Source organism: Lepidochelys kempii, chromosome 1 (genome assembly GCF_965140285.1).
Source record: "Lepidochelys kempii isolate rLepKem1 chromosome 1, rLepKem1.hap1, whole genome shotgun sequence".
NCBI lineage: Eukaryota > Metazoa > Chordata > Testudines > Cheloniidae > Lepidochelys > Lepidochelys kempii.
In genome coordinates, this window is record NC_136380.1 from 34128728 (window position 1) to 34200816 (window position 72089).

Sequence of the window (72089 nt, forward strand, 5' to 3'; positions counted from 1 at the left end):
AACCAACTCATGGTCACTGCCTCCCAGATTCCCATCCACTTTTGCTTCCCCCACTAATTCTACCCGGTTTGTGAGCAGCAGGTCAAGAAAAGCGCCCCCCCTAGTTGGCTCCTCTAGCACTTGCGCCAGGAAATTGTCCCCTACGCTTTCCAAAAACTTCCTGGATTGTCTATGCACTGCTGTATTGCTCTTCCAGCAGATATCAGGAAAATTGAAAATCAGAAAAAATGTTGGCAACAAGAAGAAAGCCAAGGAAAGTGTGGGCCCCTTACTGAATGAGGGAGGCAACCTAGTGACAGAGGATGTGGAAAAAGCTAATGTACTCAATGCTTTTTTTGCCTGTGTCTTCACTAACAAGGTCAGCTCCCAGACTGCTGCGCTGGGCATCACAAAATGGGGAAGAGATGGCCAGCCCTCTGTGGAGATAGAGGTAGTTAGGGACTATTTAGAAAAGCTGGACGTGCACAAGTCCATGGGGCCGGACGAGTTGCATCCGAGAGTGCTGAAGGAATTGGCGGCTGTGATTGCAGAGCCATTGGCCATTATCTTTGAAAACTCGTGGCGAACCGGGGAAGTCCCGGATGACTGGAAAAAGGCTAATGTAGTGCCAATCTTTAAAAAAGGGAAGAAGGAGGATCCTGGGAACTACAGGCCAGTCAGCCTCACCTCAGTCCCTGGAAAAATCATGGGGCAGGTCCTCAAAGAATCAATCCTGAAGCACTTGCATGAGAGGAAAGTGATCAGGAACAGCCAGCATGGATTCACCAAGGGAAGGTCATGCCTGACTAATCTAATCGCCTTTTATGATGAGATTACTGGTTCTGTGGATGAAGGGAAAGCAGTGGATGTATTGTTTCTTGACTTTAGCAAAGCTTTTGGCACGGTATCCCACAGTATTCTTGCCAGCAAGTTAAAGAAGTATGGTCTGGATGAATGCACTATAAGGTGGGTAGAAAGCTGGCTAGATTGTCAGGCTCAACGGGTAGTGATCAATGGCTCCATGTCTAGTTGGCAGCCGGTGTCAAGTGGAGTGCCCCAGTGGTCGGTCCTGGGGCCGGTTTTGTTCAATATCTTCATAAATGATCTGGAGGATGGTGTAGATTGCACTCTCAGCAAATTTGCGGATGATACTAAACTGGGAGGAGTGGTAGATACGCTGGAGGGGAGGGATAGGATACAGAAGGACCTAGACAAATTGGAGGATTGGGCCAAAAGAAATCTGATGAGGTTCAATAAGGATAAGTGCAGGGTTCTGCACTTAGGACGGAAGAACCCAATGCACCGCTACAGACTAGGGACCGAATGGCTAGGCAGCAGTTCTGCGGAAAAGGACCTAGGGGTGACAGTGGATGAGAAGCTGGATATGAGTCAGCAGTGTGCCCTTGTTGCCAAGAAGGCCAATGGCATTTTGGGATGTATAAGTAGGGGCATAGCGAGCAGATTGAGGGACGTGATCGTTCCCCTCTATTTGACATTGGTGAGGCCTCATCCGGAGTACTGTGTCCAGTTTTGGACCCCACACTACAAGAAGGATGTGGATAAATTGGAGAGAGTCCAGCGAAGGGCAACAAAAATGATTAGGGGTCTAGAACACATGACTTATGAGGAGAGGCTGAGGGAGCTGGGATTGTTTAGTCTGCAGAAGAGAAGAATGAGGGGGGATTTGATAGCTGCTTTCAACTACCTGAAAGGGGGTTCCAAAGAGGATGGATCTCGACTGTTCTCAGTGGTACCAGATGACGGAACAAGGAGTAATGGTCTCAAGTTGCAGTGGGGGAGGTTTAGGTTGGATATTAGGAAAAACTTTTTCACTAGGAGGGTGGTGAAACACTGGAATGCGTTGCCTAGGGAGGTGGTGGAATCTCCTTCCTTAGAAGTTTTTAAGGTCAGGCTTGACAAAGCCCTGGCTGGGATGATTTAACTGGGAATTGGTCCTGCTTCGAGCAGGGGGTTGGATTAGATGACCTTCTGGGGTCCCTTCCAACCCTGATATTCTATGATTCTATGATTCTATCATTGTCTGCATTACCAGTCAGCTTAACTTCTGTAGCTGGAAAGATAATGGAGCAAATAATTAAGCAATCAATTTGCAAACACCTAGAAGAAATAAGGTGATGAATAACAATTTTAGAGGCGTAGCCGTGTTAGTCTGTTTCAGCAAAAACAACAAGGTGTCTTGTGGCATCTTAAAGACTAACAAATTCATTAGAGCATAAGCTTTCGCGGGCTAAAACCCACTTCTTAAGATGTATGGAGTGAAAATTACAATGGGAAGGCATAAATATGAAATTGGCCTCGTTAGCACTACAAAAAGTAATTTTTACTCTGTTGACATTCACACCTTCTTGTCAACTGTTGGGAATGGTACCCATCCACCCTGATTGAACCATTGACTCATTGACACACACTTGGTAAGGCAACTCCCAGCTTTACTTGTCCTGTTCTGGGACATTGACAACATTGTAGGAAAAATATAATAAAATTATAGATTGGGGGGAAAAATGTTGGTGCTGGATCGTGGACTGCTGAAGCCAATCAGTGTTTTGCCCTTGATTTTAATAGGCGCAGGAGTGGGCTCTTATTGTCAGTCTCGACACGTGGTGTTACGAAATATGGTAAATTAATACTCAGACCGCATCTGCTTCGTTCTTGTTTCCGGATGAGACAGACACACAGTTTGTTGGCACACAGTCATCAGAGACAGAGGAAGAGAGGCTAGTTCTGCAATTGTGGCATGTATACAAAGGGCTGTTTGCCAAGGGAAGTGTTCTCGTTAATGATTTTAGAAATCAGTTCTTAATGACAAGTTGCCTCCTTGGAAAGCTCCACAACTGTTCTGATTATATCATCTCATCACAGCACAAGGATGGTGTTGAGTTTATACTGTTGTTCAGGTGATGTGATTAGGGGGTTATAACTCAATGTACTGAGAGGTCTGAAAGAATAAGCAGGCGTACTGAGCTGGACAATCTCCATTTAAAATAAAAAATTCTCTGAGACTAGCCTGATTGCTATTTTCTTTGTAAAAGGTGCGCTGTCATCCCATGCTTTTGCAAAAGAACTCATTCACCAAGTCAGCGCTGACATCAAGTTTTGGGACTATTTTGTTGTACTACCCAGTATGACGAATTATAGAGAGCTCAGGGCACTTAAACATCTAGTTAGTCACTCCTCCTGCCTTTCATACCCCCCTCCTTCCTCCTCTCCCTCTTCCACCTTACCTTTCACCCCTCATGCCCTTCCTTCTAAGGTCCCTCTCCCTTCCTTTGTCTTTCTGTCAATCTAATCAACTCCCAGCAAAACCGGACTCAAACATTTTTTTAAATAATCATAACATGACCATGACATTTGCAGGCCATCATTATTCACTCTGTATGTGTGTTATATATCATTCCCTTGTGGGGCTCAGGCTGCAGGTCTATAAATCACTGTGTAGACATTTGGGCTCAGGCTGGAGCCTGAGCTCCGGGACCCTCCACCCTCATATGGTCCCAGAGCTCGGGCTCCAGCCTGAGCTCAAACGTCTACACAATTTTTCAGCCCAGGAATTGAGCCCCAAGAGCTTGAGTCAACTGACCTGATATCCCTCTGTAGCCATTGTTTAAGGCCTCCCTTACTTCCGCTGTCCTGCCCCTATTAAGCCTTCCTCATCTCATCCCCTATACTGAGTTGGGGGAGGGGTGACATACAACCAACCCTGTCTACACAGCGATTTGTAGCCCTGCAGCCCAAGCCCCACAAGCCTGAGCCATCTAACCTGGGCCAGCCATGGGTCTTTTAGCCCTGGGCAGATGAACCCTTAGAGGTCAAAGAAAATTCAAATATAAAGGGTTGAAATGCATTCCATGTTCATTGGAGGATCCAGACTTTGTTTATACTATCGCAGATACAGTCTACAATAACTGACAGGGGCTGATCTTTGACTACTGGAGTCAGTGAGTACTGGCCCCAGCTCTGTGACAGGAACATTATGACTTTAGGGGCTGCTTTTCTTGTGAGACCTGAATTTCCTCTGCTCAGGAAATTTTGACAATTTGAAATTTCCCAGGAATAGGAAATTTTAAAAAAAAATCCATTTGGGAATCACTGACACACAGTGCTTCCAAAATGAATTATGTTCCTCAGGACACCAGCAGCTGCTGCCTGAAATGGACATGATTCTTTTCAGTTTCACTACTGTCAACCAGTCTGCAGGAGCCAGAGAGCCCAAGGATCCCCACAGCAAGGTAGGGCTGCCCCAAGTCACATACTCCAGAAGACGTGAAGTCCCTGGCCCGAGACCAGAACCTGGCCTGTGAGTCAATTAATGTTCATCAAACCCAACTTGTTTCTGTGAAATATTTCAGGATTGATGAATCAGCATTTTCCCACAAAACAGGCAAAACTCCTGAGCTGCTCCAGTTCTGGTGCACTGGTGACACTGGACCAGTGAAGCCAGATGCGGGTTTTGCCATTCATTTTTAACTGGCTCAGGAGAAGGCCCTTATTAGCAGTCTCAACAGAAGGTATTACTAAATATGATAAATTAATTCTCACACCACAGATGCTATGTGCTTATATCCTGATTAGACACATATACAGTTTGTTCACACACAGTCATCAGAGACAGAGGAAGTTAGGTTAGTTCTGTGGTTACAGTATACATAAGGGTATGTTTGCCAAGGGAACTGATCTAGCAAATGATCTCAGAAACCAGTTCTTAAAAACAAATTATCCTGCCTGTATGTCTGTCTGTCCAGGAAGTTCTGCCATTTCCTGTAAAAAGACCAGGGATAATCATCCCACAAGACCTCCCCTGTGTTCTTCTGATCAAACCGTTGGGTCATAAGCCTCTCATCCAAGCTGCATTGTCCAGTCTCATTAGGTGTTGTCATTCTGACTCTTGACCATTTTGGGCGTTCTCCTTTTAGGGTCCTGTTTCTGAATCATAGAATCATAGAATATCAGGGTTGGAAGGGACCTAAGGAGGTCACCTAGTCCAACCCCCTGCTCAAAGCAGGACCAATCCCCAACTAAATCATCCCAGCCAGGGCTTTGTCAAGCCTGACCTTAAAAACTTCTAAGGAAGGAGATTCCACCACCTCCCTAGGTAACGCATTCCAGTGTTTCACCACCCTCCTAGTGAAAAAGTTTTTCCTAATATCCAACCTCAATCTCCCACACTGCAACTTGAGACCATTACTCCTTGTTCTGTCATCTGCTACCACTGAGAACAGTCGAGATCCATCCTCTTTGGAACCCCCTTTCAGGTAGTTGAAAGCAGCTATCAAATCCCCCCTCATTCTTCTCTTCTGCAGACTAAACAATCCCAGTTCCCTCAGCCAATCCTCATAAGTCATGTGTTCCAGTCCCCTAATCATTTTTGTTGCCCTCCGCTGGACATTTTCCAATTTTTCCACATCCTTCTTGTAGTGTGGGGCCCAAAACTGGACACAGTACTCCGGATGAGGCCTCACCAATGTCGAATAGAGGGGAATGATCACGTCCCTCGATCTGCTGGCAATGCCCCTACTTATACATCCCAAAATGCCATTGGCCTTCTTGGCAACAAGGGCACACTGTTGACTCATATCCAGCTTCTCGTCCACTGTAACCCCTAGGTCCTTTTCTGCAGAACTGCTGCTGAGCCATTCGGTCCCTAGTCTGTAGCTGTGCATGGGATTCTTCCGTCCTAAGTGCAGGACTCTGCACTTGTCCTTGTTGAACCTCATCAGATTTCTTTTGGCCCAATCCTCTAATTTCTCTAGGGCCCTCTGTATCCTATCCCTACCCTCCAGCGTATCTACCTCTCCTCCCAGTTTAGTGTCATCTGGAAACTTGCTGAGGGTGCAGTCCACACCATCCTCCAGATCATTTATGAAGATATTGAACAAAACCGGCCCCAGAACCAACCCTTGGGGCACTCCGCTTGATACTGGCTGCCAACTAGACATGGAGCCATTGATCACTACCCGTTAAGCCCAACAACCTAGCCAACATTCTATCCACCTTATAGTCCATTCATCCAGACCATACTTCATTAACTTGCTGGCAAGAATACTGTGGGAGACCATGCCAAAAGCTTTGCTAAAGTCAAGGAACAACACTGCTTTCCCCTCATCCACAGAGCCAGTTATCTCATCATAGAAGGCAATTAGGTTAGTCGGGCATGAATTGCCCTTGGTGAATCCATGCTGACTGTTCCTGATCACTTTCCTCTCCTCTAAGTGCTTCAGAATTGATTCCTTGAGGACCTGCTCCATGATTTTTCCAAGGACTGAGGTGAGGCTGACTGGCCTGTAGTTCCCAGGATCCTCCTTCTTCCCTTTTTTAAAGATGGGCACTACATTAGCCTTTTTCCAGTCGTCCGGGACTTCCCGCTATCGCCATGAGTTTTCAAAGATAATGGCCAATGGCTCTGCAATCACATCCGCCAACTCCTTTAGCACTCTCGGATGCAGTGCATCTGGCCCCATGGACTTGTGCTCGTCCAGCTTTTCTAAATAGTCCCGAACCACTTCTTTCTCCACAGAGGGCTCGTCACCTCCTTCCCATGCTGTGCTGCCCAGTGCAGTAGTCTGGGAGCTGACCTTGTTTGTGAAGACAGAGGCAAAAAAAGCACTGAGTACATTAGCTTTTTCCACATCCTCTGACACTAGGTTGCCTCCCTCGTTCAGTAAGGGGCCCACACTTTCCTTGTCTTTCTTCTTGTTGCTAACATACCTGAAGAAACCCTTTTTGTTACTCTTAACATCTCTTGCTAGCTGCAAGCCCAGTGTGATTTTGCCTTCCTGATTTCACTCCTGCATCCCCGAGGAATATTTTTATACTCTTCCCTGGTCATTTGTCCAATCTTCCACTTCTTGTAAGCTTCTTTTTTGTGTTTAAGATCAGCAAGGATTTCACTGTTAAGCCAAGCTGATTGCCTGCCATATTTACTATTCTTTCTACACATCGGGATGGTTTGTCCCTGTAACCTCAATAAGGATTCTTTAAAATACAGCCGGCTCTCCTGGACTCCTTTCCCCCTCATAAAAAGAAAAGGAGTACTTGTGGCACCTTAGAGACTAACCAATTTATTTGAGCATGAGCTTTCGTGAGCTACAGCTCACTTCATCGGATGCATACCGTGGAAACTGCAGCAGACTTTATATACACACAGAGATCATAAAACAATACCTCCTCCCACCCCACTTATCTAAAGTGATCATTAAGTTGGGCCATTTCCAGCACAAATCCAGGTTTTCTCACCCTCCACCCCCCCCCACAAACTCACTCTCCTGCTGGTAATAGCCCATCGAAAAAAAAGGCGGGGGATGGTGAGAAAGCCTGGATTTGTGCTGGACATGGCCCACCTTGATTACCATGCACATTGTAGGGAGAGTGGTCACTTTGGATGAGCTATTACCAGCAGGAGAGTGAGTCTGTGTGTGTATGGGGGGGGGGGGTGAGAAAACCTGGATTTGTGCTGGAAATGGCCCACCTTGATTATCATGCGCATTGTGTAGAGAGTTGTCACTTTGGATGGGCTATTACCAGCAGGAGAGTGAGTTTGTGTGGGGGGGGGCTGGAGGGTGAGAAAACTTGGATTTGTGCTGGAAATGGCCCAACTTGATGATCACTTTAGATAAGCTATTACCAGCAGGACAGTGGGGTGGGAGGAGGTATTGTTTTATGATCTCTGTGTGTATATAAAGTCTGCTGCAGTTTCCACGGTATGCATCCGATGAAGTGAGCTGTAGCTCACAAAAGCTCATGCTCAAATAAATTGGTTAGTCTCTAAGGTGCCACAAGTACTCCTTTTCTTTTTGCGAATACAGACTAACACGGCTGTTACTCTGAAACCTTTCCCCCTCATGTTATTCTCCCAGGAGATCCTGCCCATCAGTTCCCTGAGGGAGTCAAAGTCTGCTTTTCTGAAGTCCAGGGTCCATATTCTGCTGCTCTCCTTTCTTCCTTGTGTCAGGATCCTGAACTCGACCATCTCATGGTCACTGCCTTCCAGGTTCCCATCCACTTTTGCTTCCCCTAATAATTCTTCCCGGTTTGTGAGCAGCAGGTCAAAAAGAGCTCTGCCCCTAGTTGGTTTCTCAAGCACTTGCACCAGGAAATTGTCCCCTACAGTTTCCAAAAACTTCCTGGATTGTCTGTGCACCACTGTATTGCTCTCCCAGCAGATATCAGGGTGATTGAAGTCTCCCATGAGAACCAGGGTCTGAGATCTAGTAACTTCCGTGAGTTTCTGGAAGAAAGCCTTGTCCACCTCATCCCCCTGGTCTGGTGGTCTACAGCAGACTCCATCCATGACATCACCCTTGTTGCTCACACTTCTAAACAGCTGCATTGTCCAGTCTCATTAGGTGTTGTCCTCTAGCTCTTGGCCACTTTTGGGGTTCTCCTTTTAGGGTCCTGTTTCTAAATCATGTCCAGTAGTCAGTGTTTTTCCCAGATAAGGAACATTAAAGGACTAATAGGAGGTGATGACTCCAGCAAGATGATCTCAACCCTTTGTGTTAGGTGAACAGCTGAGACTTTTCAGTGGCATCTTGACTAGTGGGGCCTGTCATCTTCCTGGCCACAACTCATGTCCCAACTCAAGATGCATCAAAGCTACTTATTAATGCCATTAACATAAAGCTCAGTGTCTCCCTGACTATATGTCCTGCACAGGTCTTCTGCATGGCAGTAAAGAGCATGCTGCTAGGTCACTAGGCCAGTCTTTCGTCTCATTATCCTAACAACTCTATGGTTGCTGTTGACATGGGGCAATGGTTGTCTCTGATCCTCTCAAGTCATGAACGCCCATTTGTGATTTTTATGGACCTTGGGAGGGGGACAGAGTTGTCCTTAATTGTTTGCTCTTTACTGTGAGCATTTAAATAGATATCCTTTTTCTAAGTGGGTTTACCGATATTTCAGCTTTATGGGGGGGGAACTGAGTTTTTTAAGTGAGTTTTTTGTTTGTTTTTGGCATCTAGCATGCTTCAATCAGATCTTTTCTTGTGCTTTCTTTAAGCATTTGACTTTGTTCTTTTCCCAAGCATTTCTTTTCATATTTAATTCTGGTAAGATTGGGCCCAGTATGTGGAAAAAGGGCCTGCTCTTCATAGATTCATAGATTTTAAAGCTAGAAAAGACCATTACATCATCTAATGTGACTTCCTGTACAACACAGGCCATAGAATTTCACCCAGTTACCTCTAAATTGAGCCCAATACCTTGTGTCTGACTACACTGTGTCTTCCAGAAAGACATTCAGTCTTGAGATGAAGACTCTCCCACTTCTGTAATGCCCCACCTGTTCTGGAGGCTGTTGGGTCAGGAGAGCAAAGGAAGGAAGCAGCATAATTTGGCTACTCAGTAGCCTTATGGTGTTTAGAATGTGTATGCGTGTGGGGGGAGCGGTGTTTAAAAAAGCTAGAGAGCCTGAAACATCTGCTCTGGGAGCAAGGGGTCTGGAGAACTCCAAGGACTCTGATGTAGTTGAAGCGGGCTGAGCTTGAGATGGTTTTGGGGGGAAAGAGGAAAAGAAAAAAATATCATCAGCAGCTTCTCCTCTCCCCTCAAAGTGCTGCTGTGAGCAGGCCAAAAGCCAGTGGTGGAAATGGCTGGTGGAATCTGGAGAGAAGCTGCACAGTGCTGGGAGAGAAAGAGGCCAGAAGCAAGCGAGCCTGCAACTGGCACCAGAAAAGAAAGGACACAGAAAGAGGCCAGTGGATAGGTACCCTGGCGGCTGAGTTGTGGCGTTGGAGAGGCTGAAGGGGAGAAAGTCCAGGTCAGGAGGGACAGGAAAAATAGAAATAGTAGGGAGAGTAACAAAAATGGACTGTAGCTAGAAAGAGGAAAGGCAGGTGGTATAAGGGGAAAAGGGATAAGTTAAAGGAAGAACAGTGCAGTTAAACAAGAGGCAAAATAACTAGAGTTTTAAATTATATGCAGTGTTGTTGTAGCTGTGTTGGTCCCAGGATATTAGAGAGACAAGGTGGGTGAGCTAATATCTTCTATTGGACCAACTTCTACTGGTGAGAGAGACAAGCTTTCAAGCATACTGAGAGCTCTTCTTCAGGTCTGGGAAAGGTAACCAGAGTGTCACAGCTAAATACAAGGTGGAACACATTGTTTAGCATAAGTAGTTAACACATATTTCAAGGGACCACTCAAGGTAAAGTGTTGGTATCAGTTATTTGTTCTTTATTCATCATTCAAGCTAGAAGGAAATTATATTCACTTCTGGTAATTTCCTAGTAATTGTCATTTCTTATATTCTGTGCAGTCATGTAATTTATACTTGGTTCTTGTTCTACTTATTTTGGGGCCAACACTAAATACTTTTTTGCAGAATAAAGCAAACTATTTTAATAAATTTTGACGGGAAAACAGAATTCTCCTGAAAAATCGAATTATGGGTAAAAAAAGTTATTATTAAAAACCCCAAGTTCTGTTACTGGATTTCTTTTGTAAATACCCTGTATAGTAGAACCTCAGAGTTACAAACACGTCAGGAATGGAAGTTGTTTGTAACTCTGAAATATTCATAACTCCGAACAAAACGTTATGGTTGTTCTGTCAAAAGTTTACAACTTAATACAGATTTTAAACTTTATTATGAAGAATGCTGCTTTCCCTTGAATTTTTAGTAGTTTATGTTTAACAGAATACTGTATCGTATTTGCCTTTTTTTTTCTTCTTTTTTTTTCTCTTTTCTGCTGCCTGATTGTGTACTTCCAGTTCCAAATGAAGTGTGTGTTTGACTGGTCAGTTCATAACCAGTGTTCGTAACACCGAGGTTCTACTGTAGTTCTCTTTTGCCTTTTTGGCATGCACTAGTCCATATTAATGAATAAGACTCAAAATTCACTTTAATTCATTCAGTTTATTTAATACCTTTTAAAGTTGAAAAGTAATCATAGTCATGCATTGTTTGAGTTGACTGAAAAAACAGTGGACTCATAAGGCACTGGAACAACTGAAATAAATATCAAATGGGTGAAAAACTTTGACTTAAAACACCAAACGGCATAATTTTAACATTATTTTGAAGTGGATTGACAGATTCTAACTGTTGTAAGTCAGCATAACTCCAGTGAACATCCGTGGAGCTGCATCAGTTTACAGCAAGGGTGGATCAGGCCTGGTGTGCTCTCAATTGATCTATATTAGTGCTAGATTGCAGCCGCCTTCCCTGAGTATCTCATAACTCTTGGTGTTTGCCATCTCTTCCTGGTTTATACAGTGTATTCAGGCTAATGGTTTCCTCTGAGCCTAGTTTAGGCACATTGCTGTTTCACCATCCTCACTCTGGTTTCTTGTAAAGATGCCATGGTCAGTGGTTTCCATGGGGACATGCCAGTATGAAAACATTTCCACATTCTATAGCTCCAATATCTTAAGCTGGTGTCTCCACACTCCTGGTGTCAGTCCTGCTGTCCTGACCCATTCTTTACATGCATGAAATCCCCAAATGATCTAATGGATTTTTTACTAAGGTACAGACTGCAGGATTAGCCCTAATTTCTTAAATAGCAGTCACCATTGCTCTGTTCCTAAGAGGTACCAAGAACCTCTTGCAAGATGCTCAGCACCCTCAAATTATTGGAATTGTTTGTACTTGCGATCTCACAGGATGCATTCAGCATCTTGCAGGGGGATCTGGGTTAGTTCTGCATTGATTTTAAATGGTCTAATGTCCCTTGAAATGCTAATCATTTTCTTCTCTCCGCCTATTAAATTAATTCAGTTCCAGACTGACATAAGCTATATAGTTCCCATATATACAGTATAGCTTTGGTGGTAGATAAACAGAGTTTGTTCACAGAATCATTCTCTATAAATCCCTATTCCCACAATAATATTTCCATTTGCTATAGGCTGTTCTACAGCCTGCAGCATGGTACCCAAATAGAAAGCGATTAGCACCAGAACATGGAGTTAGTTTTCAAGACACGAACAATTCTTTTACTCCAGATGCTATATTGAAACTGCAGTGGTCCGTTGAAAAAGTAGATGTAACCTATGGGGAAAAAGGCTTGTTAAAAGGAATTGCAAGCAGAAATTAATGCCATTTGTTAAAAGTATTACTCAAATAAAAAGAAATCCTGGGTCTTCAGACTAAGTCTATTCAGCAAAATGATTTGCTATTTGAAACTCTGAGCTAAATTTTCAAATTAGCCTCATTCTGGCTCTTAAATTAGTGCCAACAGTCAATATTTGGGATGCTCAGAAACTTGGTTCTTCTCTTGTACATAGCACATGCCTGTGAAAATCATGTGGTTACTCATTTATTTAATTCTCTGATTTGCAAATGCTATTTAAAGACGATATAGTCTGGTCTCAGAGACATGGACACATTGTGTAGAGTTCTGACGCTGAGTTCTGACCCAGGTTTTACCAGAGACCTGTTGGGTGGTTCTGGAAAAGATACTTCACCTTCCTTTCTGACAGGTTTCAGAGTAGCAGCCGTGTTAGTCTGTATTCGCAAAAAGAAAAGGAGGACTTGTGGCACCTTAGAGACTAACAAATTTATTTGAGCATAAGATTTCGTGAGCTACAGCTTATGCTCAAATAAATTTGTTAGTCTCTAAGGTGCCACAAGTACTCCTTTTCTTCGTTTCTGAGTTTCCCTCCTACAAAATCCTAAAACCTGCCCACCAAACTCACTCTTTTGAATATATATAAAGCACTGTACAACGACAAGTGTTCTTATCAAAAAGGAAGGAAACAATTTAAAATATCAGGAAATAACACATGGTGATTAGAGCTGGCTGAAACTTTTCAAATGGAACACTTTTCTATCAGAAAATGTTGAATGAATATCATGAGAACATTGATTGCACTGAAAATTTTGACAAAATCATTTAAACCTTTCCTTTCTATAAGATCAATATTCTTTGTTTCAACTTTATTGCTTTGATTTTCATAGATTATGTTACTTGAAATTTAACATTTCTATAAGATCAAAATGAAATATTTTTAAACTGAATGGGATAAGGTTGTTTCAAAATTTCCAAAATGAATTTTTTTCAGAAATTTCATTTCACAGGAAAATTTCAACTTTTTGTTTTGCTTTGGGACGGAAGGAAATTTGTAAATGCTGGGAATTCTGAATTTGGACCACTTTAATGATAATAATGAAAGGGAAGAAATACCATTTTTTTGGTAGACTGCATCCACTCTATTGCCAATTCCTGGGAATTCTTCCTCTATCAGTTTGGGGTAGCCTTTTTCCATAACTTGGTTTTCTTCATCATAGCTATGTTAAACATGGAAAAAATACAAATTCAATGAACCTGCATGGCTTGCAATCTGACAAAAGTCCTATCACCTTTAGGTACCTTGTTCAAAGATACCCAAGTTGTAAGTGGCTGGAAGTCGCTAGATTGTCTATGCCAAATGAAATGGTGAGTATAAGTTCAATTCTCCAGGCCTCCTTATACCAGAAACACAACCTCAGCTGGTACAAGAACAATAAAGGTAAATTTTTAAAGGTTGGTTAATAAACTACAGAATTGGAAGGCTAGATTCTACATGGATTGTACGTAGGTATATAAGGGTGATGGTGCTGCATGTCTGTCACTGGAGCAGGTAGGCAGAAATTGTCAGGGGATGGATGGAACATTGGCTCTAAACCCAACTCATTGGCCAGCACAAGAAAACTAGAACAAAGTGGGTCATATTGGCTGCCTGTTTAGGGCAGCAGTAACTTACAACCCTGTGCCACACATATCCAGGAAGAGGGAAGCAGGGAAGGAATTGTGTCTAAGAGGTATATCTGAGTTACAGTTTCTCCTGGGATAAATTCTTACGACCCTCTTCTCAGGGTTGTGCTGAATGTCATAATTTAATCTTAAGTGTTTATATAATTTTGTTACTTAAATCTTTATGGTACATTCTAAAGAGCTGCTATCCCTATAAAACTTTGAAACGAAAGAAAACATATGATCTATGAGGCCATAAGTGTCTACGCTGAAACAAATAAACAAAAAATTGGCCCTTTTGCACACAGTTAAGCTTGGCAGAATTGAAAATAAGAACTCATAAATCTCTAACTTACCTCCAGTACTTGTCTCCAGTAAAAAAGAGAGTCTTGCCAGTGTCTTTAATGTGGACAGCCCCATCTATTGTTTTCATCTCTCTGGGGAATCCCAATTCATATATTTTTTTAGGGTACCCTTCAACTATGTCATAGCCATTCAGAGCCCAGAATTTCCTGCCTGTAAATAATGATGACAAAATGTTAATCTTTTATGAGCATCAATGGAAAGGTATTAGAAGAGTAAAACCCAGCAATAATTATTACATTGTTATTATTTGACATTATTAGTTTTATGTGACTTAGATTATATGGGGCCAGATCCTCACCTGGTGTAAAGTGAAGCTATTACACCAGATGAGGACCTAACCTTCTAGTCTAAATTCTGTACTCTCTAGCCCATTGAAGATCTTGTAGTGTTGCCTGGGGTGAAACCAATGGAAGTTTGTCTGAGTGAGGACTGTAGATTTAACCCTAAGTAGTTTTATTCAATGAGACTGATTAAGATACTTCCACTTTTCTGCCATTTGCAAAAGGCTTACCTCTAAATATGAACACATGATCTTTCATGGGGTTTTCATAGGCAGCATCAATCTTGTTTGGAAGTTCTGGCCAAAATGATTTAATTAACACCAGTTCTGCGTCAACCATCTGAGGATGTAGGCGCCAGAAGAACCTAAGTCAGAAAGAGAAAATGGGCTTTTTATCATCTTCTTTATGATATCATTTTCACAGTGTTTCACAAATATTAACTAATTTTGGGTTCTCAGTCTTTTCTACAATGCGGAACACATTTTAATTCAAGAAGAATCTTATAGACCTCCACTTCCTCTCCGAGCCATGATGGTTCAGACTACCTAGCTCATTCATAACGTGAACACTTTCACAGAAGAGAACAAACCGATGTCTTGATTTCATTTTGTCCAACCTTTTTTCCTTAAGAAGAGAAACTACAGATTAACTTGGCAGTGCACCACGTAAGATTGCTGCGTGCCGTGCAATTTTGCCCAGAAAATTAAATAATCTCTGAATTTTAGAGAAAAATCCAGTGCAATCCCATGAACCAGTAAGTATGTCTGCTTGATCAGGTGGAGACTGAGCCCAAGTAACACCAGTTTCACATGAATTTAACTGCATTGACTTCCAGGAACTCTTGATTGTCACCAGTGTGACAGGGAGTCAAGCCCATATTTATGTTATAAAGGCTGCTTAAATGTGAAATGCTGTATGGCCCTTACAGTTATTTCTGTTGATTTTACAACCTATTTTAGTTGTGCTTAGAAAAAGAGATTAACTTCTAAGGGAGAAAGATAGCAGATTTTTTGGAAGATAGAAAAAGATCTAATCAATTATATTTTCAGAAACAAATGATAAAGAAATGGAAATTAAAAAGGTTTTTGGGCCAGTTTCTTTTCTCAGTTGTACCAAGTGTAGTTCTAGTAGTGAGTTGGCTGGGCCCTGTACAACAAAAGAAGCATATAGGTAAACCACACATTGCAACCTGTCCTTGAAGATCATCATTTCTCCTCGAAGTTCTGTTATTGCATCAAGTGACAAATTTTCATCACATTTCTCTGGAGTTTTGGGGTGTTCGGGGTTGGGATCTCTGTCTCCTGCACCTGTAACCATAAATTATAACTTAGCTTTGACTGCATTTGTTCTTCTTCCATGTAAGATAACTATGTACTAAATGGGACACTGAAGAGTCCACCAGTGCCAGAATGAATACAACCATCAAGGACAAACTGTCTGGACTAATGATATTCACTTTCCCTTCTTATTCTTCCTCTGGCAAATCATGTCCCTATGTTTTGGGGTTTAGTTACATTGCAAAGATATTTGCGGCTAAAACTAAATGGGTGCCATTGACATCATGTCTTTAGGGCCTCTGAGAAGATTGCTTCCTCCCAAGGTCTCCCCTATGGGCATTTCTGTTTCTCCTACTTCATAGTCTTTGATCATCCTCCCATGGGAGACAGCTCAGGGACCTTAAATCCACTAAAGCAGGTAACCAGCCAGCAGCAATCACCTGTGCACTTGACACTGCTTGCTGCAGTTTCTACCTGAGTGTTAAATGTGGGTATCTTCTGACCCTGAGGCCTGGTTCCCAGGATCCAGAGTTTCTATCTTAATTTACCATGGTAGGGCAATTGAGCAATAGGAACAACAACAGCAGATTGTTCACCCTAAGGTAAATTGCAGTGCAACATGTACATTCCAAGATACATGGATAAAATGGCAAAAGGAAGACAAACCATAGAGAGCTTGGATCCCTTGCACATCATCGTCAGGAAGCAAGAACCCAGTGTTGCCAGTGTAGGTGTAAATAGGGAACATCAGAGCTCCCGAGTCTCTGGAGTGCTCAAGTCCCAAAGAGTGACCAAACTCATGGGCAGCCACAAGAAACAAGTTGTATCCTATAAGAAAGCAAAGCAAACGCAAAAATACTTGTTAAAACAATATACACATGTATCTGAATGCAGTTTATTGCCTGATCCTCTTTCACAATGTCTTTTTTGCATTGATGATACAAAACAATTATATAGATCTCTACATCGTCTAAGAAGTGAACATACATGAAATAATTAACCCTAAATATTATTAACTCCATTTTACAGATGGGGATGCTGAGATACACAGTCCAATCCTGTTGTCTTCATTCAAGACAATGGGAATTTTGTTTGAGTAATGGCCTAATAGCCTGAGCCCTTTAAGTTTTTTCTTACACTAAATTGTATTTGAAAAATTTCCCACTATCACCAACCCCAGTTCAACTCAATCATCTTAGCAATGTTGGAAATTGTAGGGTGAAATCCTGGTCCAATGAAGTTAATGGAAGTTTTGCCAGGATTCCATCCCTAGTGTAGGTAGTCCATTGACCATCAATGCTATTTCCAGCATTGGATCAAATAAATCTGCTCCCAGCAAAGCTAGATGACACAGTGCTGAAAAACAGTGTCCGCAGTTGAAAAAAACTTAGTGACAATTGGATCCATTTTTCAAAAATGGCTCCTTGTGCAGACAAGGGCAAATATTTTCAAACTTCATAAAAGTGGCCTGATTTTCAGATATGGTAAGTATCTACAACTCCCACTGGCTCTACTGCGGGGTAACACCATCTGTCTGAGATCCAAGCTGGACACCCTCAAATTGCAAGTGAAACAATGAGATATTTGAATAGTAAAAAACCCAAACTGCCTTGTTTCTCTGGGTTCATGGATCATGTGATTCATTATTCTGGTGTATTCAGACAACTGACAGGTATTCTAGAAGAGAGTTACAAATTTCAAATTTTAACACAAATAATTGTTTTGTCCATAATTCATGCAAGACGTGTACCATACTCCTATCTACAATCTGGGATTAAAAACAGCTCCCTGTGACTTCAGTAACCAATCACGCAACATGAATAATAAAAAACAACTACAGAACAGTCAAAGCAAACCGTTTACAAACAACATATAGGGTGAAAATTATCCATCCAAAGTATCTGGCAAATATTCTGAATAGCAAATACATTTGATGAAATCAGGATGAGATTGTGAATGATTTGCTATCCAAAAAGGACAAAATTCATAGCCAATATTATTTGAAACAAATAGTGCACCCAGCTCTAGTTAAAATGATCTTTTGAACAGGTTACCTCTGGAATCAGTTGACCAGGTTTCATCATCGTCAAAATGGGCATCTCCTCCATAATTTGGTCCAGGAGGAAAAGCATGAGCCAGTAATCCAGAAGGTCCATCAAAGGGATAAAAGTCACCATGTTCTACAAAGCAATATTTAAAATACCGACAGCATTTACATCTCATCTTTAAACAGGTGAAAATATAATTAAACTGCCAAAAAGTAAACTTTCTCTGTTACCTTTAGTTCCAAAGGAAATCATGATATCAGCAGTGCCACTGCGAATTCTAGTAAAGTTCAGTGGTGTCACTTCAGACCAAACCTTGAATGCTTTTTTGAATGCTCTGTCCACTTCAGCACGTGTCAGATCTCGAGTGTAATTCACAATTCTATCAATCAGATAAAATATCTTCAATTAACTTTTCTGCAGGTCCAAGGAATTTTGCAATGTACCTCCATGAAAACCTACTTTTGACTGGGAGACAGTCATTTCTCAAAAGCTATCCCTAAAGTGCACTTACCTCAGAAGAAAGAATTGGATTACTAATGTACAGTACTCCAGAAATAAAAATGTACATTTCCATCTATCAGTATCATTCAGAAAGATAATGACCTAACAGTTTGGGATTTGGGGTGTGTTTTTTGTTTTTTGGGGGTTTTTTGCCATTATTATACGCACTAGAAAAACCCCAGAAAACAAAAAGTTTGTTCTTTATTAAGATATTTTGTATAGATAATATGGGACTTTATTCAGTATATTTTACTAAAAATATTTTGAAGAGATATGAAATATCTCATGCACCTGACCATTCTGGAGAGACAATACATGATCAAGGAGACATTGAAGAGATACAACGGTCACCATTACAAAACAATGTTTGTTAACAGTTTGCTACATAGCATTATCAGAGATACCACTTATATCCATATTTAATACATAGGGAAAATAGCCCTCTCTCTTTCTTATCACTCTTTGGTTTCCTGCAAATATTGATAAGAAAGAGAGAGGGCTATTTTTAATGGCACCATTGTATCATATTGTGACCACAGAATATCAGGATTGGAAGGGACCTCGGAAAGCCATCTAGTCCAATCCCCCGCTCAAAGCATGACCAATCTCCCATTTTTACCCCAGATCCCTAAACAGCCCCCTCAAGGATTGAGCTCACAACCCTGGGTTTAGCAGGCCAATGCTCAAACCACTGAGCTATCCCTCCCGCAGCACAATCAAATGCCCAACATGGGGCTTGAACCCACAACAATGAGATTAAGAGTCTCATACTCTACCAACGGAGCTAGCCAGGCTGACTGATAACTGAGTTCATTAAAGAAATTTAGATAGGGCCTGATCCAAAGCCCACTAAAGTTAATGGTAAGACTCACATTGAGTTCCATGAGCTTTGGATCAGGGCCATATAGATTTTAAAACTGCAACATGAGATTTTTACAAAGTCTGAACTACCCTTTGTTCTTGCTGAGCTTGTCAACCTAATATACGACATAATGGCTGTTGAACACCTATATAGCAGGATAACTTGAAAATAAGAAACAATAACACTAAATGTTATAATTTTACCTGTATGTTAAATTATTTTTTGACCACTTTAGTTTTCTAGGGAAAAAGTTGTATTCCCCCACATCGGGGACACCACATCTTGGCTGTTGCATCAGCTCATATGTTTCTTCATCTAATATGCCAGTCACCTCCAGCCCAAAAAAAGACTGCATTTCTCGAAGTTTGGCTGCCACTGAGTTGGCATTCTTCTTCCTTATGCCAGCAGGATTGGAACGTAGGTTGTAATGTGTCTTTAGATAGCGCTAGGGGAAAAAAATATTATTTCCAGTTTCCAAAGAACAAAGGCAATCAAACAGCCGACCTTAATATGTGAAGATTGATTTTATACTGTACCTCTGCAAACTGAAGGTCTTCCGTTGTGAATTCATCGCTGTCTTCATGGGGAATAGGCAGTGTCAAACAGCATGACAAGCCCAGCAAGAAAAGGAAGGCAGCTGCAAGGCTTGGATGCATCATGCTGAATTCTTGGGTTCTGAAACTCTGATTTTTTAGAGTGTAAATACCTTTACTTTTATAGACCTAAACTGGTGAGTCATCTCTTGTGGACAAATTAGAACATCCTTGTCATTGCAAAGTAAAGATGCTTACACAGCTGGTTTATTTCTTCATTCCAAGAAGTCCTGGTTTGGGCATCTGTGGTCCCACTAAGGGCTTAGAAACTATATCTTTATATAAACATGCTCTCAGCATATTTACAGATGCTGTGGGAATTTTTGTGTAGAAGCAACTCAGCATTATTTCTTTATTTTGCAATAACTTACACTGACCTACTTTTTCGTCTTTGATAGGATAATTACTTTCCTTTTATTTTATCAGACAAAGCGACACTATATGAAAAGCTCTGTGAACAGATGGATTGTCTTAAAGTAAAATAATTGCATAATTTTAATGTCTATAGTAATTCATTAGCACATCAATTGTTTTGCAAACTTACCATCTTGATTCATAAGACAACAACAATGTGGAGTATATTATATTACTAACATGTTCCTGTTTTTGGGTTTGTTTGTTTGTTTTCATTTTTAGTCTAAAACTCTAACAACAATTTTGCTGCTGGAATCGTGATAGTAGTGGGTCTCAGTACAGATCAGAATCATTTACAGACACATTTTCAGAAATGGATTTGGATGACTCAGGTTTTGGCTACCGAGCTGAGATGTACCTGAAAACACAGCAACTGAAAATCAGTATTCACTTTTGAAAATGCTGGCCTTTGAGAAGTATTTGATCAAAGGCAAATATGAGCCTGTAAAATGGCCAGTTCATGGAATCTGACTTCCCTTAAAAACAATAATATAATTTAAATGGGATACCATCATAGGTCCATTAGGCACACAGTTACTACTGTCATGTGGGCTGTGTAAAAGTCTAGATAGGTAGATTCTGTTTGTGTACAAAGCATGATAGAAGCATGTGATTATGATAATTTACACAGCACAAGATGTAGTGAAACTGGTAATATGGCAGCAGTGAATGCTACAGTATTTTTGAATTTGAGGCTACTCCTTCTCTCTATAAAGTCAACTCAATCTAAGCTCATTCTGCACTTTGGAAAATACAGACTGGCTACCATCACTGATTCTGTCCACATCACATTACATTCCTACTGGCCTGTAAGTCAGATCAAGGTTCTGTCAGTGTTGAAATTTACCCACCACTTTCATTTAATCTGATCTTTCATCAGAGACCTCACCCAGCTTTATACAACGCAACACGTCTCAGCATAATTCAGCCTATTGATGAAACAGGAGCCAGTGAAGCTAAATGAGTAAAATTTCAGCCAGTTGCCCAAATGACAAATAATGTTTTATCAAGTGATGACAAATCGCAAAAATAGATGAAAGTGAGTGGAATTTTGCACTGGATTATTTGGCCAAGTTTCTAATTTAACTGCAAGTTTGAGCCAGTGCTAAATATAGTCAGAGAAATTAGAGATGGAAAACCCCTATTAAATCATCTTGTCCATTCGCCTACAGATGCAGGATTTTCCCTTTCTAATATGCTGATGTTGGTACTGAAGTGATGAAACACATATACCAGAGTATGGTTTAATGTGGAGGCCTCTGTTTTTCTAAACTATTAGCCAATGAGAAGCACCTCCCTGGACTACCCAGCAGGGCTGTTCTAATGTGGAATTTAGCTGGGCCCTGGGTTCTACAAATCTTAGGAGGGTCTGAGTGCAATTCCCCTTCTACATGTCCAGGCCTGCCCTGACAGGCAATCAGAGTCCCAACCTATTCCCCTCCTCCATGCTGGAGCTAGGAGAGGTAAGCCATGAAGGTTTACCCTCTTATCATGCAGTGTTGTGCTCTGAGCCCATTGGGTTACAGAGACCTCACATCTGACCCTTTCTTAACGCACCAACCGCACTGGAGTTTGCCAACATTGTGACAAATGTAATGTAAATCCCTAACCCGGATGTCCAAGATGCCAGATGGAAGGTGAAAAAAATCCCACAGTCATTTCTCAATTTTCCCATATGGGAAAAAAAATCCCTTTCAGACCCTCCATAAAATCTGGTGTTCAGTATAGTCCCCAGCAGCCCAAGAACTCCAGAAATAAGGGTGTGAAAGGCTGATGCTGGAACAAAGCTAAAATGGCTACAAGCGAGCAGTGGGCAGAAACAACCTCTGCTTCCTCTCCCTGCCTCTGGAAATGGCAGCCAGTGGGTCAGTCTGTCCTGACCCCAGTCATCCAGTTGCAGTGGGAACAGGTGGGACAGGCTCAGAGCTCAGACCCAGTTAAAGCTAAACCCTGTCCCAGGGAGGGAGGGGGAAGGGAAATAGGGAAATCAAGAGGAGCCAAATTCCCCTCCCTTTCTTCCCCCTCCCATCACCCACAGGTGAGGGGAAGGTGAGGGATACCAGCATCATCACCACTCCATGGATCTCTAGTTACACGCCCCAGTTAGCAGGTGAGTGTTATCCAGTCCACCTTTAGATCCTTCCACATGCACTCAGATACTGTGATGGTAGGACAGTAAATTCTTATCTCTTCTTAAAATACAGTTCTACGCTAAGAAGGAACTTTGACATAATAGGATTGTGGGGTTTCACATTCTTGTGTTGCATTCATTCCTTGTCAAACTCATTCAGTTTGCCACTAAAAAGATAATTTTTCTAACTGCAGCATCTGCAAACTCCCTCTGGGTTGTGACAGTTACACTAGTTTCTTTTCCTCTCGTGCATCAACATCAGCAATGAGTAGCTAAGTTCTGTTGCTTTGCTCATCCCCTCTCTTCTGCCCCTTCTCACCTGGCTGTTACTGGCAGCTCAGTTCTGGTGCTCTGCCCAGCCCCTACTCCTCACCCTACCCTGATGCATTTCAGGTCATTGCTGCATTCACATTCAGGCCACATATCGTATAGCTGGCAACTCAATGAATAGACCAAATCACAGGTAATAACATTGTAAATTCTGGCATACAATCTTTCTAATAATGGATGCAATAATGATTTAAACATCTCCTACCTTCTTCCCTCTAAAAAACCCCCACCCTGGGTCAGTCAATCTCAATATTGCATTACTGACATATGTGGTATTGCTTTTAACTGGATTAAGTGGTAGTGGCAGATCCTCAGTTAGTATTATCTGCATAACTCCACTGACATCAGAAGAGCTCTGACAATTAACCCCACCTGAGTATCTGCCTTGTAGTGCTTAAAATAACCTTCCAAAGTAACCTTTTACTAAATTCAACCCCAACTGTTGTTGTGAAGTCCTGAGCATCACTCCTGTGTGAAACAGCAGCAAATCTGAGTCCTAAGCAGTCTCAAAGATATGTGTTAGTATCCAGAAATAATTTAAACTCCTGTGAATCCCAGATGCTCTGAAATTAGCTTCCTCTAACTAAGGGAGTATGTAATAGAACAGCTGGAGTGTTTGTGCACCACTGCCCGCTACAGGCTGGAATTAGAATTGGCCCACTGTGTGTCTTAGGCTCTATGCTGCTAATATCAACTCTTTTCTTGCTCAGGTGATAGGAGCAGTGCTTAATTTGTAATGAAAGAGTTGCCGGGGCTCAAGCAATTTTTTTACTTTCTTAAGTGACATGGCAAGCCTAGAGGTGCTGGGACTATGAACTGCCAAACCTAGAGGTGCCAGGGCTCAGCTCACGCAAGCCGTGGCACAGATCAAGCACTGGGTAGAAGCCTGTGCTTTTGGCATAGGAGGCTACAATGTCTATGCTCATTGTCATAGTGAAGTTCTGAGTGGCCATGGTGTGCAACATCGTGACACCGGCAAATTCCTAGGTGGTCATAGAGAAGGGTGATGAGATAGCAAATGTAAAAAATCGGGACAGGAGGTGGGGGGTAATAGGCACCTGCATAAGACAAAGCCCCGAATATTGGGACTGTCCCTATAAAATCAGGACATCTGGTCACCCTATCATAGAGTTATTACAATAAGTATAGATTGGCTAAGTGATGCTTAAAGGTGAGGATGGATAACCACCTACAAACATTTGAAGGTTATAAACATAGGAGGGAGAGTAATTATTTAGGGACAAATGGACAAAATTAAGAAAAGGGAACAGTGTTAGACTGTAGTAATATTCCCCCAAGGAAATGGTTTGAAGCCCTGAACTTCGGATATTTAAGGTGAGACTAGTCAAAACACCAGTAACTATACTGTCAAGGACTGCCCTGCACTAGCAAGAGGATGGACTAGATAGCCAAAAAGTCCTCTTCCATCTCTAATTTCTATGATTTAATGAGTGTTTTAAAGTTACAGGCTCCTGAGTACCTTGAAGTCCATAATGAAAGCACTCTTCTAAAGACTCTGTTTTGGGGGCCTTTTCAATAATTGCCCTGAGGCCTCACAGCCCAAAGGCACAGACATGTTATTTGTAGAAAAAAATTACAGTGGGAATGATTTTTTTTCTAGGCAAACACCTTACCTTATTCAGACATGTATTAAAAGGTATAAAGTTAAATATAGAAGGAAAGGTGGTATCTTTTTGAACTTTAAATATTAAAACAAATAAGAAAAACTATCCACCCAACAGAAGATTCTGCATAATAAATGTTGGTCCTTTTCTATTTAAAGGCAACATCCACAAATGAAGAGAAACTTTGCTTGTGGGTAGAAAGACACACCAAAGAAAAGGGATAGGCTGAAAGGTTGTTTGAGTATGTAATTATTTTATCACAAACACTAAGCAAAAATTTCTCAGAACATTAAAAAAGAAGTTGATTCATGAAAGATCATTTATAATAGCCACCTTACGTGCAGGCCATGGGCTGAATCCTGCATTCTGCGCACACCCAGTTGTTTTCATTAGGGAATTTTGGACATACAAGGAATGCAGGCATGGAATGTATTACTATCATTATTTCTATTACCCTCACTGCTCAAGGCCCCAACAGAGGTGCAGGCCTCTTTTGCTAGACACTAATGGGAAAACACTATCTAAATAGAAAAGGCAGACAAGGGATTGGAGGAACTGGAAGTGAGTCATAGAGAGATCATGTGACTTAAGATGAGAGAGAAATTCCATGACAGAGCTGGGAATTGAACCCAGCTCTCCTAAGTCCCAGTCAGTTCCTTAACCTGACACAGCAGTAAAGCATGCTGTTAGGCGTTGGTGTTTCCAACTGGCAATTATTTGCAGTGATACCAAAGCGGCCTGACAATGTGAAGTATAAAATGCTATCCACACGGGTTCAGCTGATCACAGATGACACCACTATTTATGTTAAAAACATCCTGTGTAGAGGGCTGTGAAATAAAGCTTAAGGTGGGAATTGAGTGGGCCATAAGCCTTGTGCTGATCCTTTGCACACAGGTAAATTTCACCCAGTACAAACACACCAGCACAGACTGTTACCTAGACAAACACCTGTCAGGAATGGTCTAGTTTTACTTAAGTGCAGGGGCCTGGACTCGGTGACTTATTGAGGTCCCTTCCAGTCCTACACTTCTGTGATTCTATGATTTTGCAAGTGTTGCGAGTCTGCCAAATTGCTGAACAGTGTGCTAACAACCAATATGCTAACAACAGTTTCTGAAATTCTCGTATTTTGGGGTCATATGTAAGGTAAGTGGAATTGATGGTCATTTTCCAGGAAGCTGAGAGGTAGGAGTTTTCACTAAGAATCTTTTTTTCCCCTAGAAAGACATAGAGAAGAGAGATGGTGGGATTGATTAACCCCAAACAAGCACTGAAGTGCTAATCATTCAAAAGCAAAGACCATGCCAAGAAAATGGTTTCAAAACAAGTTAAACAAATGAAAATAATTGAAGCTGTGTCATATTTTGATTTATTCCAAAACTTCAGTGCCCAAAATAGCATTATAAGGCATATTTTTCTTCGTTTTTTTTATGTGACCCTAAGCTGGCAAACAGTGAACTTTAGAAAAACAAATAGAAGTGAATAGGCCACTTTGTCAACCTCTGCTATAGCAAGTTAACTTTAAAATAGAAACATCTCTAATACTTAGGGCTAGCTCACCACATCCAGTAACACTTTTCTTCTTAACATCCCTGTAAGATAGGAAAGTAGTAAAAGGCCTATTTTGCAGCTCAGTAAAAGTAAGTATGGAGCAGGTAAGTAGCCTGCCCCAGGTCACACATAAGGGCCGTGCTCTTGCAACTGAAATTATACAGGCAAACAGCTGCATCTGTGTCATTTTAGTGGGGCTCCACCCACTTATGGGAATCCAGTTGCAGCACCAGAGCCAAGGAAAGTTGGGAATAGAACCAAGGACACTTGGGTTCTAGTGTCCTGGTCTAACCACTGCATCCTCATTTCACTTGCAGACAGTTGTCAGTGGTATCTAATAGAGCTGGTTAGGAAACGGTTTTCCTGTCCCTGGAAAACATTTAAGATTTCAAAAAATGTTCCCATCATGAATCAGGACAAAAATTCAATCTCCAAAATTTTTGCACATTGACAAACCATAAACATTTCAGTTTGGATCAATCAAAATGTTTTGTTTCAATCATTTCAAAATGTTTCATTTTTATTTTGGCCATTTTTTGTTTTTGTACAAGTTATTTTTTTTTTACTATGATTAATTCACAGTTCAACACAAGAAGTTGTTTTGAGCTGGGACACCAGAACTTTTCATTCTGAAAATGTCAAAACAGGCTGATTCAACAATTTTGAAACTTTTTGAAAAACAAATTTGAGTTGAGAAATTCATCAAAACTGACTTTTTTTCCTTAAACAGTTTTGGTTTTGACAATTTGACCTTTTTTTTTAAAACAGGAAAACAGTTCATCAAAAAATTCCTGTCCCATTCTAGATTCTGAGCTACTATAGTTTCTATTTTGCTTCAGCAGTGAATGTATTGTGCTAACTATGTGGTATCTCTTGGCAATTGTTGACTTTTTAATGGCAATCACAGTACATACATGTAGACTATGTCATTAAGAACTAGAACCCATAGGACTAGTAGTCTGACATGTTTGACTGCCTCACTTGTCGTGCCCACAGACTGAGATGTGGGTTAACAGCACACTATTCAGTTTGCTCTCAAAGTACGAAGAACACGCTTATGGCAGATGCTATATTCAAATTGCTTTGATCCATGGAAGAAATAGATGGAACCTACAAGAAAAGAAAATCAGTTTAAGAATCATCACAGCCATCATGTTACTTATTCTTTAAGAAGGTAGAAATATTATCACTTTGCTACTTTGAACAATGTAGCTACAAAATATCCAGTGATCTCTCTGGCTATCACAATATTGTAAAACAGCCACTTTGTAGTCCAGCCAACCTCAGATCACCCTTCTTTGAAATGGGAAGGAATTGGTTTGGTTTATAGTATTTAAAAAAAAAAAAAGGACAAGGAAAAGCCAGAGGCTGCAGTAATAGTACACAACTTAATTTTCCACATTGGTTTTGAGCTTTCTAACACATTATATTTCTATTTTAAAGACTTCTAATATTTACATTATACAAAAATCTATTTCAACACTATGTTGGTAGCACCAGGCCTCTTTTACATAATTAGATCTTGTTATGTTTTAATGCACTAATTTCTGTATGTCAGTCGATGGGCACATCCAACCATTAGGGCAAAGCATTTTTACTAGCATTAAAATTTACCATTTTCTCAGTATGCTGCATCAATTTTATTTTCAGTTCCTGGGAAATCTTTCGCTATTACTTTTGGATAACCATTTTCCATAGAATGACGTTCATCACAGCTGTAATAAAAATGAACAGGAAAAAACAAATTGAAACAGATTATCCAATTTATGGTGATTCAATAGTTATTTTAAGCTGAGACAGCTCAGGGTGGAGACATATTAGTGGGAAGGAAGGGAAAAGCTTGCACATCTAATGCCTGTCCTGTATCTGTTCTGTGGATAAATTGAGGACTTTGATCTCCAAGTCTATGGATTCTACACCTCCCAAACTCTAAAATAGAGATATTAAATATAGAGCCAGCACTAACCTTGGTGAACCCAAATATTTGGATTGAATTGACAACACAAGCAGGTTACCCAACTTCTTTATGTCCCACCAATATTATATCTCCAGTACTTGTCTCCTGCAAAAAACTTGGTCTTTCCAGCCTTTGTATCATGAAATGCAGCATCTACCTTCTGGAGAGTTCTTGGAAATCCAAGTTCATAAAGTTTCCTGGGGTAGCCCTAAAGTATGACATGTCCTTTTTGAGCCCAAAATTTCTTTCCTGCATGAAGTATTTATGGAAGGAAAAACACTATACATTTACAAAAAGAAAAGGAGGACTTGTGGCACCTTAGAGACTAACCAATTTATTTGAGCATAAGCTTTCGTGAGCTATAGCTACATGCATCCGATGAAGTGAGCTGTAGCTCACGAAAGCTTATGCTCAAATAAATTGGTTAGTCTCTAAGGTGCCACAAGTCCTCCTGTTCTTTTTGCGAATACAGACTCACACGGCTGTTCCTCTGAAAACTATACATTTAGTGATACCAAATCAATAGGGGAATTTTCAAAAAAGCAGAGGTGAGCAGCAAGAGCAACCCCTACACTTTTCTATCCCATCTAAGTTTTTATATCACACACACTATTGCAGAATCTGAGCAACTGAGAGAATCCTGCCAGGGTGGCACGTGATTCTGTCCTTTCTCAAACCAAACTCAGGCACTATGGCCATGAACTCCTCTTGATGGGATGCATTCAGATGGTACCAAGGATTCAAGTGGTCTTTGTAAAAATATAAACTCACCTATTTTAATATGAAGGAGTTGCCAAAAATAGATTAAGGACACAATCCTGTGGGATCTTGTCAGTCTACTTTTGGCAAATTCTTTGTATTAAAAGAGCTGAGCTTGCACTTGTCTCAATTTAAGCCAGTGTTTAGTGTTTTCAGGATTGTGGTCTGAATTAGGACAGCAGTTTATTCAAGGTAATAGAATTCCTCTACCCCTACCCATTGCTCCTGTAGTTTCAGAGAAGGCTTTGTCTGGACCAGCAGGAGAAAGAAAACCTTTGGCCCTTTTAAGGATTGCACCCTCCTTTTTTCCTCCTCTCTTTGTGGGCACTCAGCACTACTTGTGGGTTTGAGGGGTGGAGTAAGGAGACTCTGTGCCTGACTGGTTGGACAGAAGGGTGCATAGAAATCCCATTGGCTCCCACACACACAACAGGAGAGTTTATAGGCCACTGCGTCAGGGTGCCATTCTGTGCTGAGAAGAAATGTTCCTGTCCCACTCATGTCCCTTAGGACTGGAGCTTTGGGCTTTGCTATGGGTATTCTGCTAGTCACCTTTTCAGGACTGGGAAGGAATTTTTCTCACACTTTCAGACTGGCCTAGGCAATGTGGGTTTTCACACCTTCCTATGAGCAGCACAGGAACAGACATGATGGGTAGGGTAAGGTTGTAAAATTCATTTGTTGCAACTTAGCAGGCGCCCAGTGCAGGTGCTTGTTCAGTAGTAAGCCTGATTCCCTGATAAACCAGAATTGGAAGTGGATTGGGAAAAGGCATCTCCTAAAGAAGGTGGGGGATGGGGTTGGGCCTCATAATGTCAGGTACAGCAAGGAGACAAACCTCTTCCCTCCCCACTCCCCTTGTATGAGCGTGTTGGGGTGCCAGCGGTGTTGTGGGACCAGATTAATTATGTGGAGGGGGAGGAAGCTGATGACAGCCCTCCCCCAGGTGGTACAGATGACAGAAGGAAGGATAACCTGCACTGGATGAGTTATTGCTGGTAGTTCCCAGGTGTGTAACTTAATAAAGTTGTGGCCTAATTAAACCACATTCCTGGTGTCTTGTCCTTCATTCCTTGCAGAGCCAAAACCTGCTATTGACTTCAGTGGGAGCTGTGAGATGCACAAGTAATTCAGGATAACGTCAAAAGATTCTCCTGAATCACACTAACATTGAAAATTAAGGCTATCATCAGTGCAGATTGAAGACGACAGGCTGTCCTTCAAAAAAAAAAAAAAAAGAAAAAAAAGAAAGCTGGAAAAAAGTAGCCATTGAGGTGAGGGTGACTGTAAATGTTTGTTTTTAGGAATTCTGAGAAACAAGAACAATATTTTGTTAAAGCATTTACGTAAAGAAAATAGAATGGTTCGAGCCCTGGTTTTTGTTTGCCAACCACAGTTATTTTGTATGTTCAGCTGCTATTTTTAAAAGAAAACTTTCAACTCCATTGTAAAATCTCTTCAAACAAACATTTTAGGAAGAAAGAAATAGAAATTCTCACAGAAAATCTGATGCATTAAGTTTTCAATGAAAAAACTACAAGACAGTAATAAACTTACCATTTAGGATTTTAATTACTGGTAAATTATTGCCCAAATGAGGACTTAAGAAAACTCCTAATGCTGCCTGTAGAGTGAATGTTTTCAGCCTGCAGAGATGATCTTTATCACAGGTGGCATACAAATAAGTATTTGATATTTTTCTATAATAGTGAGGAATTATGTTGAATCTTTATTTACTTTTTCAAAAGCTCAATCCTTCACATCTTGAAAATCAGTTATTGATCATTTGTATACAAATGACATAGCTAATTTTCCAAGTCAAGAAGGACTATACACATCCAAGGAGATACCCAAGCATTGGACAAATCATTCATATGGTTATTATTTGTTGTTTTTTATGTAGCACCTAACCTTCAGTCATGGACCACTGTGCTAGGAACTGTACAAATATTTAACACAGAGATAGTCCCTGCTCTGAATGGCCACATTTACACTTTGGATGGTTACATGAATGCAATATAAGAACTAAAATAAAATAGAGTTCTAGTCTGAAGGCAATGGATAAGTTACTTACCTCTAAACATCAATACAAGATCCTTGCTCGGGTGTTCATAAGCTGCATCAATCTGGTTTGGAAGATCTGGGCAAACTGAATTAATAACCATTGCATTTTCTCCTGTCATCTGAGAGGTTTGATGCCAGAAAAATCTAATTTAAAAAGCAAAAATATATACTTATACTGATATTCATTGATTTATGTAAATGATCTTCAGATTAAAGAGGGAAAAGATAATGGAAGACATATGCAGAGAACGCAAAGGAGCTTGGTGCTAGGAATTACTAAGATGACGCCAGGGATAGGTTAAGAGTAAGGAATGTCCTATGGAATGACAATAACTAGCACTGTGAGAACATTTCCAAGTTCTGTTCATGAGAGCTTTGTGACTATTTTATGACCATTCATGTACTTGTCTAAATGGGTTTGTTGGCTCTGAAGCTTATAAAGTTTGGGTGTGAATGAACCTAGTTTTCCCAGGCTTGAATGTCATTGCGAGCCAAGGTTCAATGAGTTCTTGCATGTTCGCACTGGGTTTGCTGGTTCATCCTGAACCAGAAGCAGGAATGGTGGCCACACTGAGAGAATGTCATGTGACCTTCCTCATGTGACTTCTCCTAGTAAACAAAGTTCAAACTCAGAATTCCTTGATGCACAACAGCCCTAGTGTATCAGTAGCTCTCCAGTTGGGGCCAAATTTGGCACCTAGTTTTTGGTGAACAATTCATGAAAAGTAAAAGGTTCTGATTTACAAATGCAGGCCAGATTTCAACTAATGCTGATTCTGAATAGGTCAGTCTGATTAAGGCCTCTAGGTGCTGCCATTATACAAATAAATAAATAGATAACGATTCACGCATTTTGCACAGGGCCATCTTAATCGAATGCTATAAAGCGCCATGCACACCGACACGATAGTGTTAGTGCAGTTAATGGATTCTGCTATATGTAAATAACATTATCAATAAAAATTTACTTTTTCTTCATTCTTCCTTCCCCCTCTTCTTTTACACTCAACACAAAAAGCCCATAGGTACATAGGTGAAATAATAAATAGCAGTACTCTGGGGATAAAGTTTGGAAAGCTTTGTTCCCCACATGGTTCCTCAGTAGGATGTGCTCACCATCTCCTGTTTTGTGGCCTTAAAAGTAACGAAGCGGATAGCTGTGAAATGAAATGCAAATGGTAGGGATGAATTTCATCACATTACTTACATGTCCTTAAAGATTACTTTCTCCCCATGTATCTCTGTAATGGCATCTGCTGAGAAGTTTGGATCACATGTCTCTGGGGCTTTGGCATTCACAGTTCTTTCTTCTAGACCTGCAAACATTGTTCACTAAGCCATTACCTCTTGCCCAGCAGGCACAGTGCTTCTGTTCCACTTCTGTGATAAAGACCATCTGCTTATAAGCAGGATTAGTTGGGGAGGTTAAAGTGCCAAAGAGAAATAGTTTGGAATAATGTTGTTAGGCAGACATGACAGAAACTGCAAAAACGACATGAGCTTCCTCAGAAATGCTAGTTAACTTTTGCACAATACCATAAAGAGCTTGGATGCCTTCCACATCATCTTCAGGAAAACCAAAGTCCCTAGTTCCAGTGTAGGTGTAAAGAGGGTACATTAGAGCTTTGGGATTGCTGGAGTGGTCTAGTCCCAAAGCATGGCCAATCTCATGGGCAGCAACTATAAACAGGTTAAAGGCTGCAAGACAGCAAAGCCAAATCAGAATTAGCCAAAGCAATTCAGTTTACAGTCTATACTACAAAAGTGGCTGGCAGGGTCACCGGCTTTCACTGAATTAGATGTGTGTCCCAGACCCTCCCATCAAAGCACACATACACCCATGCTGAACCATTCCCTTTTTCATAATGGACCCATGAACAAAAACTCTCCCTTTAATTGGCACATAAATGACCTCCACTCTCCTCTGTGCTCCTAGATGGGCTCTCTCCAAGATTCCCTGAAAGGGGGTCCTGGCAGCTTCCTCACTTTCTCCTTATTGGGATATTTATGCTGCTCTTTTTCTTTCTTTCTTTCTTTCTTTCTTTCTTTCTTTCTTTCTTTCTTTCTTTCTTTCTTTCTTACGCCATTTCTCCAGGAGACCAGGCAGCACCAGTGCAGTGCACATCAGAACACTGAATTAACAGACCCAACAGAACATAAGAACATAAAAATGGCCACACTGGGTCAGATCAAAGTTTCATCTAGCCCAGTATCCAGTCTTCCAACAGTGACTAATGCCAGGTGCCCCAGAGGGAATGAACAGTACAGGTAATCAAGTGATCCATCCCCTGTTGCTCATTCCCAGCATCTGGAAAACAGAGGCTAGGGACACCATCCCTGCCCATCCTGGATAATTGTCATTGATGGACCTTTCCTGCATGAATTTATCTAGTTATTTTTTGGACCCTGTTATAGTCTTGGTCTTCACAACATCCTCTGGCAAAGAGTTCCACAGGTTAACTATGCATTGTGTGAAGAAATACTTCCTTTTGTTTGTTTTAAACCTGCTGCCTATTAACTTCATTTGGTGAGCCCTAGTTCTTGTTTTATGAGAAGGAGTAAATAAAACTTCCTTATTTACTTTCTCTTCACCAGTCATGATTTCATAGACCTCTATCATATTCCCCCTTAGTCATCTCTTTTCCAAGCTGAAAAGTCCCAGTCTTATTAATCTCTCCTCATATGGAAGCCATTCCATACCCCTAATAATTTTTGTTGCCCTTTTCTGAACTTTTTCCAATTCCAATATATCTTTTTTGAGATGGGGTGACCAGATTGTTGCTCAGTATGTCAACACCCAGGCACCCAATACTTCCATTAAAGGACCCAGACTCACAAAATGTTAATCAACCTCTATCCCCACTGACTCCTTGAGAGCACATGATACATTAAAGGCAGCCATTAGCACATCACAATACAGGGCCCAAGTCATTGAAAGTTGCAAGATTTGGCCCACAGAGTTTGTAAAGTGCTTTAAAACAGAAAATGCTTTATAAAATGTAAGATGTTATTACTAGATCAGAAGCTCTTGAGACAAGGACTGTATTTACACAGCGTATAGCACAATGAGGTCCCAGTTCTGACTGGAGCCTCTGGTTGTTATTGTATTATAAATAGTAATATTGAATAGTTATTAACATTCTGGTATCATTAGTCCAGGTTTCATCGTCATCAAAGTGGATATCTCCTCCAAAGTTTTCTCCGGGTGGGAAAGCATGAGCCTGTTGACTGAAAGGTCCATCAAAAGGGGAAAAGTCACCATGCTCTGTAAAGCAAACAGAATGTTAAATGCCCCATAAAACAGCTGATGAGATTAATGCAAGAAACCAAGTTCTAACCTGGCATGTAACCAGGTCAAACCACTCTGGAGTGGTGCAGGGTGTAAATCAAAACAGAATGTAGCCCATAGAATTTTAAAACACTAATAGCTACTTCCCTCAGTCACCTTTTGTTCCAAAAGAGATCATGATGTCAGTAGTGCCGAAGGAGAGTCTGAAGAAGTTAAGAGGAGTCACATCAGTCCAGACTTTGAATGCCTCCTGGATTGCTTAATCCACCTCTTCCTGGGTCAGATCAGGAGTGTAATTCACAATTTTGTTCATTAGCACATGCATGGGTTAGAAAACCTTTCTGTCTACTCATGGCAGACTATTTGAAATGAGTGAGATGCACAGCCTCGCAATTTTTCAGATGCTTGTCCTAAAGTGTAAAATGCAATGTCCTGAATAAAGGTCACACTGCAAGGAATGTTTACAAGTACAATAAAACCTTTGCTGTCTCTTTGTTTTGTTTCATAGCAAAATTATTTATTAAACGTGTTCAAGGCTGATGAAGTAAGTACTGACTAATTAAAATCAGCTGTGATATAGTTTAACAACAAGACTATTAAAATTTCAGACATAGTTAAATGTTAGAAATAGAGCTTTTTGGAGAAAAACATTCAGGGAGTAGGGAGAGGGAAGATTTGCAAAAAATAAACAGCATCACAATGATGAAAACCAAAACCTTTTAGTTTTGTTAACAAACACACCCCCCCTAAAATTTTAAGGAAAATAGAGTTTCTGTGAAAATTTTGTTGCTGCAAAATAGCTATTAATAAAAAATTTCTGAATGAAAAGTGGTGAACAGTTCCAGTTAGACACTTATATACATCTATTTCCCTCTCCTCCTGTCTGGAGGAAAAAGTGTCGTGTCTATGCAATAAATTAGTCCACACTGCTTTCCAGTAACAGAAGGTCCAATTCTGCTATCCTTGCTCAAAGTAATTAGAACCTTACTCTGTGAGTAGGCCAAATAATGTGCATCACATGCAATTCTTTGACAATCTTAATGGGGTGGTCTTTCAGCTCCCCTAACCTTTTTAAAATTAAAGTCAGTTTTACTCTGTAAATACAATACCTACGTATCAAAGACAATATTAGCAATCCGAATACTACAAAGTCAACTTTGACATTTTCAACCCAAAGAAGCCCAAATTGAATTAATCTGGCAATATTTACCATCTAAAAATGATTCCCCCATCTCTAAAGTTTGCCCAACTTCATCACCTTAACCAAAACCTATTACACGTTTTTGTGCTTGGACTCGGTCAATAATAACAATACTGTATTTTAATATATGTATGTACAGCACCTAGTACAATGGGGCCCTGAACTCACTTGGCACCTTTTGGAGCTACCATAATACAATAAATAATACTAATGCATGATGTAAACTGAGACCAATGGGCTTCAAAGGGACTCTTGCATGTAGTGAACAAACAGGAGTGAATTTCCATTACAGATAAGTAAAAAACTTTTTGAACCTGATTTTGCAGCATTAGACACTCTGAATGACTATGAAGAAAGAGAGAAGAAAGATCTGGCCCAAGAAAAGGATAACCTGAGAGATTTTAAGCACAGATGTCATGATCTGAAATGCCAGAAAGGACTTCTGGATCTAGTTTTGAATTTGTTGAACTTCAATTTCCACCCACTTATGCCTTGTTCTGTAAGGCTGAAAAGTCTCCCACCTTCAGATATCTTTCCATGTGTTATGTACCTATACACAGTGATTAAGTCATTTCTCAGACTTCTCTTCAATAAGCTGGATAGATTGAGCTCCTTAAGCCTCACATTTTATGGCTTGTTTTCCAGTCCCTGGACCATTTTTGTGGCCCTCCTTTAAACTCTCTCCAGTATTTCCACATCCCTCTTGAAGTGTGGAGAACTGGATATAGTATTCTAATGGTGGTCTTACCAATGTAGTATACAGAGGCAAGATCACTTCCCTACTTCTACTTGATATTCCTTTTTTATATATCCCAGGATGACATTAGTCCTTTTTGCTACAGCATTGCACTGAAACCTCATGCTGAGATGATTATCTACAAAGACCTTTAAATATTTCTGGATTATTATAGCTATATAGTAAATATATGCACACAAATTATATAGCGTTGATTTTTAGCAATACCAGCAGCAGCAGGGGAGCAAGAGACCCTTTTTTTCTTGAAGCGCTATAGAAATCAGTGGAAAATATTGCCCAACAAAAACAGAGAACTACAAGGGGGGAAATGCAAAATATAGCAGACTCCTTTTAGCTGTATGTCAAGTTATAAGTCAGCCATTTGATTTTCCTGGGGAAAAAGTTGTATTCTGCCACATCAGGGACACCACATCTTGGTTGTTTCATGAGATCTAAAGTTTCTGAATCCAGCCAGCCAGTTATCTCCTGGCCAAAGAGTGACTGCATATGCTGGAGTCGACATGCCAAGGAGTCGAAGCTTCTTTTCTGCACAACGTCTGGATTAAAGGGAGCTTTGTGGGTTAGATGAGCTAGATACCTCTGCAGAGTCTAGGTCACTATCCATGATGGCATCAGTTTCTAATATTGCCATTCTAGGAATTGGCAATGGCAAACAATGTGCCAGGCAACGGAATAGGAGGGCAACGAAACAGACATCTTCATCATGTCTGATTACCGAATAGTGCTGAGCACCTTTTTATCATGAAATAGTCTTTTATAATGAAAAATATTGAGCATTTGACTCATCTCCTAGCCACATGATACTGGTACATCCTCCCTCTAATTCAAGGACACAAATGGTCTGTATCACATTCTTTTACAAACAGTCAAAGCCTATGGTTTAAAAGTTAAAAACAGTGTAATCTCTCTTTTTCCTTCAGGGCTCTGTCTCAAGGAAGGTAGCTTATTTTCTACAAAAGTGGTGTAACACAAGCAGTGAGTGACAATAGTAAGCACACACAGAGTACCTCATTCTAAACCGGAGAGACCACCTCTACGGTAAAAAGATATTAAAGTCCCAGTTCACAGATCTTCTTTGGTCTCTCTGCTGACTGACCCAGGAAACCATTTAGAGTTACATTGTGGTGTGTATTTAGATGAGGACGGACACCAATTTCACACAGGACCACTGAACATCTCTGACACTGATTGTTAATTTTAATGACACACCCTGCCCAGAGCACACAAAGGATTATTGTTGGTGCAGGGATCTGTACAGGAGAAAAGGCAGACAGTGCAGATTAAATAATTAAAGCTTTAAAAAGCTGGACTTGGTCATTCTTTTGTGGATAAAAGCATCTAGTTCAGTTTGCTATCGTTAATTGGAATCAGGTTATTTGTCACTTCCCAGGATCCACCAAAACGCTCATGAACTCCAAGAGTTCCATGACTTCCAGCACAAATGATTATCCATAATGGAAGTGCATTATTTGTCAGCCATTATTCACTGCTCTTTATTTCCCCATTTATAATATGCCAGTCATCGAATCAGGGATGAGAAACAAAACCATATGACTGAAGTGACCAGACCTGTGCCACAGACAGTAAAACACTGCAATAAATAGCTTCTAAAAGACACATAGGCCTCAGTACAGGAAAGACTTAGGCATGTGCTTCAACATATGCACAATGAGTAGTTCTATTGGCAACAGTGGATCTCAGTTTGAAATTACTCATTTGTACTATTTTGTGACACACTGAAACATTTTTAAGAATATCTAGCATGGTTTGCAAATGATTCAGCTTGATCACCTTGATCCATCGGTCCTTCAGCCCTCATATAGATTCCATCAATTACAAAATGTCTTCCATTCTTCTCTTATCCTGCCCTTCCGTCTCTATGTGTGGCCATGCCTTTTTATGATAAAATCTTCACATCTCTTTGGAGGTCAGCCGAGTAGTAATTTCAGTTCCCGTGAGTACCACTTGGGAACAGTTGCAGTCCATCAATTGTCAGTGTGCCTAGCTATATGCCTGGTCCATCGCATTTTATTGTACCTGGTTTCAACAACAACATCCTGCACTCCACTCTGTAGTCTGATCACTTCTTTGGGGACTCGGTCATGGATTTAAATCCCCAGAATTCTTCTTTCCATCACACTCTCTGTGACAGACAGTTGTTGCTCCTCTATCTTCATCAATGCCCAGGTTTCGCTGCCATACAACATTGCCGGCAGTACTGTTGAGTTGAAGAGGTTGGCGCGTGTTGCCTTGTTGATTTTTCATTGGAGGACATCCTTGACGGAACTGAATGTGCACGAACCTGCTTTCTTTCTTTGCAAGAGTTTACCTTCCTGATCGTGGTACATGTTAATTTCTTGGCCCAAATAGGCGTATTGCTCAACTTCTATTTGTTCTCCATTTACTATTATTTGGGCTTTTGGCAAGGTTTCAGACCACATACATTTTGTTTTGGAGCAGTTAAGTTTCAGTCCAACTTTGCTGCTTTTTGGGTCGAGTTCTCGCAGCATTTTCTGTAGTTTGGTAGTGTTTTTGGCAATCAGCACAATATTGTCCGCGAATCTGAGGTGGTTTAACTGCTCTCTGTTGATGCTGATTCTACCCTTCCAGTTCATCTGCCTCATTACCATTTGGAGGCAGACTGTGAAGAGTTTCGGTGAAACCATGTCTCACACCTTTTTTGACTGGGATGCGACGGGGAGTGTCGAACAGACTTATAGCCACAGTGCAGTCAGAGTTTGTTTCCTTTAGTAGTTTGATGTAGTTCAGGGGAAGGCAACCTATGGCACACGTGCCAAAGGCAGCACGCAAGTGATTTTCAATGGCACTCACACTGCCTGGGTCCTGGCCACGGGTCCGGAGGGCTCTGTATTTTAATTTAATTTTAAATGAAGCTTCTTAAACATTTTAAAAGCCTTATTTACTTTATATACAACAATAGTTTACTTATATATTATACACATAGAAAGAGACCTTCTAAAAATGTTAACATGTATTACTGGCACGCAAAACCTTAAATTAGAGTGAATAAATGAAGACTCGGCACACCACTTCTGAAAGGTTGTCGACCCCTGATATAGTTTGTAGCATCACTCTCCAAAAAAGGGGCTAAATTTGTAAACAATGGTATTTGTAATAAATAGTTTGACGAGATCTAGTGTATGTAATAGAGATGAAACCAAACTGCAACATTTAGATCTGGATCCTAGTTTCAAATCTCTAGAGTTTCTGGGGATCTGCAATTGAGATCATTATAGAAATAGAGGTCAGCCATGAAATTAGGATCTAGATGTAAATTCAGATGCTATTCCCCCCCACACACAATATTTGAAGGTGTTCAAGGTTGGGGGGGCAGGGGGTTGATGTGGGCCAGTCGCTTGTCCAAATGGTAGCAAATTCATAATTTTAGGGACAAAGATTTCAAAAGCATTTAATAGTCACATTTTCAAAAGTGACTTAGGTATTTAGGAACCAAGGTCTCATTGACTTTCAATGACACTTAGGTGCCTAAGTGCCTAAGGGGCAGATTTTCAAATGTGTTTAGGTGCCTACAGATCCAGACTGGCACCCAGCAGGATTTACAAAAGCACCTGAGCAGGTTAGGTGCCTAACTCACATTGAAATCTATGGGAGTTAGTCATATAACTTGCTCCGATGCTTTTGTAAATACCATCAGGAGCCTATTTGCATCTTTAGGCACTATAAATACCTTTAAAACTCTGGACCTAAGTTGCTTTTCAAAATGGGACTTATGTTCCCATGTCACTTAGACACACTTGAAAACGTTGCCTTAGAAGACTAGACGACTAATAGAGAGAGCACCACTTTAAAAAAAAAACAGATTTCTATTCAAATTGTAAAGTATACAATACAAGAATAACCTGAGCAGGAAAGGAAGAACTGAACACCAAGAATGCAGCTTTCTCCATGCAATTTCCAAACACAAGGATTGTTTTACCTTGTTGGGCAATTCTAACTACAGTGTGTCATCATTATCTCTGGCAGGAAAAGAATAAATAACAGGAAGAAATGCTAAATTTCATGCTCAAAGCTGAGACTCCAAAAAAACCATTTGGGACAAAGTAAACTGTCAATGACTCAATTTATAGGATATATGGTTCAGTGGCCACCCGGTAAGCAACATGGAAATGTTTGTTTCCTTCTTAGAAATGTTGTTAGTAACAAAACAGTGGGAAAAAATGCTAGTACTTAGCACTTATAAAGGGTCTTACAGCTTCAAAGGGCTTTACAAGCATTAAATAATCTTCAGACAGCCCAGTCAGCTAATTAAGTGATGATTCATATAATAGAGAAAAACGTAAAATTTGGAAACCTGAGGTAGTGAGAGTAAGGCCCAAAATTTCAAAAGTGGCCTTTATTTTGGGTGCATTAATTTATGGCTGTCCAGCGTTACACAGTTAGGGTCTGAGTCTCAGAGAAGCTAACACCCCCAACTCCATTTGAAATCACTGAGTAGTTTAGGTGCTGACACTTTTGTAAATACCATCAGGAGCCTATTTGCATCTTTAGGCACCATAAATACCTTTAAAACTCTGGCCTGAAATCAGGCCCCGAAACTGAGACACCCAAAATTACAGAGCACTTTTGAAAATGTGAGCCCAAACGACTTGATCAAGGCCTCAGAGAAAGTTAGCTGAAAGCTCAGTGACAAGAACTGGCTCAGTGAATACGTTGGCAAACTTGCAATCCCAAACAGCTGGCAATTGTATTCCCTGTTCATAACTAGGCTTGGCAGAATTTGTATTGTTTTATAATTTTGATGGACAATGTCAATATTAACTGTTAACCTTTTTTAATTTTTTTATTGATTTAAATGTTTACAATTGTGGAAAATTATGCGGGGGCAGACAATTATTTAATGACAGTAGTTGTTCAGATTCAGTAAGTTAAAGCTTTATAACCATTAAAACACAAACTGTCAACACCACAGGTCAAAATATACAAGGTAGATATCCTTAAATAAAACTCTAAGAAGTTATCAAGGAGCATGTTTTCTTACTTTGTCTATTTGTAAATTTCAGTTATTATCAATTGAAATATTTTTTCGTCTGTTTATGTGTGTGGTGAAATTGATGTTTATTGACATTTACTGATAAAAATCTAATCCTTCCAAGCCTATTTATAACATTTCTAAAACAAATTAGGGCAAAATGTTCTTTGCAGTCCAATCCTCCAGCCAATAAGTCTAACAAAGTAATGTCTATTAGCACTGGTCTTCCACATCAAATCACTATATGAGCTCTCCTTGCCACCTGCCTAGTTCCAACCAGATGTCCCCATGATGGCGACTCAATACGGAAAAGAAAAAACATATAGGTTCCTTCCACTTGAACCACATGCAATGCACAGTAGTGATCAATATGCTTAGAAACAGGAATATGGAAAGGGAGAAAAAAGTTTCAGGTGATGAAATGACTATTTGATACTATCTTCAAAATGCTACTTGTAAGAAGCTGAACATTTGGTAGTAATTTGGATCTAGTATTTAAGTTGGCCCTTCTCTAATTCTTTCATTAGGGGATTCAGACTACAAGTCAGTACCAAGTCAATAAAAGTAACAAACTGCCTGTGAGACCCAAAACAAGCATTTGTGTTGCATGCAGCTTATGTGTACAGTTGTACAGGATCAATTAATTTTATGCTTTCTATGATTGAAGTGAACTAAATCTAATCTCTTATGAACTGATAAAATTCAGTACAAGGCCCTGTGAGTCACCTGAATACTGTGAGTCAAGCTCTGATCTCAAACTTAGACAATACTTGTGGTTTATTAAAGAATGGGAAGACAAATAATGCGCGGAACTTCCTTGTCCTGTTCTCTGGAAAAAGAGAGAGGAAGGTGTTGCATACCTTTCACAAACATTTCAAAGCTGATATTTTTCAGTGAATCACCATTTCTGCAGCTAGTAATAAATAATAGCCCAAAAGCACAAAAACAAACTGTTGACATGCAAAATGGTTTCATGTTAAACAAGGGTCAAACTTCATTGCAGAAAGTGAAGAAAGCAACTAGGGGACAACCATTTTAGACTTGATTCTTGATTCTACATATTTTTAAACACCTATATATATTTGACAATATATGGGCAAACACTGCTAGGAAAAATATGGAGAGCATTTCCTCATCTCCCAGTCTTCAGGCACATGATCCATTTTACTGTATGTTACGCTGCTATGAACTTTTGTGCTGCAGCTCTCCTTTACCAGTCACTAATTGCATCGGCCACGTCTTCCAACAACAGCAGCTGGTTGTTTGTAGAGTTAACCACTTCTATTCTAGTTAATATATTTGACTTGCTTACATCAATATTTCCACATATCCTATAATGTTTCAAGTTTCTGAATACTGGGTACGTATGGTAAAGTGCAACCAGAGTCTTCTATCCGTTAATCTGAATTGTCGTATACTGTGGGGGCTGGGATAGGTAGAGAAGGTAGTTAAATTCTAATGTAGTGATGACCATCTTGATCACTACCAGGAACTGCTGGGACTTCCAGAACTAGAAGCATGGGCTGTGACAACTTGAGCTAAATGTCTAATTCCCACAGCTGATATTTGTAACAATCCATATATTCTTTGGAACGGACACTGGGGAGGATGCGTAACACACAGTGAAGTTGGTTACTCCTACATGGCCTGAGTTCATCACTCCTACATGGCCTGAGTTCATCACAAATATCTGGGTTTGGAGGAGGGCACAGCTTGCCAGAAGCAGTTAAGATTTCTTCTAATGAAAAATGACTAACTATGGACCCACATGAAGGAAAATGAAATGAATTTGCATTAAAGCTTAATGTGTCATTTGGATTCCAATTACAAAATAAAATGTTTATTAGAGAAACCTGTTTTCACTTTGAAGTGTGTATGTTATTTTGTGAAAATCCTTATGATTGGTACTGGTGAAAAAGCTGCTGAGCCTGATTCTTGTCTCACTTACACCCTAGTACAACTCCATTGAAGTCAAAGGAGCTACACTGAATTTACACTGGGATAAATTGATTAAACTCTGGCCCATTATTGTCTTAGCATCTTGGAAACAGCAATGTTGTTATGCACCTGAATTATGACAACAAATGAAAAGAAATGTAGTGGCTTTAAACACCTATAGCTAGATTCTTTATACAGTGTATTCTTGTTCTCCTTTGCCATATATGTCCCTTTCACACACAGAATCTGATTCTTGCCTTGGAGACAATGCACTTCTCAGGGATGAGTGTGTGTGCTTGGGGAATTCTCTCTTCTTGTGGGCACACTGTCAAACTTTCTTAATTCCTGAGATTTACCAACCTCCAGACATGCCCGATTAATGAAGGATTGTTCCCCACAATTTGATTTCAAGTGCTTTTCCCTGACAAGCTTTACACCTCTCAATCAGTGGGGTTTCTGACATTTTCCAGGATAGGCAGGGATGGTGTCCCTAGCCTATGTTTGCCAGAAGCTGGGAATGGGTGACAGGGAATGGATCGCTTGATGATTACCTGTTCTGTTCATTCCCTCTGGGGCACCTGGCTTTGGCCCCTGTCGAAAGACAGGATACCGGGCTAGATGGACCTTTGGTCTGACCCAGTATGGCCGCTCTTATGTTCTCATGCTGGAGCCCAAGCTCTGAGACCCTCCCCTTCGCAAGGCTTCAGAGCTTGGGCTCCAGCCCAAGTCCAAATGTCTATACAGCCATTTTTTGCCCAGTGAGCCATACTCAGCTGAGGTTAGCCAGCCACTCTGTGACACGGGACTTTTATTGCAGACTCTTAGAGTCTGACTACCAGTTGCAAGGGCGCTGTCCACTCTGAAAGGGATGGTGGATTCTCAGCAAATCACAAGATCAGGCTCCTATTGAAAAGAAAAACATTAACAAATTTGAAAAATTGTAGAACTGACAACACGGGTGCTTAACTTTTCCGTTTCTTCACCTAGCCCTTACTCACCCATCCCCTCTTTTGTTTGTAATGTGTCCATTCCGATTCTTCAGGGCAGGGACCTGGTCTCACAGATGTCTATAAGGCACCTGGCATGCTGTGGGGGCTCTGCAAATAAAATAAATAACAGAACAGTTATCAGCCCTTCCAGTCTAATCTAATAGTTACCTAATTTCCAATCACAGCCGAAGCACTGACCAGCTATGCAAGTTGAACAGTAACCACAATGGATAGCTTCATAGTTTTCCTCATCTTTTTATGAAGGATTAATGTGTTCTTCCACATCTCCTCATCACGTTAAGGAAAGGGATGGCATTCCTCCTAATGCCCTCTGTGCATCCCCTTACACCTCTATGCATCTCACACCTATGCAATGGTAGTCGTGTTCCAATCAGTGTTGCCAACTCTCGTGATTTTATAGCAAGTCTTGTGATGTTCAGTGTTTTTCTTAAAGCTTCAGCTTTTGGAGTCACATGGCCACTCGCATGAGTTAAATTTCTGAGGTGTATAAATCTTTGCAGCATCAAGCCCTTACATGGGAAGTTCTGATGAGACTATTTTTTTATGGGGGAGGGGGTTGCAAGAAACTTTTCTCATATATGCATCATTACTTAATACAGTGTTTATAAACAATATTCTCTAAAGCATAGCAAAAGTAGAGAAGAGCCATGTTTTACATGAGAAAAGTACTAAATAGGGCAATATTTTGAAAAATGTACAAAGATGCATTTTTCAAACATCTGTTTTCCCCTCATACTGGAAGGAGCTTGTTCTCAGGGGCACAGTAAGGCAGTATCCTTGGATCTGGGCACCATGAGCAAGTTGGTCCAAGATGAAGCAGCGAATCAGAGGTAGAACAGTGGAGAGGCACATGCACCATGGGCTTGGGAGGATGGTAGAGTGCTCAGGAATGGGTGAGAAAGACAAGAGTACTGTTGGAGGGGTCTGAGAAAGAGTCCATCTGTAGTGAAAGGATCTAAAGCCTATGGAGTTAGGCTGGATTTACACTAATGTAACAGAGAGCAGAATTGGGCCCTCCTCCATTTGTTTTCATAGAGTAGTCAAAGATTGGATCTCAGTCTCAAATGTTGAATGCGTCATTTACACGGCACTGGTTTGATTTGATCAGTCTGTTGCCTTTTCTCAGATTGGTCAGTTGCATCAATTTGGCATTCAGTGTGTAATATGTGGGTGAATTTAGTGGATGCACATGTCAAAGGAAAAGAGCATATTCTTATCTTGTTTTGCTGTATGTTATGCTACTTTGCCACTTTACATCCATTTTCTGGTCAATTTATATGCAATTTATAGTGACATTTATGTCACTGCTGCATTTGGCCCATAGATTTCCATGGGAGTTGCCTCCTCTCATTCTAGGCTGTCTCCAAAATGAATGTGAATGGAGAGCAGAGAGGCCTTTCCTGCTGTTAGGTTTCTGTCAGGAGCCAAGGTTTGGCCATAAATCCTCTTCTGTACAGTGTGTGGTAAAGTAAAAGAAGTAAGTTTGTGTTGGAACCTTATTAAGGATATGACTGTCCTTAACCAAAGATAGGCAAGCAGCTGTTATTTTTTTCCCAGCAATATAACTAGATGGAGAAGCAATCCATGGCTTGATAGTTTGTTCCTGAAATTTCACTTCTTCCTTTGCCCCAATTCCAATTGCTAAAGGTCCCACAAATTGTAAGGCTGGCCAGAGTGAAGCAAATTATTTATGCTGCAACTGGGATTCCTGTTGGAGGAGTGCATTAAAACTAAAAGGGGAGTTTCCCTTAGAAAAAAGTATGGGCCTTCCTGAGGACTAATTTTCCTTAGTTACATACATTGTGCCTGGTTTGTAATTAATGTGAGTGGGAAAAGAAGGAAGTTAAATGCTTATCCAAGCAACTCCAAAACTTTTCCATGCTGGTGAGGACTGTAATGGTGTCAAGTTTTACTGTGTTGTACAACTAAAGCCTGAGTAAAGAAGGACTAGTCGCGAGTAGGCGGTAGGTTAGAAATATGAAGCAATTAAACTCAGTGAGGAGGTAAAATGGGTGGGTGAAGGAGACTGTGGCTCATAGCGGGTATGGAAAGGTAAATGCATTTGTAATCTTAGCTGTCTCAGGACTCACCCTCTTGTATTGTAATGTCACAAAAATGATGGATGAAGCTTAATGAACAAAACATGAGTCATATTCTGGCATCAAACTCAGACAGCACCTAATAATTAGGCCAATAAAAGTGCGCAAGGGAATACCTGCTGCTTATCTTGAAGTTTAATTTTTGCACTGGAGAGGGAGAATTTGTACTTCTTTGAGGAAATATTTGCTGCCTATTAGCAAACAAGTTAATATGAAATGCTAGATGTGAAATAATAACAATATCTCACATACAACATAATTCATTCCAAAAGATCCCAAAAGAACTTCAGAGATTATAAACAACAAAAGAATAATTTCCTTCACCAATGCAACCGGGCCAGCTTTGAGATGGCACAGCAGCTGTTTACCACTGCATATCAACCCACACTACGTATGAACATATTTAAAACTTGAGATCTATTTACTTCAACTTCTGCCTTGAATAGCTGTAAACATGATAGATCCTAAAGATATAAACCACACCCACTCAGTGTGGCACTCTGTCCACCTCGAGCTGTAGCTCAGATATACAGGAGTTGATAAATGTGTTTCCTATAGGTAACAGGTGGAAGTCTTTTAACTCATTCAACAGCGGCTCATGCCTCAAGATCCAGAGGTACCAGGTTCACTCCCCACAGCCAATGACCCACAGTTCTGTTACAAAGGCAATAAATAACATATGCTAGAAATGATAAACTCTGAAATCCAATACAATAAGACATTCATGCCAATACACTACAGTTAGTTTTATATGTACAGTACTTAACACTAGCTGAAATAAAGATTTAAAAAAAATCATTTTCTATTTGATTACCAGATGATAAGCTGCAATGTTTATTTTTAAAATACTTACTAGTCTCATATTTTTATGCCTCCAGGGCAAAAGTTAATACCGACAATAAAATAGAATGAACATTTGCACAAGCCTGAGATCTGTTTTTTCATACCATTGCACAATACCTCATCTCATTATGTATATTGTTTTGTTATTTTAAGTTAGTCATGGATGGAAAATGCCAACTTGCAATTAAAACACTTAGTGTCCAATCCTGTTGTTTTTCTACAGGCAAAATTTAGGGCAAGATCCAAAACATAGGATCAGTTCACTACTTATTACACAGATACCTATTATGTACCTTACCGAACTTTAAGAAAAATAAGTTTTATATTTAAACAACACCTTATGCACAGGATAGGCCACGATGTGGTACTAGGAGGAATTCACTCATAATTATTACATGGAAATGTAGTCTGCCCTTTTAGATATAGGTAACAGATTTTTAAGCTATCCTTTACTTTGTTAACAAAATTAAACAAATATGGAAAGTTATAGTCGCTGTTTGCATTTCTGATATTTGGGATTGAGGACTTCATATTGGAGTCTGTCTGTATCTGTAACATCTGATAAATGATTGGAGATTTTATAAGAACACTATATAGCTGTCTGTTGTCATATTTGTAAATCAACACAGATTAATTTTTTGGAATACTTCAGTGAGTCTGGCACTTATTTGTAAAGGAGACATTGAATAAGTTCAGAGAACTACATCAGAACCAGGTCAGGACCATATCATCCACTTTGAATAGAAGAGTTATTTTCCCCAAAACAGATGAAAAGCTGTGATCATAAGGACCGAGCAAAAGACACCATAATATTTTTAGGTCAAATTAATTGCTAGTGTAATTCCATTGGTTGCTATAGAGTTACACCAGGGATGAACTTGGTCCTGTGTTTTGGACTTGTCATCGTATAATTATAGAGGCAACATGAGCATGAGAAGTGGTTTTCTGGCTTTCCCATCAGTGTAGTGAGTGATCATTTTGGGAACTAAGACAACAGCAGGCTACATTTGTATTGTTGTTTAGTATTTTATTTTTTATTAAATGCTTGGGCAAATTTTCCCTTCCCTCTGACTCTTTCTTGGCCTGAAGAGCTATGACTGATTCTTGGAAATAATATCCTGAATCAACTGAAATGATTAAGAAAGTCCTGTTCATTGAACCATACGGACAGAACTTTTCCCCACATTCTCCTTGGCTTGTAGAAGCCGTTGAACTTTCACTGTATCCTTTACAGATCTCAAGTGAAACTAAATAAAAACTACTTGTTTTGGGACACCACAGCCACATACATAAAAACGGCCATGTTAGATCATATTAATGGTCCATTTGCTCCGTATCTTGTCCCTGACAGTGGCAGTGCCAGATGCTTCTGGCAGTTGGAGATTTAGGGACACCTGGAGCCTGGGGCTGCATCCCTGACCGTCTTGGCTAATAGTCATTGATGGATCTATCCTCCATGAATTTACCTATTCTTTTCTGAATGCATTATACTTTGTCATTCCCTGGCAATGAGTTCCCCAGGATGACTGTGTGTTGTGGGGAGAAGCACTTCCTTTTGTTTTTTTAAACCTGCTGCCTTTTAATTTCATCAGGTGACCGCTAGTTCTTGTGTTCTGTGAGGGGATAAATAACATTTCCCTCTTCACTTTCTCCACACCAGTCATGACTGTATAGGCCTCTATCATAAGCCCCCTTCGTCATCTGTTTTCTAAGCTGAACAGTCCCAGTCTTTTTAATCTCTCCTCAGATAGCCCCTAATCACTTTTGTTGCCCTTCTCTGTACCTTTTCCAATTCTAATATATCTTTTTTTGAGACGAGGTGACCAGAACTGCATGCAGTATATAAACTGTGGGACTACCATGTATTTATATAGTGGCATTATGATATATTTTGTTTTATTATCTATCCCTCTCCTAACGGTTCCTAACATTCTCCTAGCTTTTTGACTACCGCCGCACACTGAGCAGATGTTGTCAGAGAACTTCAGTAGCTATATTAGAATCTGGCTAATTTGCACTTGCTACAGATGATGGGAAGTTACAAATCACTGGGGTTAGATCTTCACTGCCCATAGGCACTTGTGCAAGGAAGTGAGCGGGTGTACAGCACAACCAGTTGTACTCTATCCGTTGAGCTACCTGTACTGTGGGTTGCAGCATGGGGGGGGGAACACAGGCTCTTCCTCACTTCCACTTCCCTCCAACAGACAGGTGGGAGGGTATGGCAAGGACTGGGTCAAGACTTGGCTTCAACGCATCAGATGGTGTAGCTATGCAGTTGTGGCGGGTGATGTACGCTTGGTATAGGAGCAATGCAGTTTACTTCCTCCCCAGAGCGCAGGGGAGGAGAAGACAGGGAGTTAGATAGTGATTCTCAAATCACAACCTGCATCTCACACTGCTCCTGGGGCAGTTCCGCAACCCACTGCCTCTTCCTCTGGGCATTTTACAAAGTGACCATCTATCCCTGAGTAAGCAAAAGAACAAAAACATAGGCGATGTTGCATCACAAAATGTACCTTAATCATCTTATTTGATGAGTGTAACTTATGCCTGATTATTTATGACCCTTCATAGTATCCTACTAAATGCACTGAGGTAGACTGTGTAGAAGTAACAAAGTCTTAGCAATATGAAACATTGCCAGTGCACTCAGCTAGTAAATCTTGGCTGAGAGGTGATGAGCAGCTGCTGACGGCAGCATGTGAATTACAGGGTATGTGGATTGGTGAAGTCGCACTGCAGTATGCGGACATCTCAAATTATGGAGAATGAACAATCACTTGTGTTGCCTCAGAGGCTGACCACCAAAGCTAATCAAATAGATGATTTCCCTGTTCATTTATACACAGGAGTTTTCCCAAGGGAATCATGAAATTGATTATCTTGCAGCATAATCTAACCTTTATTGCCTGTTTATAGTAGGATAATATAGTTTTAGGGCCAGATCTTGCTTGCATTGAAATTGTTTGGGGTTTTACTATTGGCTCCCGTGAGAGTAGTATAGGTCTCCTGGGCCCTGATCCAGCAAAGCACTGAAACGTTCTTAACTTCAAGCATTAGTCTCATTGCCATGATTTCAATGGACTTTGTGGGACTTTCCCACTCCCTTCCCCATTAGAGAGGTTCATTCTTGCCTCTGTCACAATAACAGAAGCAAAATATTGCAAACTTTGTTTCTTCTGGAGGACCTTACTGCAATATTCCGTTTAGCCATTTACTCTCCCAGCTTTTAAACAATGAAACGCTAATGAGCTCTTATTGCATTACTTTTCACAGCTAGCTGTGTGCAACTGTATTCATTGTGGACTACAAACAGATTGTTATATTTCAAGTGACATGGAGTACGATTCTGGGCTCAAATATAAGGCTGTGCACCTGGCATCTGAATTGACTGAATAATTTCGGGACACTCATAGCAGAGACTGATCTATTCAGTCAAACCAAATATATGATAGTATTAGGCAATGTATATACAGCATATCTTAGAATGAAAATAACACTTGATAAAGCTGGATGAACCTGGCTCTTCCAGAATGAAAATGTATGTGTCAAAAATGGTTGGTTATTGAAAATTTCAATCAAGTTTTAAAATAGAGCAATTAAGTTTCAGTTTTGGTAGGAAAATGGGGAAGATGGGTAGTTATAATAATAACATATAGCACTTATATGGGATTTTTTGTCAGTAGCTCAAAATTTCTTTATTTCACCCCCATTTTATAAATGGGGAAACTGAGGCACAGAGGGGTGGGATTTGCCCAAGGTCACTCAGCAGGCCAGTGGCAGAGCCAAGATTAGAACCTAGCTCTTTTGAAGCCCAGGCTAGGGTGTAAGCTACCAAAGATGTTATACTAGTGTAAAGCTAGTGTAACTGATGGAAGAACAATTGAGCCCAAAGAACATAAGGATGTCACCTGGGCTTCACTCCCTTTCCTTATTGTTACACCACATGTTTTAAAAACTAAAAGTGGGGAAAAGGGACAGCCAAGGTTCAAGAAGGCAGAATTTTCAATATGATGAGAAGTTACAGGAACTAGCACATGCTGTACACTGGACAACATCTGTTAGTCAATGAGGCAAGCAAAGCAGGGCCTCAGCAATTTTGTGAGAAGCCTGGACCTCAAGCTGCTCAGGCTAGTAAAAAGTCAGACAAAGCCACTCGCCACAAACAGCTGGGAATTGAGAGGGGGGCCCTAACCAAGGGCACTGATATTCCCAATGGACACATCAAGCGCTGAGATCTAATTATTTCCTGTGGACATGGCCAGGCAAAGACAAACTCTGCCTAAAAAAGAGCAAACAAGTATTTAATATGATCCAAAGTCTGTGGTTAGTGTGGCTGGGAGACTTACTGCTTCCCAGTAGAGGTGGGTTGTACAGGTTTTACAACACAGGCTATGCCAAGGGCAGGGAGAGCATCCTCCACAGAGGCCTCTGGAAGGACAGCAGCCGTGCAGACTAGAAGGGGAGAGTAGAAGGGTCACTGCAAGGGCTGAGCATAATTGCATCACGCCTCAAATATTTGCCTTATATATAAGTGCTTGTATGTATAAGACAGTGACCTTTTTTTTTTTTTACTACACCACAACTCATAAATATACCTCCTACCTGGCTTTCGAGACTCAGTCATGAGGAGCATTCCTCACCACTTTTGTCGTCCAGCACCAGCAACTCTTGAATTATCCATTAGCTGCTCTCCCCCATTTCTGATTGGATGTTTATGAACACTCCAGCATGCCCAGTCCACTGCTAGCCATCAATTACTGTATCTCAAGCAAAATGTAAGTCAGATTCAGCTCTCTCAGGGTTACCAGCATAACGAATATACCTCATCCAATTGCCATCAGACATATGCCATTTAGTATTTATATTCATAAACATCCCTAGGCTGCACTCTCTCCAAAGCAGTAATAGCCTTCTAAATAACACAGCTCTCTCCAGAAAGGCTAGGTGGTATTTCTTTACTTTTTAGCTGTTGTTTTTACTGTTTGTAGCTGGAAATGGGATATAAATCAGCATAGCCAGTCTGCTAATCAAATGTTAGTTGTTATTTGGCTGGAAGTAATTAGTGCAATCTGACATAACTAATGCAGAATACTTAAAACTACTATTAATAAATATTATTGCTCCACCTAGAAGCCTCAAGGTTCTAGGTGCTGTACATAAACTGTCCTGAAAAAGGTTACAGTAAAATTACACAAAAGGTGGAAGGGAAATGACTGGTATAAGGTCACAGAGTAGGTCAGTAGCAGAAGCAGGATTAGCACCCAGCTATCCTGAGTCCCAACTTAGTTCTCTCTCATTCTGAACCATGGTGCCTCTGAACATTCGTGTAAGCAGAGTCAGGATGAGCTCCACCCTGACATCTGGTGGTGAGGTGTGGAAAAGAACTTCAGGGGCCGATCTTATTTGCATAGGCACACCCACCCCGCGTAGAATGAGGCCATAGCTGCCCAAATGGTCACTTTGGCTGTTGTGGGATCCGCAGTGTCTCTGTTATTGGGGCAGAAAGAATAAATTATTACCCTGATTATGGGAATCAAGGACAGTGGAACTGTACTTGGCCTTTTGTTATGATGGAGGGACTCGCCATCAACTAAGTAGCACTCACTAGGCAAGGGACATGGGTTCCAAAACTCTGTGATTTGAGAAAGACTGTGAATAGGTATTAATACTTGGTGGTATAGGCTCCTGGTGAGGGCCTTACATGCTAATTGTACTTTTTCCTCTCTCCAGTGTAGAATATCAGAGCTAATTTTGATTCTATTAGGAGTCTAGTTACAGGCTGCTGAGCTGAATTCACTTTGGGCTAATGGTGGATCAGCACTGAGGCTCCCCTACTACAAGCTGAAATCACAAAAGAGCTAAAATTACTAAGAGATTAAATTACTGAGTGTTGTATTAGGTAGTGGGGGAGCCTGAAGATATAGGGTGGAGCAGTTTGTCGGATTCCTAGAGCAGCTCATGGGGCGGCTGGCAAAGCAGAGCCCTATGGAGAGGTGGGGCCATCGGCTTTGGACCATGTAAGGTGCCCCTTAACCCCCCTCCCGCCCCATCTCCACCCAGGTTGGGAAGTAAAACTCTGCAGATAAACTTTCGGACTCTGGGGCTGCCCTGACCAGGGACAGAGACTTTTGGGTCGTTGGACTTGTGGGACTTGGGTGATTTTGGGTTGCTGGACTCAAGAACCAAAGGGAAAGGACACGCCCCAGTTTGCTTGGGGTGGGTTTTTTGCTCATGGGTTGTGTTATTAATCCTGTTGGTGGTGTTTCCCCAACATAATGCCACATTGTTTCTCTCTGTTATTAAAAGGCTTTTTGCTACACTCAGACTATGTAGCGAGAGGGGAAGTATTGCCTCTTGGAGGCGCCCAGCGGGGGTGGTATATATTTGTCCCAGGTCACTAGGTGGGGGCTCGAGCCGGTTTTGCATTGTGTTATTGGAATGGAACCCCTAGATACTGAACCTGGCCCTTGTTGCTGCCAACTCTGACAGGCAGAAGGGTTACATGCACATAATGACTATGTCTTTGATTTTGACATTAGTTTAGTTGGCATAGAAGAAGCTTACCAAGGATGAAATATCCAGAGTTAAACATAAATGTCTGCCAGATTGAAATAGCCTGGTTATAGGAACAGTATGTTAAGGAAGGTGTAGTAAAGAGGTAATCTAGTCTACCCAGAGTACTAAGGCATGTTGGCAGGCTCCACCCCTTCCTACTTCCTGTTTGTTCATGGGAGTCTCCCTTCTCACCAGCTGAGGTTGTGGTGCAGTTGAATAAAGCAGCATTTCTGCAGTCTGGTAAGTATAGTTATTTTTGTTGCACTGAGTCTCTTCACAGGGAGAGAAGCAAAACAGAAAGAGCTGTTTGCTCTGAACAGTGTAATTAATGCTGAATGTCATTTGCTCCAGTTCTAGCTAACCCTTTAACTGAAATGTAACCCACAGCTAGGGTGACCAGATAGCAAGTGTAAAAAATTGGGTTGGGAGAGTAATAGGTTGCCTGTGTAAGACAAAGCCCCTAATATCGGAACCGTTGGTCACCCTACCCAGCTCAGTGTGTGTGTCATGTCCCTACTCTGGCTAATCCATACAATGGTAGCTACTGCTCCCTGTTAATGGATACAGTCCTTTAGCTCAAGCAGCAGAGGTCTGTCTATCTGTCTGTGTTGCAATGCTAAAGGTCCCCAGTTCAAAAATCCCTGGTGGTCTATGGGGGCGGGTTACTACGTGAACATATAACGTAACAAAAGTGAACCCTCATTCCTTAACGTAGTCATACACAATAAACTGAGGTTCACGCTATAAGTGTCCATCTTTCAGATAAGACATAAAACTGAGGTCCTGGCTTTTAAAGAGTAACAGATGAGGTACTAACCCTCAGTGATCTGGCATAAATTCCCCCTGAAGTTGTCTTTGTATGTTCTTCTTTACTTCCCCTCTAAAAGTGGTGCATAACAAAGCCATGCACTGTTCAGCAACTTGCCACAATCTTGTCTTAGGGCAGTGTAGCTCTGCTCTCCCTCTTCCTCAGCTCCGTGGTTACGAGTCACTATTTACTCTTCTGTGTAAGTAAAAGCAATGACATAATTTTGAAGTTCAGCTGGAACCAGGCAGATGGAGTCTGATCAGCTGTGACCTATTCACTGGCAGAGTTCTGCCTGAGTTTAGAGAGAGTGTGGAAACTCAGCTGAACGTGGAATTCCCAACTGGAGATATTTTCTGACTATGCATTTTACCAGACATTTGAATTAATGGTACTATTTGTCAAAATTCCCTTAGAAGGTTCTTTCTCCTTCCTGGCCCCTCCCCTTTCCAAAATCACAGTTACTACTATGACTGAAGTTCGGGGTCAATACTAGAACACAAAATGCATTGGTGGGGCCTGATCCTGCAAAGAGCAGGCTGCCTCCAAAGAGGGGGTGAGCACCATCATTAGGCACTGAAGTTATTAAGGGAAGGAGGAACACTCTTAGTGCCTCTTGAGAGCAGGCTCCTTCATTTAACCATGTCTACACAAGAAAGATAACCCTAGAATCCCACTTCACATTCTTTTTCCTATCTCAATTCTAGCACTTTTATAGGCATTGGTCCAAATTCTGCTGTCAATTACACTAGTGATATCAGAACATTTACTCCAGATTTGTACTAGGAACATTGACCCATTGTTTTTAAAACCCCTTTTCCCCCAAAAAAAGCAGTTTCAGGACTCCTTTAAGTAGCACCTGCTTGCAACAGCTGCCTAAGAGCTGTTACACTGGCTTGGGATTTCCAGAGTGCAGGATGTTTCATATGGGGGGAGTCCCTAGCCACTCCATTAGGGCAGCTTTTCATTTCCTTTGCATTGCTGACAAGGCAGAAATGGGCTGGCACGGAGGCCAAGATCAGGCCCTCTAACTCTTTATTTCCTGTTTATCATTCTAGAAAATTGTACAACTAATCAGGTTCAGTAGGGTTTTTTTTTTTAAATGGCAGCACTTGGTTCTTACTAATTTCAGCTCCATACAGCACCAATGCTGTAAAATAAACTAATCTGGGGTTGGCCCTGGCAGCTTATTCCCAAAAGCACTGATTTTTGCCAGGAATGGTAACCACAAAAATTGCCATTTAGATTATGAATGCTGTTGGGACAGACAAAAAGTCCCTTCCTTGTTAGAGTGTGGAAAAGAAACAGGAGGCCTAAGGCTCCGCTGGCTAAGAGGTGACATGCTCTCTGACCTAGCATAGCAGAACAACATGACAGGAAATATAACAGTAACAGTGGTTTTGTTGCTGCCCGTAAGGGTTGCATAGTGCCAAGAAACACATTTTGGAGCTGCTGCTGCTTTTTGTTATTGTTCTTTTTTTGTTTTTTTGTTACAGGTCAAGTCTTGCCTCTAAAACAAACCCCCCTTACACAACTGGTACCTGTAGTAAAACCAATTTGTATTTATGCTTCTTAGGTTACACAGCTCTAAACAACAGATTAAAATTCCAGGGAAATGGGAAAGCATGCTTCCCCTGAAAAATATTTGCAACTTTTGATCAAAATGAAGGCAATGTGTGGATATGTACAAGAAAATATTAAAGATCATAACACTGAACTCTGAAATTAGAAACAAAAGGTAGGAGTGCCAGCATATTTTCCCCAAGATCTTTTAAAATCTCTTTTTACCTTCCTTCCTATATAAAATACACAGGAAGAGGATGGCTTTGTATAAATAATGTATGATCAGGTGCTCAATCCTGCAAGTTTCTTGAGCACTCTGGCCCTGATCCAGGAAGACAATCAGGAATACAAGTAGGCCAATTGAAGACAATGGGATTAGGGTAAACATGCTCAAAAGCTTGCAGGAGGGAACCCTATGTATGGAATACCTATACCACACTGTCTGAGCAACAGGTTCAAATCCTGCTAAGTCCAGTTTAGCTCTTCATCTTTACAAGATGCACTAGTTGCGTTCCAGACAGGTTTTTTTTCTTTTAGTTAAGAACTTGAACACTGGGATGCTACCTGAATATTAAAATCTCCCATGGCAATTTTTATAAGAATAAGGATTTTCCTTAGTGTCCTTGGACAAAATATCTCCCTCTGCCCTTATTGTGCAGTGTGCTCATCTCAAATTGTTCTCTTGGCTGCTGCCCTGCACTTAGAAGTGACTGTTTCACAGGTTCTCTGAGTGTATACTTTGTCCCTATAGAATTTTTAAACCAGCCTCTAGAATTCTATAGCAGGAATCTAATTCTGTATTATAATCTATTAGTTGGTTAAAGAATCCTCTAGAAAGGATTTCGTTCTCTACTACTTTGCATAGGTTTTTAGAGTAATATCTATATAAACTGAATGAATTTCTATAGAACCCTCCTGATTCCATCTCTACTTAGTCCTATAAGTCTTTTCTATAATGGAATATATGTTTTCGAGATCTTTTGGGATAAAGGTAAAATACAGTGATTATTACTGTTGAGTGAAATCAGTTATAATGAGCAGTTACATCCAGTTATGAATCACTGAAAGAAAAGAGACTATTTAAAAATAAAATAGTAATAAAATACTTTGCATCTGAAAAAAAGCTGGATAAATTACTCAGGCATCCTATTATCAGTGTGGATCATCACCTAACAACTGAGACATTCCATTTTGTTTTGCCACAACTTTCTGATCTCTGACCTATATAAATGACATGTCCTGGCTGATTTGGGGGTATTACAGTGCTGTGAGCTCTAGGTCTGAGATGAAAGATGGATTAACAGTCGTGTTTCTTTTTTGATTGGTTGTCTCCCATCTTACCTTCTTATTATAACATGAAAAAATAGAAGCAGTACTTTTTGTAACCTCTGTTGTTGGTGGTTCCCGTAATCTTGCCTTAGGTGCTGGGGTGATAAAACTTGTACTGTGGCATCCCTTTGGGTTAGAAAAATACTGCCCATGATGTTCCCCTCAGCTCATCCTTCTTTAAGAAAAATCAAAAAATTCTCCCTTTGCAAAGATGTTTTAGTGCTAAATACTGTAGGTCCCTGCTTGGGATCTCCTTTCTTCAGCTGGTGACATTTTATTTGTCTTTTTAATATTTTAGTTGTCTTTTCTATTGTCTAATCTATTTTGTTGTCTCTTAACTGGATTGTCTGCTAACAGAGTTTTCAGCGGCCTGAGTGTCACTGTGACACTGAGCACTTTACACATAATAGACCCAATCCTGATGACTTCACTTAGCTTCTATGAGGCAAAGCTCCCATTGAAATCAATGGGCCTGATTCTGATCTCACATCAGTTTTACAGTAGTGTAACTTAACTGATTTTAATTGATTCCTGATTTTTCTTGGTGTGAGAGGAGAAGCAAGTCCATTGACTTGAATTTCACCTGAGTACAAACAGAGTAAATATTAAATGTCAAGATTTGGCCTAAACTCAGTACCATCAGGAGGGCTATTGGCCAAATGGCAAGCTAAACTGGGCTAGAAAGGCAGCAGGTCCAACCCCCTTGCCAATGATGAGTGGCCATTACAGACTGCAGTTTGCCCCAGAGAAACGGGGCTAGATGACAACTGGCAGTAGCCACTGAGGCAAGGTGAGCATAGGGGGAGGGAGTTCCCCTTGGAGGGGAGACCCAGAGTGTGGGGGCATTGCTGTGGGGCAGCATCCCACGGTAAGGGGCACCGGGGTCCAGGAGGGACACGGCCCAGAGGTGGTGGAGAAGAGGAAGCAGGTGCTGGCAGGGAGAAACCGGACAGCAGGAGGTGCTCTGGGGCTGGGAAGAACTAATTCCCGGATGACCAGCAGGAGGTGCCATGCCGGTGAGTTAGCAACATGCTACAGTCACCCACCTGTAAGGCCAGCCCTGCCGTGCCCTCCCCAGCAATGACCACCCTCACTTCTGCACTGCTGCTGGTGGTGGTGCTGCCTTCAAAGCTTGGCTCACAGCCAGCAGCCGCCCCTCTCCAGCCACCCAGCTCTGTGAAATGTGGTCTCCCCTACAATAGCAAGATTTCATGGGGGAGACTAGATTTCACAGTCTATGATGTGTTTTTCATGGCCGTGAATTTGGTAGGGCCTTACCCATTACCATCCGCCTATGTGGTGACCACTATATTCGAAAAAGTATCTTTTAGTGAATAAACAGTAATCTCAGGTCTATAGTTGCTTTTTTAACATTAGATACAATTGTATTCCATTGGGTCAGAGAGAGTTTTGTATCCAAATCTCTATTCCAAGCAACTCCCAAATTATCAATCTTTGGCAGAGATTTTTGGGCTAGAAAATTGTAAAAGGATACCAACTGGCCAATTGAATCCAGGAAGTTTTCACCAAAATAATAAAAGCTTTGGAGGTTCTGGAGTTCCGAATGCATCTGGTCCAAATACATAATTACAGCCTAACTGCTGTCTCTGTCATTGATAATCTGTAGCACTGAACAGCTTGCATGTTGAGAGTAGACATTACATACTCCTGGGGGAATTCTGCACCAAAAATTAAAAATTCTGCCACAATATTTTAAAATTCTGCAAAAGTATGCATATTTTATTTGTCAAAATAACACAATATAATCACACCAGTTTCAATTATTTTTGGTCATTTATTTCAAAATACCTGTTAGCAAGTATGTCTGTAACAACACAGATATCCAAAAAGATTCAGATTTTTTTTTTTGACAAATAGATTCCTTACTAGGCATATTAATACAGAACTCTGAGTAATAATTCATTTAAACTAAAATATAGAACCATATTTCCTGCAATCCTCAGAAGCAGTGCATAGGCTTGGGGGAGTCAGGGGTAATGGAGGAGCTGAGAAAGAGGGAAGTAAATTGTTGGGAAGGAGCCTGAGTGTGAACTTGGAGGGTTGTTGGGTATGGGTGGGAAAAGTATGGAACAGGTTTTTTTGTTGGGCCGGGAGGGATTGTTAGGGAGCTTCCCGCATGCAGATCCTGGCTGACCCCTAGCCTTTCCCATTCAGTCAGGCACATTTGCCCCTGTTCACATGTGTTCCTGCACCCCCATGTGTCCTTGTGTAACCCACACACCTTCTGGGTGTTGTGTTCTGTCCCATCTAGTGGCACCAAGAGCACTTAGAGAGAGAGAGAGAGATTAATGAGTTTGCTCTACAGCCTTAGCTAACAGCCAGTTGGCTTTTAGCTCATGCGGTAGAGGTCCCAGGTTCCATCCTGCCCGCCGACAACCAGGGTCTGTCAGCATTACACTTGCACCCCCTGTTCACATGTCCCTCCACCCCCATATGGCCCTGCACCCTGTCCCCATGTGGCTCTGTACCCCCTCCCCCACCCTCATGTGGCCCTGTACCTCTCTCCCCCCTGGGGCCCTGTGCCTCCACTCCCGTTCAGCCCCTGCCCTGTCTGTCCTCCCCAACTAGCCCTGATGAGCCCCTCTGCAGGCTCTCTCTCTTCCCTTGCTGGCTGGGAGCTGTTGTGTTCTATTGCCACAGCACCCTCTGGTGGGAAAAAGGCAGAACTGCAGCAACGTTTCCACAGAAGCTTTTCTCTGCACACAAAATTAAAAATATGCACGGCTCATTAATTATGCACATGTGCAGTAGAGCAGAATTCCCCCAGTGTTAATTACATATGACATATTCTTGTCAGCATGCCATAGAAGTCTAGAGTCCCTTCTGGTTCTTTTGAGCCTAACTTCTTGACAACAGTAAACATGAATTCTTAGAAGGTCTAGCACAAGAGCGACATGGTCTTTGGCTTATAAGTAAGGCTCTGTCTTTGTCACAGCAGTCATGGAAGTCACGGATTCCATGACTTTCCATGACCTCCAGGACTTCTGGCGGCTGGTTTGGCTGACCATGGGGCTGCCTGAGCAGCTCGGGCAGCCCCCGGGTCAGGTGCACCAGCTGCTGATGGACCCCCTGCCCCCCAGCATCAGGAGTTTGGGTGTGGAGGGGCTCAGGGCTGGGGATTGGGGTGTGGGCGGTACTTACCTGGAGGGGGTGGCTCCCCTCCCTCAGCTCCTAGCTGCACCAGCCCGTGTTTCCCAGCCAATGGGAGCTGCAGAACTGTGGCTTGGGGCAGAGAGGAGGCAGCACATGAAGCTCAGGAACTGGGTAGGGAGCCTGCCCCAGTCCCACCAACCCTCCCTGCGTCCGAGCACCCGCAGCAACCCCAGGCTGTCCCCCAAGCCCTCTTCCCAGGTTTTAGTCAGGGGTATATAGTAAAAGTCATGGACTGGTAACGGGCTGTGAATTTTTGTTTACTGCCCATGACCTGTCTGTGACTTTTACTAAAAATACCCATGACTAAAAGTAGCCTTCCTTATTAGTGACATCAAATACTTTCTGGAAAACAGAGATTAAATAAATTTTGGGATTTTACCACTGCAGCCAGTGGTGAGCTGGAGCCGGTTCGCTAGAACCGGTTGTTAAATTTAGAAGCCCTTTTAGAAATTTAACAACCAGCCAAAAGTGGCACCTTAGGTCCCGACTCCATGGGTGCTCTGGGGCTGCAGCACCCACGGGGAAAATTTGGTGGGTGCAGAGCACCCACCAGCAGCTCCCTGCCCCACGCCTGGCCCCAGTTCACCTCCGCTCCGTCTCCTCCCCTGAACGCACCACTCCGCTCTGCTTCTCCACACACACACACACCCCGGCTTCCCGCAAATCAGCTGTTCATGCGGGAAGCCTGGGGGGGCTGAGAAGCAAGTGGTGGCTTCGCGCTCAGGCCCAGGGAAGTGGAGCCGAGGTGAGCTGGGGCAGGGAGGCGTGAGGAGGGCTGCACACGCCGCAGCAGGTAACCTGGGGGGCTCAGGGGAACCGCTCCCCACCCCAGCTCGCCTCTGCCTTCCTGGGCCTGAGGGAGAAGCCGCTGCTCACTTTTCAGTCCCCCTCCCCCCCCCCCGGCTTCCCATGTGAACAGCTGATTCGCAGGAAGCGGGGGGGGGGGCAGAGAAGCAGAGCAGGGCGGTGCGTTCAGGGAAGGAGGCGGAGGTGAAGCAGAGGTGAGCTGGGGCCGGGCGTGGGGCGGGACAGGGAACTGCTGGTGTGGGCTCTGCACCTACCAAATTTTCCCCATGGGTACTCCAGCCCTGGAGCACCCACAGAGTTGGTGCCTAAGGCACCACTTTTGATGTGATCAGTGGGGGGAGCGGCCGCTCCCCCACTCCCCCCCTAGCTACGCTCCCCCACCCCTAGGAGCCAGAGGGACCTGCTGGATGCTTCCTGGGAGCCACCCCAGGTAAGCAACACCAGGACTCCCCACCTCACCCCCCGGCAGGTCTCTCTGGCTCTTAGGGGCAGGGTGGGCACCCATGACTGGGGGCAGTCAGGGGACAGGGGAGAGGGATGGATGGGCAGGGGTCCGGGGGGGCATCACGGAACACGGGGGGTTGGATGGAGCAGGAGTCCCAGGGGGCGGGGGTGGGCTATGACCCCCTCGTGGGGTGAGGAGGGAACTTGTTGTTAAGATTTTGGCAGCTCATCACTGACTGCAACCCTGGTCTATGTGTTGGGATAATGTTAGTCCCAGTCAGAGTTATGTTTTGTGTACAGTCAGGTGAGGTAGAATAAACAAACTTGGTCTGAAAAAGGGACCTTGAGCCAATTACATATATTTAAATCTATCCTCAGACATAGGGCAAGCTATTGTGGAACACTGACCGTGTGCAGGAGAGTGGGTCTGGAAACCTGAGTGCACTGGTTGTTTGGTTAATACAGAGAGCTGGATAAACTGGGTTTTACTGTACTGGCAGAGCTAGGGTGACCAGATGTCCCAATTTTATAGGGACAGTCCTGATATTTGAGGCTTTTTCTTATATAGGCTCCTATTACCCCCCACCCTCTGTCCTGATTTTTCACACTTGCTGTCTGGTCACCCTGCAGAGCTCACAGGCAATGGACAGCTCTACCTGTGGATCTCCTTACCAAGATGATTTCCCCCTAACTAACTAAACAACCATTTTACCACCTTCTTCAGTATATTACAGAATGATGGAAAATCCTTAGTTTTGCAATTTGTAAAAATTCAGTAAGGCATCTGGAGAAGTTCTGATGAAATCATGCACAGATGCAGTTTGGTTTATTAGATTTTTTATAAGTCTTTACAAATACCAGCCACTACTCACCCCTTACAACATCACAAGTCATCAATTATGTTCAAAAATATGTCCTTACATATCTTGCCAATATAAACTAAAGACCACATGAAATGATTGCTCTCAAACTCCACATATCAATGAACTGAAGGTTTTTTGCCGTGTTTGTAGAAGCACTCCTTGGCTTCCATTTTCTTGCACTTGCAGGCAGCTCTGTTACATGATGGTCTCAGCATTCTCTCATTGCAGCATGCTTTATTTATCTTTCATATCACATTGTGACTTCCACCATGCAGGTCAGAATTTAGCAAAATAATTCCATAATGTAAAATTGCCTTCACTTTCCTAATTGGCTAAGGTTGCATATAAGATTGATTAAATTACTTACATTAATAAATTAAAATCATATTAACAATCTGAGCCAATTAAAATACATATTGGTTTAGTTTATAATAATCAGTGTGGACTCATTCTTTTTAGAACTTCAAATTTATTGCCACGTACTTCAACAGCTCTTGATTCCTATTCATTGTAAATAAGACATTCTCACTAACCAACCAACCAAATAGACCCTATTAGTCAGGTGAGGGATTCCCAAAAGGAACAATGTCATGTGGAGGTTTTCCTTAATATATTTGTGTTGTATCTTATGATGACTAGTTATGAAGATGGCACATTTGTTTGGAATGCACTATATATAAAATCTTCAGTGATAAACACATTTTATAAGCATCTGAATTTGAAATAGCTGAAACATAGGGTAAAGCAACAATGGACAGTTATTTTTTTCTCTGAAAAGGATTCTGTGGTGGTATGCAAGTAAGAATCACATTGAGCCCTATATTTTCAGCACTAGGTGATGCAAGCAGATTTTACTTTGGCTCTAGTGTGTATTGTGTGAGAGCTTTTTTTTGTTCTGTCCCTTCTCTGGAGTACTCCTCCATCTCACATTCGAATATTTACTTTCTGAGCAAGTTCAAGATTGCATTAGAGAACAACCATTCACCAAATTTTGACATAAGAATAACACTGAAAAATATTAAAATGTGTTTGTAGGATTGCTTAGTGGGCTAGTATTAATACTGTGCCCTACCATGTGAGATCATCAATGAATTCCACAGGAATCCATATGTACGGTTCTGTTTGCAGGATCAGTCTCTTAGATGGTAATATCTTTGGATTGTAACAAAGGACCAAATTCTGATCTCATTTACATCAATGTAAATCTAGAGTAAGTCTATGGAGTTGTTCTGGTTTTACACTGATGTAACTGAGAGCAAATTCAGGTGCTGTGTGTTACCTATATGCTGTTCCATGTCAAGCAGAAAGTTGGCACTCCACAAATAATAAATATTATTTCTATGTTTTTATTATTAGATTCTAATAGCAAACACAGTATGCTAGGAGCTGTATAAACATGAAGTAAGGTGTACTCCCTGCAATGAAGAGTTTATAATCTCAGATGCCAATCCTGCAATTGATAGTATATGGGTAGGTTGTTGTGCAGGTACATTTGTAAGATTGGGGCCTAGAAAGATAATAGGTCAAAGAGTAGGGGGACAATATACAATTCAAGTAGTCAAGGTGATAAATGGCTTTGATAGTATTTTTTTTATACTGGATGTTCAATAAATATTGGGGGGTCACTAATAATATAAACAATGAATCCTCCTGCACAAAACAAAAATAGAGCAGTAAATCAGACATTCTGCCTGATTATCTGTAAATACAGAAGTGTCATTTGCTGCTATATTGAATTCAGAAGCTGAATATTTCTCCAATTAAATATGTAAAGGCAAGCCAGCTATTAGGCAGTGTCACAATCTTTCTGAAATTTCCAGCCATACCTGAGTTGACACTGGAACTGGCAGCACATCAAGTGGCTTCATGCTAGGGTTGCCAACTTTCTAATTGCACAAAACCAAACACCTTTGCCCTGCCCCTTCTCTGAGGCCCTGTCCCCACTCACTCCAGCCCCCCTCCCTCCATTCCTCGTTCTCCCCCACCCTCCCTCACTTTCACTGGGATGGGGCAGAGGGTTGGGGTGAGGGTGAGGGCTCCAGCTGAGGGTGTGGGCTCTGGGGTGGGGCCAAAGATGAGGGGGTTAGAGTGTGGGAGGGGGCTCAGGCTGGGGCCAAGGAGTTTGGAGTGCAGGAGCAGGCTCAGGGCTGGGGCGGGGGTTGGGGTACAGGAGGGAGTGTGGGACACGGGCTCCGGGAGGGAGTTAGGGTGTGGGAGGGGGTTCCGACCTAGGGCAGGGGGTTGGGGTGCTGGCTGCGGCCAGGCAACGCTTACCTGAGGCTTCCTGCCTGCCCTGGCTCCGCGCTTCTCCCAGAAGTGGCCAGCATGTCCCTGCGACCCTAGGCGGAGTCATGGCCAGGCAGCTCCGTGCGCTGCCCACAGGCACCGCCCTCACATCTGCGTAGCCGGATCTGGGGCAGGAGCAGCACGCGGAGCTTCCCTGATCGCCCCAGTGCCTAGGGGCAGGAAATGCCAGCCGGTCTAAAACTGGACGTGTGGCTACCCTACTTCATGCTCAGTTATAAAATACAAAGCAGGGACTCTTTTAATGTGGAGTGCCTACAACTGTCTGGTATTTAATACAGAAATATGACAGGCGAAGTGATCTGATCTACACTAGTCCTAAAATGTGGTTCTGCTGTTCGCTATATCCCAGATTATGACTGGCTGTAAGGGCAGAAAGAAAGATTAGATACATTTATTGTAATAAAGGGAAGGTCAATTGGCTAAGTGCTAATAGTAAATATTGGATTGGGATAGAGACTGCACATTTGCAAATCAGAACCCACTCCTGCTGCCTCCAGGGAGAAGAGTGGCTTTAACTCCCACTAAAATCACTTTCCTTTTGCCACTTTGCCTGTTCAAAAGTGTATCTAGAAAATCAAACTTTGATACAGCATTTTTTTGCTAGAGTCAACTCACATATCTACCAATAAGGAAATAGCCTTGGAGTCATAGGATAATAAAAATAAGAGATGGAAAGACCTATTACCGTAAGTCATCTAGTCCACTGCTCTGCCAATGCAGGATTATTGCCTAATGTACACTAACTAGAGTTTTTTCAAGTCTAGTTTAAATGTCCTAAGCTTTTTACCACTTCCTCTGGGAGAATATCCACAACCCAGTTACCTACCTATCAGGTGGATTTTTCTTGAGATTAAGTCTAAACATTCCATTTTTTAATTTCATGGCTTTGCAAAAACCCCCACCAACCCAGCTGTCTTTTGAGATGAAGCCCAATCCTGTGGCGTGCTGTGAGAAAACCTGCCCCACAGATGAGGTAGATGGGGAAAGATCTAGTTTAAGAGTCCTGCTGGGGCTTCAGTAAGCTAGGGGCCTAAACAGCTTGTCAGCTGTGGGGTATGGTCAGGATTTAGGTGGCTTTGTGCATGCCTACCAGTGGAAACCTAGATGCCTAGGGGAATTTAAGTGGCAGCTGAGTGGTAGCTTGGAGAATATTAATAGCATCTGAATGTTGTTGGACCGTAGGCATCTATAGAGGGAGGTAGTTGCCTGAGTACTTTGTGCATCTAGCCCCTAGTGGGGTTTTCAGAAGTGCCTAGGTGCTTAACTACCATGGATTTTGAAAATCCCAGTAGGGATCTGCATCTTTAGGCACCTACATAGCTTTGATGGTCTAGTCCTTTATTTCAGAGGGAGCTAGGTGCCTAAATATCTTTGAGGATTTAGGCATGTCAGTTTTGAAAATGAGACTTAACCATCTAAGTAACTGCCATGCTTTTAAAAACGTTACCTGCATCTTTCATAAATGTTTACATGTTTAGATTTCACTCGTTTTGTTCTTGTGTTGAAAAAACTGTCCAAAGAAACCCAGATAGGGATAGATAGGTGCAGCTACCTATGCCTATTCTGCATCTTTGCTTGTTTTCTGATTAGGGCATAATGAAAAAGAAAAAATCTTTCAAAACTTAGTGGCAAGATAAAATTACTTAATTTACCATTGAGGCCATCACCGGGCAATGGGAGAATTAAACTGTTGCTTAATATATATTGCAGTCTAATGCAGATTTCTCTGTATGGTGAAGTAGGCTACATAAACTTTAATATTTTGAGGTACAGGGAGACCTCTAGTGGTCACAGCTGGGTATATATAATATTGTCTTTTGAATTTTAAAACGTTGTGTCATCAAGTACTACTTTACCGTTTTCAAGCTGGGCTCTAATTATACTTTTCTGCCTTAGTTGCCTTCACAGGACCTGATTTTTACAATGTTACCAGGCACAATATGTAAGTGTGTTTACTGAAAAAATATTCAATGCACTTTCAACATTGAATCTCAAATTATTATAACTAATATGAAGTACTGCTAACAAGTACTGCTGGAGAAAGAAACAGTACTCTCTACAGCAGGAGTTATTGGGTGAAATTCTCTGGTTCCAAATTCTTTGAAATGCTATTACACTGCCTATGGAGTGATAGGGGCATCAAAATATGCAGTAAACTAAATGGCTATTGGGCAGTCGTGCTTACAATGCTTCTATATGGTTATGAGACTTAAGCAGTTCCATATGCGCTGTCTTCAGTCTGTTTTCAGGGTCAAATAGACAAGATCCCCGGTATTGAAATCCTTAACTTTGTCGGATGTCTGGCATTCAACGCATGCTCATAAAAGCTCAGCTTAGGGTTGGGGTTATTATTTAAGGGCTATTAGAAAAGCTCAAGGTGGAGCAATGTGGACCAGGGAGGCATTGAAAGAGCACTTTCACAGTGAGCCACAGTTATGCATTGTGATATACTGTGCTCTACCTAGCCCTGCAGTCTGAGGGCTGTTAGGAATTGTGTGGTGTTTGGTGCACCTATTAATTTTGTGTTGCTTGCTGTACATTTTATGATTATTATTCTGTTTGTCACTGATCCTATGAGTTGTGTCACACTGTACAATAACAGGTAAGCAGGTGTTTTCACTACCACTTGGCATTCTGCAACATATTTGGGGATCTAATGAAGATGATTTATTTTCCAAACGATAGAATTTTACTGAGTAATGAAAATACTTCAGAAATTCTGTGCAAGTTAACAGCAACAACTTAATACATCTATGGAACAGAACTTTAGAAGGGGAAAGAACATTCATGTCCATTTAGGCTACACATGCACTGACCATGGCTTCCACAAATCAGTGTATGTGAAGCTGTGCTTGTCCTTACTGTCCCCTGAGGTGGAGTGGTTGGTGCATGCGGCCCCCTGATGGTATGTGGAATGCTGAGGGCGGGGTGGGTTGAGGGGTGCTATGATGGAGTTCTCCTTGGACTGCAAAGGAAGGCAACCCCATGATTGTTGAACCTGTAGGTCCATAAGAGTCTGCAGCATCTTCTTTTCCTGTGCCTTTCTCCTGGCGACTATGTCCTCCGTACAGTCTGCAGTATTCCCCCTCCAGGTCTTCTGCTCATGGTCCAATGCAGCACTGGGTTGCAGGATCTCGCTGAACATGTCATCCTGAGTCCTCTTCTTTCTCCTCTTTATCTGGCTCAGGTGTTCATCAGGTATAGATGGGGAGCCCCTCAAGGCCACAACGCAGCAGCTACAGATAAAACACACAGCGGTATCATTGTCAGTATAGTCACAACAGAATGGGAAAGTTAAGATTCAAAACTCCCTTCCTTTGCTCCCCTGAAGTTTTACACAGGACATGCTTATTAATTCTTCTGCTTGTGATTGCTTGTGTCCGGCTCCGCTCACAGCACCAGCCATGGTAAGTATGGCCCTCCAGGGGTGAGGGAAATCAGGAGAGAATTGTTCGGTTGCATGAAACTATGAGTATAACGCAATGACACCAAACACTGGCAAGCTTTTCCACATGCAGTGGTGATTTTAGCTGGTATCTCACTTCTGAGGGTAACAAAGATACAAAGAGCACAGCTTCTACTGACATCCCAAGCCACCCAGGTCAATACACCACTACCCTGTTTAGTGCAATGGTGCCTCCCAAAGTTATCACTGACTGGCATGGGCAAGTGTCCTACTGCAGAGGAAGAAATAAGGCTGCCATTCCTAGAAACCGTTGGCAGAGGATGGCAGAGTGCCTCTGGGAAAGTTTCATTGAGATCTCTGAGGAGGATTCAAGGGACATCCCTGTGTACATAAACAAACTGCTCTGCAGCCTCCCTCCCCCGCATCTAACTGTACATGGGAATGAAAAGCCGATAATAAACGCTACCTCTCTGTTGTACTACTACCTCTTCTAGTACAAGTAAATTAATGAAAAATCAAGAGCTGTTTCCTGCTAAGTTGGGGGCACCATCACTGTAATGGGAAACAGATTTGCCCAAAGTTCCTTCCCCTGCAGCAAGCTCACCTGTGCTCAACTGCTAGGACTGACTAGACTGCAGTGGAGGCTCAAACAGGTCCAGGCTCGTGGCATAGCTGGGTTCCCCAGTCACATGTCCCCCCTCCTCCTCCTCTCTGTTCACCCCAGGGGCCTGTAACTCAGGCTCCTCAAAGGTACCCGCAATGGTGTGTGGGGTGCTGGTGGAGTCTCCATCAAGAATGGAGGCTCTTTGTAAAAGTGGCAGGTCTGCAGCTGGGCACCAGGCTGACCATTGGTCTCCCTGGCCTTTTGATATGCCTGAGGTAGTTCCTTTGTTTTTATGCAGTACTGCTGCTGATCCTGGTCATACCTCTTCTCCTGCATCCCCGTGCAATCTGCTCATAGATGTCCACATTTCCATGGCTGATCCATAGCTTGCACCACCTCTGTGCTTGCACCACCTCTTCTTCCTACAGGCCCAGGAGAGCCAATATCTCCTATCTACTCCAGGCCGCAGTGTGTCTGGAATGTGTAGCCTGCATGGTCAGCTGGGCAGTTGCACAGAATAATGGAGAGCTGCTAGGTATGCTCACCAACATGGACAACCAGAAAAAGGCATTTCAAAAAAGGGGAGGGGCTTCTGGTCCCTGTGACCCCTGGCCTGTGGAGTTCACAACTGTGACTAGAGTGGTCAATGTTGGGCACTGTGGGACAGCTGCTGGAGAACTGTTAGAGTCAACAACGGTAACAGTGTTTACATTTGCATTGTGTCGACCTCAATACATCAACCATTGCTCAACACTGCTCGGGGAGGTGGTGTTATTCTGTTGGCATAATGGAGCACTTACATCGTTGCGGGACATATTTAAGTGCAGACACATGCACAACTAGTTCAACGCAGGGCAGCTTATATTGGCCTAACTTTGTAGCCTTGACCAGGCCTTAGTCTGACCTCTTGTATAACACAGGCCATACAGTTTCACGCTGTGATTTCTGCATTGAACCCAACAACTTGTGTTTGAGTGAGGCTAGAGCATCTCTTTTAGAATAATCTGAATATTCTATAATAAATTATATCTATATTACTGTTAACATAGCAGAACTTAAATGTTTGTAATGGTATTGTGCCAAGGAGGTAAGTTGGAAACTTTTATTATTTACTATATAAATCTCCTTTCATAATCTTGGAATTTTTTTCTCACCAAACCACAACTTTGGGGGTTTTCTGGGCTTGACTATCATTGAGCTGATGCATCATAACCACTTAAACAACACACCCCTTGTCATAATATACAGTAAAAACAAAGGCAGATGTGGCACATCAATACTAAGAAAGATCAAGCTGTGGCAGGGGGATGGGGAGGAGTGGTTAAGTTGCCAGTAAAAAACTCTACAAGTGAAACATTTTTAATATATTAAATTTAGAAGATTGTATTTAAAATAATACCCAGCATTTAATAAATGATCACATTTCTTTTTCACAATGGCCTATTATATATATTTATTCCTTAATTTAATTAAGATTTTATTTTGTTTTGCAATTTCAGACAAACATAATAGGATGGAGGAATTCTGGAAACCAGCATAAAGTGCAAGTGATCAGACTTCATGTGGGTATACTGCATGGTGAATTGGAAGACGGGAGGAAAGTTCACTCAAAACCCAGTAACAGGCCATAGGACCAGAATAATGGATGTCACCCTTCCACACTCAGGGGTTCATGACCACTGAATCAGAGGCTGCTACTCCAGCCCTCTGGTGGACTGCAATGCTCTCCTCTACAAAGGCCAGAAAAAATAAAAATTCACCTCAGTAATAGTAAATTAGAATTTTACTTTAATGTAGCTTCTCTGTGGTGTGTTAGCCCTGGTCTACACTATGAGTTTAGATCGGATTTAGCAGCGTTAGATCAGTTTAGCCCTGCACCCATCCACATTACGAAGCCATTTTTTCCGACTTTAAGGGCTCTTAAAACCGATTTCTGTAATCCTCCCCAATGAGTGGATTAGTGCTGAAATCGACCTCGCTGGGTCAAATTTGGGGTAGTGTGGATGCAATTTGACAGTATTGGCTTCTGGGAGCTATCCCAGAGTGCTCCATTGTGACTGCTTGGACAGCACTCTCAACTCAGATGCACTAGCCAGGTAGACAGGAAAAGCCCCACGAACTTTTGAATTTCATTTCCTGTTTGGCCAGTTTGGTGAGCTCATCAGCAGAGGTGACCATGCAGAGCTCTTCAGCAGAGGCGATCATGGAGTCCCAGAATCGCAAAAGAGCTCCAGCATTGACCGAACAGGAGGTACTGGATCTGAAAACTGTACGGGGAGAAGAAGTCATGCTATCAGAACTCTGTTCCAAAAGATGAAATGCCAAAATATTTTTAAAAATCTCCAAGGGTATGAAGGACAGAGGCTATCATAGGGACCCGCAGCAGTGCCGAGTGAAATTTAAGGAACTTAGGAAAGCCTACTAAAAAACCCAAGAGGCAAATGCCTGCTCACGGTCAGAGTCCCAGAAATGCCGCTTCTATGATGAGCTGCATGCAATTCTAGGGGCTGCCCCTATCACTGCCCCACCCACCCCCGTACGTGGACTCCTGCAAGGGGGGAGTCTCACGCAACAGGGATGAGGATTTTGGGGACGAGGAAGATAGCGCACACCAGGCAAGCAGAGAAACCATTCTTCCCGACAGCCAGGAACTATTTATCACCTTGGAGCCAATCCCTCCCAACCCGGGCTCCCAAACCTTGAAGGCAGAGAAGGCAGCTCTGGTGAGTGTACCTTTGTAAATATAATACACAGTTTAAAAGCAAGCGTGTTTAATGATTAATTTGTCCTGAAGACTTGGGATGCATTCACGGCCAGTACAGCTCCTGGAAAAGTCTGTTAACATGTATGGGGATGGAGCAGAAATCCTCCAGAGACATCTCAATGAAGGTCTCCTGGATGTATTCCCAAAGCCTTTGCAAAAGGTTTCTGGAGAGGGCAGCCTTATTGCATCCTCCATGGTAGGACACTTTACCACAGCAGGCCAGCAGCACGTAGTCTGGAATCATTGCATAACAAAGCATGGCAGCGTATGGTCCCAGTGTTTGCTGGCATTCAAGCAATGTCCGTTCTTTATCTCTCTGTGTTATCCTCAGGAGAGTGATATCATTCATGGTCACCTGGTTGTAATAGAGGAATTTTATTAAGGGGACATTCAGAGGTGGCCGTTCCTGCTGGGCTGTTTGCCTGTGGCTGAACAGAAATTATCCCCACTGTTACCCACATGGTGGGGGGAGGGGTAAAGCGATCATCCCAGAGAATTGTGTGTGGGGGGGAGTTAGTTGGGTTTGTCTGCACATTAATCCAAAAACCGCAGCCCCTCCTTTTAAATGGCCAACCCATTTTAAAGGGCCAACCCAACGGGTGCTTGGTATGTGAACTGAGGGTGCTGCTGTTTGAAACCATTTCCCACATGTTAGGAAGGCTAAAGAAGCCCAAAGACTGGCTTACCATGTCTGCCTGCAAGCTGAATTCTGTTGCCTGCCGGCACTGCATGTGTGATCTCTCACACCGTACCGACATGACCTCAATATAAGAGGCAAAATGCGACCTTGTAAGGAAAGCACAAGTGCTATGTAATGTTAACAGCTTGGTTCACTGTGAAAGAGTCCTACCCGTTGTTCTCTAAAATGTCTTTTTAAAG

The 72089-nt window shown here is 41.8% G+C and overlaps 1 protein-coding gene, 1 non-coding gene and 1 pseudogene across 2 annotated transcripts; all 3 read right to left on the minus strand.

Moving 5' to 3' along the window:
* Nucleotides 1–10923: 10923 nt before the first annotated feature.
* LOC140909310 (collagenase 3) lies at nt 10924–19673 on the minus strand. Its single transcript, XM_073338322.2, has 10 exons — nt 19545–19673; nt 19212–19453; nt 17876–18024; nt 17652–17777; nt 16264–16425; nt 15510–15627; nt 14551–14684; nt 14030–14189; nt 13125–13228; nt 10924–11989 (listed from the first exon to the last, which is right to left on the minus strand). Exons 1-10 carry the CDS (start codon nt 19665–19667, stop codon nt 11889–11891), a joined length of 1419 nt encoding a protein of 472 aa, XP_073194423.1. The 5' UTR covers nt 19668–19673; the 3' UTR covers nt 10924–11888.
* TRNAK-CUU (transfer RNA lysine (anticodon CUU)) lies at nt 18868–18940 on the minus strand. The gene has a single exon. It is a non-coding gene; the product is annotated as a tRNA-Lys (tRNA).
* Nucleotides 19674–26664: 6991 nt separating the features above from the next.
* LOC140913640 (collagenase 3-like) lies at nt 26665–36210 on the minus strand (annotated as a pseudogene).
* Nucleotides 36211–72089: the final 35879 nt, after the last annotated feature.

Coding starts and splice junctions, on each gene's coding strand:
- LOC140909310 (XM_073338322.2), bottom strand. CDS start 19,667: ATGATGCATCCAAGCCTTGCAGCTGCCTTCCTTTTCTTGCTGGGCTTG. Junction 19,454..19,544: donor AAGACCTTCAGTTTGCAGAG/GTACAGTATAAA, acceptor TTTTTCCCCTAG/CGCTATCTAAAGACACATTA. Junction 13,229..14,029: donor ACTGGAGACAAGTACTGGAG/GTAAGTTAGAGA, acceptor TGTTTAACATAG/CTATGATGAAGAAAACCAAG.